Below are 62,128 nucleotides of genomic sequence, written 5' to 3'. Positions count from 1 at the left end.
GGACATTTAGCATGAATAAAATCCGCCCCATTCGATCACTGGCCCGTAGTTGTAAATGACGGCTGTTTACCATATCCAGCCTAAGAAGGAAACAAACGGTATATTATTAGTACGAGAGTTCAATGGTTTCCAAGTAATATTTAAAGGAGAATATGAGTTATAAGGTGGATTTTCTTTGAATCCAACTGATACAAGACGTTTGCAACAAATCTGATTGGCACAACTAGGGGCCCACGTGGAGCGTGTGTGGAAGCCCGCCTTATCACCAAATTTTCGTAGCGCATGAATGTCTTCCAAAAAGCCCGACAGCCAGTATTTAGGTTTAGCTGTACTAACAGCAAGTTAGGACCAATGTCGGACCGATGAAGGTTTTTGTATTTATTAAACATATAACGCTGAAGTCCAAACTCAGGAAAATGGCAATTGGCGTCCTGCGTCCACCAAGAAATGAACTGATTGGTGAAGCGAGGTCTCGTATTTTCTTAGCTTCACACGCACCTCACTAGCCTATCAGTTTACCACCACGTCAAGTGACATTCCGATTATAACCAGGTATCGAAGCAAATCTCTGTTTGATCGGTGTGTTTGAAAAAACATAAAAAACGCCACATGACCCCGTCTGAACATGTTCGAGCTGGGGCTTCTGCCCGATAGTGAAGTCATGCAGAGGGCCGCTACTTCAAACGACACCGCATAGAGCATCTGATGAAATTCTAAGCCCTAAATCAAATTAAAAGGGAACTCTGGGAAAAGAAATCGATCCTCAGCATCTGTAATACCGAGCGTGTTGAATCCCCAGGCCCTGTGCACTGTGTAGTGCCAGCATTCGGTAAAGAACAGAATCCGATCGTAATAATGTTAAACTCTCAACTATGGTGTCCCTCCTATTCTGCTTCGCATTGACATTTTAGCGCCGTAAAAATCCACCACCAGACATCACGAGCTCGCAGCATTATCCAGCAGCGATCATGCACTCATAATACTCCACACTCACACATGCCCACTCGCAACAACTTACATACACTCGGAAAACTCGACACCCGCTCACAGCCATTCAGCAACACATATGCACTCAAGCTCCCAATATCCAATCATGTCTACTGACAGCCACCCTGTATTACTTACACGTATGTCCATTCACACTCGGAACCTTTCATTTACAATCATGTGCACCCGGAGTCACAGCCGCTCATGCGCACAAACCCATATACTCTCCCACTCGACGTGGTTAATGGGTGACTCTCAGTCGCCCTCTGTTGAAATAAACACCACCACCTGGACTTTCCAATTTTTCGCATTTACTTATTCTATGGTCTGCCGTGGCACAGTTTCTAGTAATTAGATTTTTCACACAGACATTGTTTCAGCAGCCGATGGCACATATGCTATCCTTCTGCATCTCTCTACGTCGTTATGGGCCACTAACACGCAGAGTACGACCTGGGATAGGCCTCCCTCGGGGACGGTCTGCCGTGCTTCAGCAAAACAAGAATCAGAAAAAATACGATTAAACAACTCGCTAGCGGTTGAACGAATGAGGTTGGCAACGCCGGACACTGTATATGGCTGATTCATCCGAGTCTACAGCTTCAGAGGCCAGAGTGTCTGTATCCATGAAAGCTACAGACGGTAAATTATTTCTACATGCTCCGTGACTGCAAGAAGATGGATGTTCGGAAAGATGTGCCACTGCTTCTTTTCTTCGGCATGGAGACATTCTGCATCAGTGACCACAGGAGCTCATTGGGACACCGAAAAAGCTACCATATCTTTGATCTCAATTGCGGCTACCGAAATTCTTAACGGTTTTAATCTGCTGTATGGAATTTTCGAAATTCGCAGCAGCGATTCCGTAGCCACTGCGAACATTCTTAGCACGTTTATGACCTCGCCTGTACAAATCATAGAAGCGCCGATGCAATCCTCTGTTCCGGCGAAAGAGGACTAATCTACTATGCAGAGGACGATTGTCTTTTAGGGATTTCAATGAGGATTGTATGATTATGTAATCGGGGTTCAGGGGCTGAACATCAACCAAACGGGGCATGTAAGCGCCGAGGCATTGAGGCAGGAACAGCCAAGGAGAAGTGGCAAAGAACGAGATTTATGTACAATATTTGTACATGGGAAAGGGTGTATGAGTCGAGAGAGCAGAATAGAGTCATCGCGAAACATATCCACCCAGTAAATACAGTTTGTTGTCTCTAAATCCTTAGCTGTGGAATGTAGTTCATTTTTGAGTCTAATCAGTAGGACACCCTCGAACATACAGGTGTCACTGACAGCCGAATGCGATAACTGAGTCTCCGCGCACGCCCTCCTATAACTAGGCGATGATGGCCTCTTGTTGGCGATGTCATGCTGTTCTGGTGGTTGAAATTCAGTAGCAAGTTGAGACAGTCCGAGAGTCTGTCGTTGACGAAGGTTAATTTCCCCGCGGGTCCTTCCTGAAATTTAGGCGCCTGTCTGGCATGGATGCGGTTTGCGAGCACAGGGACGCTCTGCGATGTCAAAGCACGTTAAAGATCCCTAGCTGGTCGAAATTACTCCGTAGCCCTCGACTAGGGCTCACATTTCTAGCTTTCCACGTTCAATCCCACCTTCCTCCCCTAGATTACCACGCGGTTGATGTGTACACAGAAATAAGTGTGACAGATACTGTGCCTTTCCCTTCCTGGGAACCAATTACTATTATTATTATTATTATTCGCTGTAGGGAGATGCATCCTTCCGCGCTTCAGCTTCCTCTAAACAAGGAACGTCTTACTAGTCGCGCGTAATAGACAAGACTGTGTTGCTCCCTTCCGACCGTGTGAGATGGGTGCCGGCTTCCACAGCGTGGAAATAGAATCCCCGACCTCGGCGCCTCGACACCCATCCCACGCCGGCGCAGGCATGGCCCCTGTGGTCAACTGTCCAAGCAGCGTAAACCTTGCCTGGGGCCCATTTAGCAACAACGGTCACCTATACAAAGAAAACCCAGTCGAAAAAATCAACAGAACTTCGTCAAAAATATGAAAAATATCCTGTAGTTCTGTCGTAACCATCGGATTTTTCTGTAGTTTTTCTGTAGTAAATTTTTGTTGTCTGTATTTCTGTAGCACTTTTCTGTTGTAACTACAAAGGTTTCTATAGAATGGTCTGTTGTCACAACAGGCTTCCTGTCAAAAACCGCACAGAAGTTTTCTCGTAGCATCAGAAACTTTTCTCTAGTGTTTTCCGGCTGGGAATTCAACAATACCGCTTAAACATAGCACTGTTATCTTCAGGACATGAATTCTTATCAATGCTTCAGGAAATCACTTGTAGGTAACTTCTAGTTCAAAACTTTCCCAGGCTTGCGATATGCGCTCACATATACCCGGTCCTCTGTTAAACAGCTTGGAAACGCTGCAACTGTTATGGCACGCCAAAACAATCTTCTCCTAAAGTGAACCTTCCTCCCGGTTTGCTCGTCGCTAAGGCTACTGAGGGAGAGTTCCTCATCTGGAATCAAGTTGAGCAAGTTTGATGTGAGGAAGGAGCCCTAGAATTCGCAAGCGGCCAAAGCATATTCGCCAGTTAACGTTGCTAATACAACCCTAGTTTAAATCCCCACCCTACATACAGTCCACACATAAATTTTTCCACCTCCTCCTTATATGTGTGAGCAGACTGTATCGGCTTCACGCAATGAACATGTGCCGAAGAGCACAGCAATGAAATGGCGTAACCGGCTGATTTAGTAAAATAGTCCTAGTTAGTACCGCCCACATATTAGACCCGCATCGGGCACAGTCAGGGTGCACTGATGATATGTACTATCGGGGATTAAGCTCTGTGGACCACGCAGACTGCAGACACAGCGCATAACTTTCTTATTTTGCAGTAGTCTCGAACTAAAGTTTGCGATAGGAAAATAGTGCTTTAGTTATGTCACGAGTGCTGGGGAAATAGGGCGCTATTTCGTTTACATCATGCTCCTAGTTCAAAATCACCAGACATGCAGCCCAGAGACCTTTGTCCCCGGCAGTAGACCTCTCGTGCGGTCCCGTGATCAGATCCCGTAATATACTTAGTTAAGAAACACTTTTGTGCGCTCGTTCTCTCTTTCATCGCTTGTAGTATAACATAATACAACTAAACAATCTTTCTTTTTTGTTCTTATGGTCATTAAGGCTTGAAAGCTTTCCTCGAAGTACAACCTAGGGTACAACCTCAACATCATCAAGAAAGACATAACTGCGATAACGACACTTAGAGAAAATGAGGCAATTTACAAGAATCGTGTAACACTGGACGTTTGATAAAACAAATTAGGATTCATGTACGTACCGTCAAGGAAGCTCCAAGTTTCTTGCATAAACGCGCATTATAGGAAAGCGAAGTGTGCGACAGTGGTAATTTACCCTAACATTTGTTTTATTACGGGCAAAGTTTAGTTCCAAAATGTATCCATAAATTTACCTTTGCTCAAGCATTGTACCATTCCTCTTATTGGCTGCTACTTCAAACCACAATTCCTCTTATCTTCTGATACTATGGGCGACATTGTTAAAGGGCTAATGTCGAAACATCGCTCTTCGTGAAGAGCTTGGAACTGTGTCGCGGTAATGATAGCAAGTCAGATATTACGCACGTCTCGGCACTTATCTAATCCTCTTCGTGTTAAGTTGTTTTGCTCACACTACAGTATCAAGGTGTGGGCTTTCATCACATTATACTCAAGTCTTTCGCTTCCTGGGTGCAATTATTTTCCCGTATTGCGACCTCGTTATTGCGCTGAAGCCTTTGTGGTCTGTGGTCGGAAATCACGTTTGCCATCGTGCGCGTTTCGCGTATTAAGGACTCATCAATGCTCTGGAGTGGTAGCACATCAGAGTGCGTCGGTTTGTTTCGCCTATTATCCTCACAGCGTGACGTTCTTCTTGAGCGAGCTGTTTCATTGCAATCAAATAAATTTATTTAGCTATTACTGCTAATTTTTCAATGTACAGTATTGGCTACATAAAAGAAAAATTCCAAATGGTAAATGCATGAGGGTTTCCTTTGTTGGCTTGCATTCTATAGACGTGACCTTATTTTTCACCATGTGTTATTGTCTGTTATCAATATCCCAATTACTATAAAATAGTATTTCATGGCAAAATAACGTTTATTTGATACCTTTTGCCGATAAGCAGGTGAGGGGACGAAATGAAGAGCAAGATGTATGCCCTAAGCAAGCTATATAGCCCAGTTTCGTCAAAATTTACGAAATACTACACTACTGCTCAAGCTGATGAATAGACTCTCCTGTCTGCCATGCTGGCTCGTCGCCAGATTTTGCAGGAGTTTCTAATACGTATGCCCCGCCTGCGTTCGTTCCCCTCTTTTACACATTTTTTGCATAGAAGTTGGCGCGTTCCCTTTTTAAAACGTTGGCAATCACCTCCTGTCGTTTCTGCTCGCATGTGATGAGTGTAGCTTAAGTGTTGGGCCTCCTACTTTCTCGTACTGCACTGAAAAGTAGTATGCGGCTGTATTGCAGCGCCGTTGAATAAGGTCTTGGGTAGCGCGTTACAGGCTGGCTGACGCACGTTTTCAAAGCCCTCGTTGTGACTAAGTGCTGCCGCTTTCCGGAGGTGACCCTGCTTGGCTGCTGCCACCTACACGCACAAAGGGCCTTAGCGCGGCGTCTGCGGGCGGCGGTAACCGCCAAGGGGGTCCCTGACTAGAGACTACCCCCAGTATTGTAAGGCCGAGGCCCTTAAGGCTCCGCGCTTGACAAGCCTCCTTCAAAATGTAGAATAAATATTTTTACCACCAGCAACACCCAGCAAAGCAGGCGGGATTTGTGGTCTTTGGCACATGGTCACGAATTGTTCTATTTGATTCGGGGAAAGAGAAGGGCGAGAACAGGGAGAAGGGTATTAGGCGATGTATCATGGGCGGAGGGGAAGCGAAAAAATTACCTCGCATAGCCGCATGCCTTGAATGCCGTTGAGGGGCGGTCAGCGCTGTTTAGTTTCAAAATGTCCTCGTAGCAGGCGTCATAAACCGATGCTTCAGCATGTGTTTTGCGTGCCGATGGCGTAACATCGTCATCGACATCTCCCTGAAGGCATATAGAGCAAGACTGGGGTCTTGCTCTATATGGCTTCAGGGAGATGTCGATGACGATGTTACGCCATCATTTTCTCTGGCCTCATTGGTTATTTCAGAGAAGCTCGAAAAATAATATATGCAGCTCACGTGGCAAAGTTCAAGAGTTTGTTCCGCAGGTTTTTCTAGTAATTTGACACTGCAGTATCACCTGCTTGAGACACACAGACGAAAGGAGTGATGTGAAGTTTTGATTGGGCAGATCCCATTAATAGGCTTAACTGGGTTCGTGGAGCTCAGCGTCCCAAAGCGACAAGGATACGAGACGCCGTAGGTGAGGACACCAGAAATTTCGCCCGCCTGAGATTTGTTATCTTGCACTGACATCGCAATACACACGTGCGCCTAGCTTTTCGCCTCTAATGAAAACCGTCCACCGCGGTCAGGATTCGATCCGGCATTTTTAGGCGCAGACGTCGAGCGCCCAAACAACTTCAACCCCTCGGCTCGAAGAAACAATTAATTATTGCATATCAAGTGCAGATGTTTTAAGAATTGCTTACATTGTCTTGTCTATAGGGATTGCTGGCGGATGGTTTCTTTACTTCGATGATACAGCTTTCTGCATTTTGCATGCGTTCTCGTACACTATACAATCTGTCAATGTGATACTCTTGAGCTATATGACGGCTTGTAAATCATAATTAGAGAGTATATTGTAGAACGTAATTATTATGACAGATGAAGTTTTGGTTTCCCCAAGATATGCGACGGCTAGGCTGAGCAAGAATTCGGGCGGGAGGGGGAGAGAACAAAAGTGGTGCATTAAGCCTGTTTGACACTTTCTTCCGGCTACGAGTGACTGAATGGATGTGACGAACATAAAAGCGCCTCTATTTGTTTATCGCCTTCATCTTCTTCGGAAGCGTTTTCTCCACTGGAACAGGAAGACTCAAGGTAACAAGCTTCAAGAAGTCAGTCCGGCTTATTATTAAGAATGACTTACATCTCATATACTCATGACCTCCGGACCGATGACTTGAATCAAAGTGCCCGTGGTGTTGCCTTTCTTGTGTGTATCGGTTGCGCTGAATACCCAGTTATCGTGGCATAGTAGCCCACCACCCTCAGTACTGGCTGGCCGAAAATGAACCAGCAAAGGCGGCTGTTGCAACTGTGATGTACCGAAAGGTGGTAAGCATCTTTCGCTTCGTAATCGTCGCCAATGAAAGCTGACCCTGAGAATGTTAAATGCTAGAACCCTCTTTCAATGAATAAGTATAGAAATTCTACGAGGTGTCCAAACTAACTTTTGCCAAGGGTTAAAAACTAGAGATTTATATAGGCCAGAAAAATGGCTAGCGAAAAGCACGCGAAATACAAAAACTAGCAGGTGACTAACGCCTTCGTACGCCACGTTAGTGGTGCTCGCAGTCGTGACCTGAGTGAAAGAAACTAGCTGTGGCCTGGAATCGACAGCCCAGTCCCAGCGGTAGGCGATGTTGGAGATAGTTGCTGCCTAAGCGGTGAGCCCGCACGTGACGGTGAGCTTGCACCGTCACGTGCGCTGACTGCCTGAAGCGGTTGATGAAACCACCACAGACTCATCGGCCTGCCGCTGCAACGGGTTCGTGGAGTCAAGACCGTAGCTGATTTCATTCACTGAGACCCAGGTTGAGAGAAGCATAATCGTGGCGCACGAATTCGCCAGTCACGTGATTTTTGTTTTGTCTTTCGGGGGCTTTGTTTAGAGCTTGAAAAAACGATACGCGTGCGGATTTCTTTATCGAAAATAAAAGGAATGTGGGTTTCAAAAGGTGCTCTCCAACTTTGGAAAACCTAATTGTAGTTTAAACGCAATAGTTAGTAAATTAGAAAAATTATCCCATTTGCTAACTAGTGAACGCAAAATACGTGATTGCCTCCGGTGCGGCAGATGGCTGGCAGCTGTATAAAAGCGGTTTCTCTGGCCTACCTTAAATGAATTTTTTAACTCTTGGCCAAAGTTAGCTTGGCCATCCTGTATATGGGAGAGCTATCTAGCATTGCCAGGAATGTCATGAGGCATACGGAGTCAGTAGGCCAGATGACGCAAATTAAGCGCTAACGAGTGCGCATAGCATGTGAGCTCGGCCTTCCTTTATTTCATTCTAAAGAGCAAATAATGAAATGAATAGGAATCCAAACAGGCTTTCCCGAGTGGGAAGTAAAATTGGCACCTAGAGAGAGTGCTGTTTATTTCCTTAGGCAAAAAAATTACTAGTTAAGAAAACAAAATAAAGAATTTTTGATACCAACAAAGTAAAACATGCTGTCAAACAAAATAAATGTTGGATGGTAACTATCAAAAGGTAAAATGTGGTGAATTCAGAACGCGCTACTTTAAGGACGCGGTTCTCAGCAGGGCTAGATAGTTTGAATTGGTCTGACAGTCGCTCAGCGAACAGTTTCTTCCAACACTTCTCCGTAGTAGGTGTTAAAAAGCAACGATTATGGATTGGTCTAGATTGCAAAAATTAGTCAAGCACTGAAGGGTAGTCGGCAAGAAGTAATTGAGAAGCCAAAATCACATTTATTTAGAGATAAAGAGGCCGATGTCATTAGCAATATTAGTATGAAAGTTGAAGTAGCTGAGACATTTTACATAGATACATTTAGCAGAAAGTGCAATTTCAAATTTATTGCGAGAGCCAGCAGCGTAAGATAGCTCATATTACCTTGGCAGCGGAAGAGGTGAAGAAGACTAAGATCCACTAAAAAGAGAGAAAAATGATGACGCACCGCCGCGTAATGCAAATCTCTCGGCAGTAGTGTGAAAATTCTTCTTGCTCCCTGGTCATGTGTCAGCTAGTTAAATGTTGATTTCGGCTCAAAATGTTTTCTCAAAGCTACTTAAGAGGTTATACAACAGTTGCATCTTACCTGTACTCACCTATGGGGCTGAAACGTGGAGGCTAACCACGAGAGTGCTAGTTCTAGAAGGAAAGCGTAGCAGGGGGCGGCAGAAAGTTAGGTGGGCGGATGAGGTTAAGAAGTTCGCGGGGGTCAAGTGGATGTGGCTAGCACAGAACCGGGTTAATTGGAGAAATATGGAAGAGGCCTTCGCCCTGCTGTGGGTATAGTCAGGCTGATGATGATGATAATGATGACTTAAGAGATACCACACATTCATTGAAAGCGTTAGATGATTTCAGTGCAGTTTATTGCCTTGTGTTATTGTTTGCGCACCCAAACATACCATTTTGCTCTATGACTTTCTTTACTCATGGTGTTATGGCTGCTTAGATGTAAAAAAATTCTATCACCATCATCATCATTCCATAACTCAACCTAAAAGAAAACACACCCTCATCGAATGTGCTTTAGATTCTTTTTGTAAATTATGAATAAAAATAAAAAAAATCATAAATGCTATTGTATACAAAGACCATTTAAAACCAACAACGATACTTTGGATGTTGTTACATTACTAAAAGGGCTTGAGAATAGGCAACTTGTCAAACGCAAAACACCATGATCTTTGCGACAGGAAAAGGGCGTTTTATCGGTGCTCTTATTCACTTTTGTAAAGTTTCTTCTTCTTCCCCCTAGGTGATGTTGCTGAGTGGAGCCTACCGTTGAGAGAACGGAATCACGCTTACCCGCCCTGGTGATGCGCTGGTTAAGGCGCTCGACTACCGTGCTTATGGATGTGGGATAAGAAACCTCGCCGAGGCCGCCGCTTTTCTCTGAAGGCGAAAGGCAGGGCGCCCGTGTATTGTGGGATGTCAGTGCACGTCAAAGAACCCCAGGTGGTCGCAATTTCCGGAGTCCTTCACTACGGCATCTCTCATAGCCTGAGTCGCTTCGAGACAATAAACCTGAAAAATCAAATGCAACTGAAGATAATCATGTGTTTAATAAAGAAGCTGGTGCTAATCAGATAACAGCTGTTCAGTTCAAATACACTGAAGACAGTTTGCAGTAAAAATGGCACTCCTTTTTTATGAAATTCCTTATGATCACAGGAGTTGGGAGTTCGGTAATGCTGGTTCGTTTGTTTTCACTAGGAATAAAATTCCCAAAGCTACTGAGCCACTTGTGGACACCATACTGAAAACCATGGAATGATTTCAACCATCGCGTCTTCTTTATCACACACTACATAGCCGATTACTTGGACTCCTAGACTTTTGCTTGGATGTAAACGCGGTCACTAAGCCAAAAGCCACCGCAGTCGATTAGTTAAGAAGGCAAGCAAAAACGTTATGCATATAAATAGTGAAATATATTTTCCGTCTAGGCACCTGTCATTTCTTCACAAACAGCGTAACAATAACAAGTGGCGACGAGGAGTTAACAGAATATCTTTCGTGCTATTAACCTAAGAACGCCCTGTTATATTATTCAGAAGAATGGCAGGCATAATTGTAAATGAAGGCAGGCCAAGTAGAAAGCTGCCAAACATTATTAATCTACCTGATAACCACCGTTTACGGTATGTAGCGGGGCGCAGGAACTGTTAAATACAGGTGGCACTCAGGACTAGTAGTGACCCAAACCCCGAAACCTCAGACGCAAATGTCTTCAAATTCAAATTCAAATTTTATTCTGCAAACAAAAATTACATGGAGGACAGGAAAAAAGCTGTCAGAACAGCTTGAGGAGTCCTGATCCACAACCACACGGGCAACAGAGAAGCATGCGGCTAAGGGAGAACAGTATATTGACGAAAGCATACAGGATTCATGGAACATCGTTAAAAAAAGAACATTATAATGCAAAGAAAGTTAAGTAGCTATGTTACATCATGGTACAAATAATGAGCGCAGTTCTCTTGGCGATATACGACAGATGTCAGTGTCCGTTTCTTAGAATATTCAATATAAAAATGTGGGTAATTGGAATTTCAACATCTGATGTCCATAATTTGTTCTACATTTGGCTACATGCCACATTCCAGGATACAGTACAATATCAAAAAGGGAAGCTTTCTGTTAGCCGTGCGAGGCTTGTTATAGCATCATTATTTTTTAATACAACAAGTTTATACATGCGTCATAGCTCGTAATCATACATTCATGAAACAGGAATTATGCTGAGGTTCTTAAATGAACCTGCAGTGTGAAAACGATAGGGGCCTTTACATACTAGGCGTAAAGCTCTTTGTTTGTAAGACAGCTATTTTGCTAATGTTTCCCGCTGTTGTTGTTGACCAAACCAGAAATCATCATGTCTAGTCGCCATTACAGCACTGCCTCCGAACCAGAAACGCGTGCCTTAATAAAGAAGAGAATAAAGAATTGTATATGAGAATGTTGACAGAGGTAGGGAAGAAGTAGCAGCGACGCATACTGCCGATCATCCTTGACAGTTTGGTAATAGTGTAGTTCACGTGATCACCCAAGTGTCACGAAATCGGCGCCCATTTTCAGCAAGCCGGTACAGCGCTAGGCGCGCGCGGCGTCGCGTGGAGAGCATGGAGAGAAAAGCCCCTTCCCGCGCGGGAGAGCGCGTAGCTTTGTACGCGTTGTTGTCACCCTCTTTCCCCTTGCCCGGGGAAGACGGTGGTTCATCGGCCTGGAATGCGCCAGAAAAATCGAGCATCTTCTATGGGACCTAGCCAATGACGACGCGCGGCTCGACGGGAGGAGAAGAGGGAGCTATAACCAGCGAAGCTATGTGTGTGTGCGCGCTAGCTTTGGCGCGTGTTAACAAACAGACGCGGCGCGCCCTATTTAAAGCGACCGCGCCGCTTGTTGAGTCAGTCAGTCAGTCAGTTCGTCCGTGTTTTGCGACGTATTCGCCTGTGCTTCGGCTGGACTCCCGGGGATCACCCGCTGCTGGCAAGCCCACGGACTTTCAAAGGAGCGGCGCTCGTCTCGTATGGCGGCCACATCGTGACTCTTGAGGCGTCGGACTGCAACAGTGCCCGGTGAACAATTTGGTGTTTGTTTATGTACTCTCTCATGTTTCATCTGTTGTAAAGCCTCTACGTTATTGGATACCTGTGTAATTGCATGCTTAGCGTTTGTATTCTGTGAACCTCTCGTCTGTTGTATTTCAAGTGATCTTGTGTGTTCCTTTGTATCGTCTCTTGCTGTGCATAAATTGTGTTTTATTTGTTACTTCTGACTCCGATCCTTACTCTGGTTTGAACCGGCGACAGCTGGGCACCAAACGGCCACCCCCTTCTGTCACTACTAGGTAGTTGGATTCCGGCTGAGCTTGCCACGCAAGTCGAGGGCATCTCCTTCGCGACCGGAACAGCTACCCCCACTCACTCTAAGGGTGTCTGGGAGTGTGCGCACCGTTAAGGACGCATCGTTAATAATACCCCTTAATTATTAACGGGTGACAATTAATCTGGCGTCCGCGACAGGACGTTTGGTGCATTCAAGCTCAGAGGACGGAGAACGAGTTAGAAGAGTTTACGAAGAGGTCGTAAACTGTGTAGCAGCAGAGCGATAGCGAGAGGTAGTGCCGCGCGGAAGCGTTTAGGCGAGGTTCGCTAAGCAGACTTAAGGCTACGCCCAAACAGTTCGTGCTTCAGAGATGAATCTGAAAGAGTTGATTGAGGCTGGCACCCAGCTGGGGTTGTCCGGTGCCGAACTGCGCAAATGGGTTAGCCAGAGAGAAAAAGAGAGGGAAAAAGAAGAGAGAGAGAGAGAAGAAAAGGAACGAGAGAGGGCTCGAAAGGAAGCCGAGGAAGAAAGAGAAAGAGCAGAAAAAGAACGAGAGAGGGCTCGAAAGGAAGCCGAGGAAGAAAGAGAGAGAGCAGAAAAAGAGCGAGAGAGGGCTCGAAAGGAAGCCGAGGAGGAACGAGAGAGGGCTCGAAGGGAAGCCGAGAAAGAACGAGAGAGGGCTCGAAAAGAAGCCGAGGAAGAAAGAGAGAAGGCTCGAAAGGAGCGTGAAGAGGAATTTCAGCGAGAAAAGGAATTACTTACTATGAAACTTCAGCTCCAAAACTCAGGTAACAACAACGGTTTAACTGAAGTGCATAGCTCCAGTGAAGGACATAGCAGCTTGCGTATAGACGCAAGCAAATTGATCCCGAAGTACGACGAGAGAAGAGACGATCTCGACGCGTTCCTCTTGCGTTTCGAAAGGATCGCCGTAGTACATGCACAACCTGGATCTGCGGTGAATCGGATGCCGGTTTCGAGGGGAAAGATAGAAGGAAAATCAGTTTCTGTGCTACGAGATACAGGTAGCAGTGCCGTAATTATTAAACGCAGTTTGATTCATGAGAATAATCTGACTGGCGAGAAATGCCCTGTGAGGCTAATTGACGGCTCAATTCAATTGCTACCTGAGGCAAAATTGGAAGTGCAGACGCCATACTATTCTGGAAAACTGACAGCCCTGTGCATGGAACGCCCTATATACGATTTGGTGTTGGGAAATATCAAGGGCGCAAAATTTCCCGAGGATCCTGAACAAAGTCCCGCGCCTGTGCGCTGCAAAGAATCTAAAAAGAAAAGGGCAGGGCGAGGAAAGCAAGGCCATGAGAAGCCGGAAGAAAAGACTCGAGACATGAAGAAACAAAAGGAAGCCCCTCAGGAGGAAACCGATAAGAAAGAGGCAACACAGGAAATAAAGTCAGGACTGCCTAGGCCTTCGTTGATGCAGGTAGCCCAAGTGTTCGTCCCACTTATGGGGGCGTTACTTGGGATATTTCACCTTCAGCGGAAGGAATACCGGTGCCCAGGAAAGAACACTATTACAGTGATTCTTTTTGTTGGTTTGTGCGCGTTGGCACATGTTCCCGTGTATCCGTCGGCGCTACTGGTTGTAGGGGCAATTATCGGCACACATTGGTTGTGTGATTTGCAAGAGGATAAGTCCTGCCTCAGGGAATTTTCAGTAGCCCGATCGAACATAAAAGCGTCTCAAATGCGAGAGACTAGAGCGAAGGCAGAATCCCTGGCGGACAGAGGCGTGTCACGCACTGATCGCGGGTTAGAATTACACTCGGAAATTTAGGTTTGTGCGCTCCGCATTTGAAGAGCTGTGTGTTGTTGATTCTTATGTGTATCTGACGACAGTGTGGTGGTATGTTTGTGAACATCATGGAATTGATGTGTGAATTTCGTAATGCGTTATTGCAGTTTGTGAAATTTGTGCAATGTGTGTGATATGGTCATTTGCCCCATATATTTGTGAGCGCATGCATGTGCGCGCGATGTTCGTGGTTGTTGTGAATATTGTGGGACAATATTCTTTAAGGGAGGGGCAGTGTCACGAAATCGGCGCCCATTTTCAGCAAGCCGGTACAGCGCTAGGCGCGCGCGGCGTCGCGTGGAGAGCATGGAGAGAAAAGCCCCTTCCCGCGCGGGAGAGCGCGTAGCTTTGTACGCGTTGTTGTCACCCTCTTTCCCCTTGCCCGGGGAAGACGGTGGTTCATCGGCCTGGAATGCGCCAGAAAAATCGAGCATCTTCTATAGGACCTAGCCAATGACGACGCGCGGCTCGACGGGAGGAGAAGAGGGAGCTATAACCAGCGAAGCTATGTGTGTGTGCGCGCTAGCTTTGGCGCGTGTTAACAAACAGACGCGGCGCGCCCTATTTAAAGCGACCGCGCCGCTTGTTGAGTCAGTCAGTCAGTCAGTTCGTCCGTGTTTTGCGACGTATTCGCCTGTGCTTCGGCTGGACTCCCGGGGATCACCCGCTGCTGGCAAGTCCACGGACTTTCAAAGGAGCGGCGCTCGTCTCGTATGGCGGCCACATCGTGACTCTTGAGGCGTCGGACTGCAACAGTGCCCGGTGAAAAATTTGGTGTTTGTTTATGTACTCTCTCATGTTTCATCTGTTGTAAAGCCTCTACGTTATTGGATACCTGTGTAATTGCATGCTTAGCGTTTGTATTCTGTGAACCTCTCGTCTGTTGTATTTCAAGTGATCTTGTGTGTTCCTTTGTATCGTCTCTTGCTGTGCATAAATTGTGTTTTATTTGTTACTTCTGACTCCGATCCTTACTCTGGTTTGAACCGGCGACAGCTGGGCACCAAACGGCCACCCCCTTCTGTCACTACTAGGTAGTTGGATTCCGGCTGAGCTTGCCACGCAAGTCGAGGGCATCTCCTTCGCGACCGGAACAGCTACCCCCACTCACTCTAAGGGTGTCTGGGAGTGTGCGCACCGTTAAGGGCGCATCGTTAATAATACCCCTTAATCATTAACGGGTGACACCAAGTCATGTTTTGTGAAAAGTATACTCCGAGTGATTTAAAGTTTTCAACCACTTCGATTTCAGTGTTAGCAAAATACTGGGCATATATACATGTGTGTGGCGAGGGTGAAATAAACAGCTTTCAAGAACATTAAGAATGGGATGGAGGACATTCTGTATTTATTATATGATCACATTTGGCAGAGTGGTGGTAACTCTGCAGTAGCAACTAAACAGCGCTGCATTTTTGTGGCATTCGTCTGTAAGGCAGAATTCTGTAAGTTTACGAAAAGGGTTTGCGTAAATTCAATAACGTATCTGGCTGTGAAGCCAGAGATTTTAAATGTGGGGATAATAAATTAGAAGACAGAAATTTTGGTAAGAAAACAACACTGCGCTTTTGGCATGAAATTCCAAATCACGAAACCAATTGATCGTGGCTCGTAGCATTTAAATAGGAAGGCGAGAAACTAGTATTCCTGAAGGTGACTTACCAAGGCCTAGGCAAACGCGAACGCTGCATGAGGTGGCCAAAAATTGGGTGGCTAGACTCTTGATTATAATAATAATCATCGTCATCAACTGCACTACACACCCTGCAGTGCGAAGGTCTCTCCCATGCTTATATTTTTATCCCATACTCATATTGTAGTCACATTGTTAATAATTTATCCTCGCAAAATAATGAAAAAACATGCTGGTATGATAATGCCATTATGAGTTTTCAAGGACTAAGACAGGAATTAATGACAAACTTGGAAGAGATAAGGCGGCAGGAGTGCGTAAAAGGAGGTATTTAACTGAATCATTACGGGAGACATCCTTGTTTTGCTACAAGCTCAGTAAATCTCATGAAATTTTGATCATTTCGAAGGTTACCAGCCGACGTACAATAATAATACGTACTACATATTACTAACACTGACCTTAATGCAGCGTGGTTTCTTGTGAGCATCAAAAATACCCATTTGCCGCCGTGCCTTAGTCATAACAGATTGTTTTTCTCCGCAGTAGACAATAAAAACCCACTAGCATTTTCAAATGAAGAGGAGGCACAGAGACCGCAGGGCCATTATAGTACACGCCGAACTAGAAGAAAAATATTTTCCTTTTCTGCCTTTATGCAAAAAAAAAAAAGAAATGTTCCGCTATGTAACCGCTTCTGCTCAATTAAAACGTAATGTGTGCCCAGTGGCGTGGGCCGGTCGATGTATGTTAGGTGCTTTATGGGCATTTTAATGGATATGGGTGCATGTAGTGAGCTCTTAAATAAGCGTAGTTCATTAAGAGTGCTGCCCACTGATGCTTACAAACGAATAATATAACTGGAGGACTTCACACAACTTTAATACGCCTGACACACGAGGGCGCTTTTATATTTGCGAGTAAGTGCTGCCCCACGGAGGACATAAAGGTTAGCGACCCACTCAACACAAAACTACGGCTAGGTCTAACGAGCGCTCTTTTAGTGAGTATAAACAACACATTTCCATGCTATTTGCGCAGCACCCGTTATTCCTATAGCGCGCAGAAAGAAGTTCGTATACATTTTCTTCAGTGTCTCCTTCGTACATCCTTGTCGCAGATGCTTGTCGCATTACATAAAAAATACGCCCTTTGCCGCTGTTAGCGGAGAGTACTCATGCCGATGTAATACAGTTATACTTACACATTTGCTGTTAGAATTAGGTTTTATTCATTCGTGATGCATACGTATTAACTCTAACGCTTTTTGCTAAGCACCATATTTAAAGTGAATTCAGTATTACTCTATCAAGCAGGCGGGGACACCTTTTGAAGCAATGTTTGACACAATTAGTTTCTGATATGTACAGTCTTTCAGCCTTATCTTTCGTATGAGAGCCACTAAACGGCACAATTTCTAGCCTATCACCACCGGACGTTGCAGGCGGCACCAGCCAATGATAAAACTTTAGGTGAAGGCATCAAAAGGAACGCTTCGAAAACAACGCCCTAAGGGGTGGGTTTCAAGCCTGGCGAGCTTCATAGCGCTTATCTCTAAAGATCGATAATGGCTGGCGGCCGATATGATGCCTTCACGCTATTGTTTCAGTAGGTATAAAATTGATCGCAACAACCCGTCTTCAATTGGGGTTCGCCTGTTGTAGCCAACATGAAGGTCTACATTCTACTCGCCGTTGTCAGCACTGCGTTTGGTGAGTTGATGACGGGCCACTTATTTTTGTTACCTTCATCCTTTCGTCTTTACTTGATATATATTGGCCTTCTATCGCCTCTCGAACATTACAGGTCAGTAAATATTGTGCTGCTATAAATAAACACAGTACGTAATATCCGTATGCTACAACCCGGTCACTAGCAGAAAGTTTCGCGTTGTATTCAAGTCAGAGCCTTCCACATGAGTCACTGCAATTTAAAACTATATTTCTTTCTGAAGGAATGCGCAGCCACGATGTATTAGTCCCTCTAGGGAGAGTTTGTATGCTTATTAAACTACATAAAATTCAAATTGTTAGGAATAAAATTCTGGCGTGTGTTGGTGGTAAACGATGGGACAACTACGTAGTCTGTGGAATCATATTTCAATCAGAGAAACTAACTGCTACATTTTTAAAGCAAGCATCTCTCACAAAACACTAAAAATATATCGCAGATGTCGGGAAATAAATCTTCCCGTACTCTGCACTTTCCCCTCCTTTTTTTTCTCTAGCTCTTTATGTTATATCCGCTCTCATCCTACTAGCATAAAATTCGGGCATTACGCAAGAGAGAGGCACAACTGCAATCTTATGACATTTGAGCGCCGTCTTTATAAATGCAAGCTCTACCAAGGCTTCTAATATCTCTTTCTAGCACCCTCTAAGAAGTCCTATTGGGGTGCTAAAATATGCTATAGTAGACACAAAGGTGCAAATAACAATTGTTTTAGATGATGCCTTTAAATAACGTATTTTCTAGCAGATGTGACCAAGAGAAAAAATTAAGATGATGATTGTAAAATAAAAACAATTTTTATTCCATCAGGTCATTGACTTCAAAAACAATTTACTGTATATAAATCACGCTTCCTTCCAATACAAGTGAGGTCCTTGTATTAATGCTCTCACAGAGGAAAACAGGTCGCTTCAACACGAATGTAAAAAAACCTGTAATGCTTTCGCACCTCATGACACGAATAAAAGCAATGCGGTGTCGTTTATTGTTTATATTTCAAGCCGTTATTCACCATAATTAGTAATGATCACTCTGGTAGCCGAAAACCTGCGACGGCCTAAGGCTAAGGCGGAGAACAGTCGGAGATTTTGGTCTTGCTGTACTATGCAAATATCTTCTGTTAGTTTGAACTGCTCTCGAAGAAAATGCTTGAAATAAATAAATTATATGCTCGCTATTTAGCTAACACTATTTTGAGTCAAGTCAGCTGTGAGTTTGCTTGACCTGGAGGTTTTGGTTCAAGAACAAAATAAGATGTTACGGTGCCAGATGCCACAACAAAACAATAACTAAGGATGCTCGGGCAAAACATCGACTCGCTGCCCTTCTGTTTCACGTTCTCATATTCATGCGCTCGCACCGTGTTTTGTTCTCATTTACCGACGGCGCGGCCTCTTCATCTCTTTTTACCGTCACATCTTTCAGCCGAGGGAGGGGGAGGGGATGAAGAGGGTAGGCGAAGAGGGACAGAGAACGCATCAAATGTGCCCGAGCACACACATACACGAAAAACTGACAGCAAAGGAAACTGTCGACCACACACAAGAAACGAAAATAATCGAAATGTCACAACAAAACAAATCGCAAAACAAAACAGAAATACTTTTGTTTTATTTCTATCAAGGCAGAAAAATTGCAAATCATCGGCGTACAAAAGCACTTTGACTTCATTACTAAATACAACATAACCACGGATAGTATTATTTCGTAGTACATCAAAAGTCTGAAGAAGACCAATGAAAACCGCCATCGCAAGTTGTAGAGGATTTGATAAAAATTCCTCGAAAATAATATTATCCACATTTGTCAACGTGATTAACCTGTAGCCATCCAATGAGCGCAATTTTTCTTTATCCGTCTTTTTTTGGAATTAAGACTGTATGGTTCCTAGCAAACGACTGAACTTAAATTGAAAATCTGGAGCAGGAAAGGGGTCATAAAAAATGTAAAGCTTTGTAAACCTCACATGAGATGCAATCAGGGCCACGTGTTTCGAGAGAGGTAAATAGTCAATTGGATGTTCTATTTCTTCAAACGTGACAAGGCCAGTGATAACAGCACATTCATCATCTGATAAAGGAGTTATCAGAACTGTGAAAATAGCTAGTAGGTCCGAAATAGGAGTAGCAGGAACGTCACTGAACTGTGCTGTGTAATAGCTGACAAACACAGAGATCAGATCACACTTTTTGGTTACTAGTGACATCACTTCCGGTATCAGCTTGGCAGTAACGTGAAAACGTTCGTCAAGTAGAGCGCATCGCGTAGGATTTTTACAGTGAAAAGCACGATTCGTGCGAGATCGAACTCGGGCACCATTGTATCTATGAGCGTCCTGTTTTTGCAGGTCATGCTTTCCACTATAAATTTCGTCCAAGTATACTGCTGGGGCCTCGCATTCCAATTAATAGAGCTTATACACGCTCTTCCGAAGGGCCCTATCTTGAAACCTCCTGTACAAAAAAACCTAACCGACCAATTTTTCATCGAATAAAGGTGCACCTCATATATGCATTGCCTTATGACCGTCAGCTAATGCTTAGGTGTGTCATTAGAAAGAACCTAATTACGGAAATAATAGTTGAGTGAGCAGCAAAGAATATGTCGCTTTCCTTGCAGGTGATTCGGCGCTTACTGGAAAATTCCCTCCATTATACGGCGCTGCCGTAACAGATAGCGCGAGCATCCGCAAGATTCAAAGCCTTAAACATTCAGCCCTCGAAATTTCAACACGGGCGCGTTGAACACCTAGAGACAAGCTTAGGCGTCCTTTTATTTCTTTTTGGGCGCTGTTGGAACTCGTATTTTTCTATGCCAAATAAAACGAGTAGCTATAAAATATAAACTTCACTTTTTTTTCATTCAGTTGCCAGTCCATTGGACAAGAAATGCAGCCTGCCTCCCGAAACGGGACCCTGTAGGGCTAGCTTCCCCAGGTGGTACTTCAATGAACAAACTGGAAAGTGTGAGCAGTTCACCTACGGCGGTTGCCGAGGGAACGAGAACAGATACGGGACCAAGCGAGAGTGCAAAGTTACCTGCTCTGCCAAGGAGCCTGAGAAACGTGTTTTGCACACTCGCGCATTTGCAAGTAACAGCCCTTCAGGGGCTTGGCTAATGAGTTGCCAATAACAATGTAGAGTATTTTATTTCGCCGAATGCGATTCTAAATGCATAAATAATTAACTAAAATGACTGAGAACAAAAAACTAATAAATGAAAATATCCTTCGGACCTATTAAGCGTTGACTAACACGTGTCAGCAGGAGATGCCGGTAAGCGAAAAAAAAAAATATATTGCTGAGGTATGCATGGGAAAATCAGCAGTGTAATGTGCAAAACTTACATGTACAAAGGATGTAATCCGATCTCAGTCTCCGTCTTAATAGCGAAGTGCACGCTAGGATGAAGCGAAGCCGAACAATCTCATAGAGACTGTTTTAGCACTATACAGTTATTAAAGGTTACGTCGTTGTGATGTCTGTGTGGTAGACGGAAGCGCTTTCCAGTCTCGATAATAAGTTCATTCTTTCGATCCGCAAGAACACTAAAACATATCTGACAGCAAAGGTTTAATGGATGTGTAATAGGGAGAAGAAATTGTTTGACCTGTTGCCGCAGTACACACTCGTGTCGTAGGGATGCGCAAGAAGTGCCAAGCCAAGCACTAAGCAGTCCCATGCCAAGCAACCCCTATATACCGTCAAGAATTTATATATATATATATATATATATATATATATATATATATATATATATATATATATATATATATCAGTTCAGGCGTTCAGTCGTGTCAGACTCTTCGTGACCCTATGGACCATGTCACGCCACGCTTTCCGGTCTCTCACTATCTTCTTAACATCACATAGCTTCATCTGCAATGCCTCGAGAATGCCATCTAACCATCGCGTTCGCTGCCTACCCCTTTCGCAAATAGTTGAGGAAAGGAGGATGGCAAAAGGTATGGGGGAAAGAGAAAGATAAAAGGTTCTCAATGCGGATTTTCAGAAAATTGCAAGGAGAGATAAGAATGCCTTCCTGTACATACAGTGTCAAGCAGTTGAGGACAACAGCCAATTAAGGAACACAAGAGCTCTGTATAAGACAATCAAAGATATCAAAGGAAGCTTCTGTGCTAAGCTGGTCGTGATAAAGGACAAAGGAGGCAAGGACCTCACTGAAGCCTCAGAGATAAAGAAGAGGTGGCAGGAATACACAGAAGAACTGTACAAGAAGGACCCGGATGTGCGAACCCAACATAGGACGGTTGTGATTACTGATCTCGAGCCGGGCATCCTGAAGAGTGAAGTTAAATGGGCCTTAGCCAGCCTTGCTAAGAACAAAGCTAGCGGAATTGATGGTATTCCAGCTGAGTTGCTTCAAAACCTCAACCACGACGCTGTTAACACACTGCATACATTATGTCAAAAGATTTGGACAACCCTGCAGTGGCCACAGGATTGGAGGAGGTCAGTTTACATCCCCATTCCAAAGAAAGGCAGTGCCAAAGATTGTTCCAACTACCGCACGATCGCGCTTATTTCGAATGCTAGCAAGGTGATGTTAAAAATTCTGCAAGGTAGGCTGCAGCAGTATGTGGATCGGGAGCTTCCGGACGTGCAAGCTGGGTTTCGCAAGGGCAGAGGAACTAGAGACCAAATTGCCAACCTTCGCTGGATCATGGAAAAAGCAAGAGAGTTCCAGAAACCCATTTACTTCTGCTTTATTGATTATGCGAAAGCGTTTGACTGCGTAGATCACAGCAGATTGTGGCAAGCTCTCCAAGAGATGGGAGTTCCAATTCACCTCATCTGTCTCCTCAGGAACCTTTATGAAGGGCAAGAGGCCACAGTCAGAACTGGGCATGGTCTTACTGATTGGTTTCCGATTGAGAAAGGGGTGAGGCAAGGCTGCATACTGTCGCCCTGCCTATTTAACCTATATGCAGAGTGCATCATGAGGAAGGCCGGTCTGGACGAGTCTTCAGCTGGAGTGAAGATTGCTGGAAAACGTATCAACAACCTTAGATATGCGGATGATACCACTTTAATGGCAGAAAGTGAAGTAGAACTCAAGAGACTTCTGATGCGCGTACAAGAAGAGAGTGAGAAGTTTGGGCTTAAACTGAATATTAAAAAAACGAAGATCATGGCGTCTTGCCCTATCAAGTCCTGGAGCATCAATGGACAAGAAGTGGAAGCTGTGACAGATTTTCTGTTCTTGGGCGCCAAGATTACCTCGGAAGGAGACTGCAGCCATGAAATTAGGAGACGCCTGCTTCTGGGAAAGAGAGCAATGGTTAGCCTTGACCACCTAGTAAAGAGCAGAGACATTAGTCTACCAACCAAGATCCGTATAACCCGTGCTATGGTCTTTCCAGTTGTGATGTATGGATGCGAGAGTTGGACTGTGAAAAAGGCTGACCGCCGAAGAATTGACGCGTTTTAAATGTGGTGCTGGCGAAGACTGCCAGAAGATCAAATCAGTCGATATATATATATATATATATATATATATATATATATATATATATATATATATATATATATATATATATATATATATATATATATATATATATATATATATATATATATATATATATATATATATATTGTCACGTCTCGATTGAACGCCAAGGAGGACCCAAAGATAGGACGGGTTTAATAAATCAACCTGGACGAGTCTTGCGCTCCAACTTCCTTCTCTTCCAGGCTCGCGCTTGTCGGGCCCAGTCATCACCTTTGGCGTCGTCTTCTATGCGGCATTTGCCCCCCTCCTCAAGAAGCATCGTCCCGATGAGATTAAAAGGGAGTAGGAGGTCAAGGTCAGTCCGAGTTGTACGGCTTCATGCGTACAACGTGGACGACGTCGGCTTGTTGCTGGCGTCGCTTTGAGGTCGACACCCCGTCTGGCACCACCTCATAAGTGACGTCGATTAAACGTCGCCGAATAACATATGGCCCGAAATATCGCCGCAATAGTTTTTCGGAGAGTCCACTGCGGCGAATAGGCGTCCAGACCCACACTTTGTCGCCAGGTTCGTACATGACATGTCGGCGTCTATGATTGTAGCGTCGTGCATCATGCTCTTGCTGATTCTTGATCCGCACACGCGCTAGTTGGCGGGCTTCCTCTGCACGCTGGGCGATTTCCTCGGCGTCCTGATCGAGATCGTCGGTGTCGGCATTCGGGAGAAACATTGCATCCAGCATAGTTGTAACTGGTCGGCCGTGAAGGAGGCTGAATGGTGTCATACGAGTGGTGTCTTGGCGTGCCGTATTGTAGGCGAACGTGACGTAAGGAAGAATTTCGTCCCAATTCTTGTGGTTCACGTCAACGTACATGCAAAGCATGTCTGCGATGGTTTTATTGAGGCGTTCCGTCAACCCATTGGTTTGGGGGTGATAGGCTGTAGTTTTACGGTGACTGGTACCACTGAGGCGGAGAACGGTCTCCAAAAGTTCGGCCGTAAATACAATTCCTCAGTCAGTTATAATGAGCGCCGGAGCGCCATGCCTCAGGACAATGTTCTCCACGAAAAACCGAGCTGCTTCGGCGGCGGTACCCCTTGGCAGAGCCTTGGTCTCCGCGTAGCGGGTTAGATAATCGGTGGCGACAATTATCCATTTATTTCCGGCTGTCGACGTCGGAAATGGTCCCAGGAGGTCCATGCCGATTTGCTTAAAAAATGTTGTTGGCACTTGAAGAGGATGGAGTAGTCCAGCTGGTTTTACAGGGGGTGACTTACGGCGCTGGCAGTCTATGCACGTACGTACATAGTGTTTCACTGTCGCAGGCAGTTTTGGCCAGTAGTATCCGTGCTGGACTCTAGCCAACGTGCGGGTGTAGCCTAGGTGACCGGCGGTTGGCTCGTCGTGACACGCTTGCAGAACTTCACTGCGCAGAACAGATGGGACGACGAGTAGATGACTGTTTCCCGCAGGGCGGAAGTTCTTCTTGTAAAGCGCGTTGTTGCGAATAAAGAATGAAGAGATTACTCGGGTGAAAATCTTAGGCACAACGGTAGTTCGTTTTTCCAAGAAATCAATAGGTGGGAGCAATTCCTGGTCTTCTCGCTGCTGTTGGGAAAGCGTTGCGTCATCTATGACACCTAAAAAACGCAGTGTCTTCATCGGTCATAGTGAAAGGTTCGACCGGCGCTCGCGAAAGGCAGTCAGCATCCGCGTGCTTTTTTCCAGATTTGTAAATAACTGCCATGTCAAATTCTTGTAATCGAAGGCTCCAACGCGCGAGTCTCCCTGAAGGGTCCTTTAGATTCGTCAGCCAACAGAGCGAGTGATGGTCGCTAACGACTTGAAAGGGGCGAGCGTACAAATAAGGGCGGAACTTCATAACCGCCCAGACCACTGCAAGGCATTCTTTTTTGGTTGCCGAGTAGTTCGCTTCTGCTTTAGATAGGGTCCTGCTGGCGTAAGCAATTACTTTTTCCACACCATCCTGGCGCTGCACCAGCACAGCACCTAAGCCCACGTTGCTGGCATCCGTACAAAGCAGTGTAGGGGCGTCGTCATCAAAGTGCGCCAGGACAGGTGGTGTCTGTAAACGTCTCCGCAGCTCATTAAACGCTTGTTCCTGTTCTTCACCCCAGTGAAAGACAGCATTGTCACGCGTCAGCGAAGTTAATGGCCAGGCAATTCGTGAGAAACCAGCAATAAACCGGCGGTAATAGGCGCAAAGACCCAGGAAACGCCGCAATGTCGTTTTGTCCGTAGGTGTCGGGAACTTGGCGACTGCGGAGAGCTTTTCAGGATCGGGCCGGACACCTTCTTGGCTAACGACGTGACCTAAGAATTGCAGCTCCTCGTACCCGAAGTGGCACTTCTCGGGTTTTAGTGTGAGGCCCGCAGATCGTATGGCCTGAAATACAGCTAGAAGACGGCGTAGATGCTCTTCAAATGTGGCCGAAAACACAATCACGTCGTCAAGATACACCAGGCATGTTTGCCACTTAAGTCCCGAGAGCACAGTATCCATCAACCTCTGAAATGTTGCTGGTGCTGAGCATAAACCGAACGGAAGGACCTTAAACTCGTACAATCCATCGGGAGTGACGAATGCTGTCTTCTCCCGATCTCTCTCGTCTACTTCTATCTGCCAATATCCACTTTTCAAGTCCATTGATGAGAATTAACGTGCATTTCGTAGGCGATCAAGGGAATCGTCGATGCGAGGAAGAGGGTACACGTCTTTTTTAGTTACTTGGTTGAGCTTGCGGTAATCTATGCAAAATCGTAAGCTGCCGTCCTTCTTTTTAACAACTACCACGGGGGAAGCCCAGGGGCTCTGTGACGGCTGGATAACGTCGTCTCTAAGCATTTCGGCCACCTGGCGCTGAATGGCTGCGCGTTCTTTCGGAGCTACACGGTAAGGATTTTGTCGAATCGGGCGAATCGAGTCATCCGTGATGATTCGATTTTAAGTCAAAGGCCTTTGGCCGATCCGCGATTCGGAAGCAAAGCAGTCTCGAAATTGATCTATGAGATCCAAAAGACGGTCCCGTTCTGAAGAAGACTAATGTGGACTCACATCGACGATGGTTACGGGCGTCTTGCACATTGATCCTTCCTGTTGCAGTGAGAAGCAGTGCTGCGCATTTGGGATGCTGTCGAAAAAGGCCACAGTCGTGCCTTTCGGAATTTGCTGACGCTCGTCGCTGAAGTTTGTCAGCAGCACTTCGGTCTGTCCATTGGTCAAGTTGACTAGCGCTCGAGCTATAGAAACACCTCGGCTTAGTACCAGGGCGACTTCCCTTTCGGCGATACCATCGCCGGTACGCGCCATGTCGCACTTCACTTCAACAAGAGAGCATGATCGCGGAGGTAATGCCACTGTCTCATTGGCGACGCGTAAGGGCATCAGTGGTACTTCCGCATAACCAAGGTCTTCATGATTGTTGGTGAAGGCAACGACGCTGTCACGAATGCTGATTACAGCCCCATGAAGACGCAGAAAGACCATGCCCAAGATGAGATCTTTGCAACAGTCAGGGAGAATAACGAAGCTGCCAACAAACACCGCGTTTCCTATTCCTATCCGGACAGTGCACTTCCCTGTCGGTGCCAGTAGCTGGGCCCCAGCACTTCTTATTACTGGCCCAGTCCATTCGGTTTTTACTTTGCGCAGCGTGTCAGCCAGTTTCTGGCTAATAATTGAAAAATCCGCCCCGGTATCCACCAGAGCATGTACCTCCAGCCCATCGATGGAAACGGCGAGGTCAGCGCTAACAACGTTATCTGGGTTGCTCGTCTGGTGCGGCATTTTCGGTGGTAATGTAGGCGGTATTTTCGGCGGTAGTGCGGCAAAGTCAATACTAACGGCAGCGTCAGAAGCACGGGCTGTTGGCTGTTGCGGCGGTGGTGAGGGTTTTGACATTTTTAGACTGTGTGCAACCTCCCCTCGTGAGGTTGCGGCTGTTAGTTTCCCCGGTGAGGGCTAGCGGACCGCCGTCCGCCAACGTCAGCATTGCCACGACGCATCGGCGGAGAATAACGCTGTGGCGATGGGGAGGAGCGGCGGCGGAAGCCCGGGGATTCGGTTTCCCTGCTGACCGGAAGGCCGTCCTCGGCCTCGGTTTGGGCAGTGTCAGCGTCGAAGCGGCGGCGAGCAGAAGCAGACGGAAAGGCCTGCCCCTCTTAGCGGTAGCGGCAGTACCGATATACGTGGCCAGGTTGTCCGCAGTAGAAACAGAGTGGCCGGCTGTCATAACTGCGCCACCTGTCCGTTCGACGTACTTGAGAGCGCCTGGAAGGCGCCCACTGAGGCCCCTGGAAGAATTGCGTCTCCTGACGGCTTGGTGAGCTCGGTGAGGCGTGGTCTGGAGGCGGGCGACGTAGGACCGCGGCGTAGCTCTCAGATTGCGGCTCGTGATAAGGTGCAGGAATGTTGGCCTTGTAGTTGACCGGTTGTGGAACGCGGTATGGTGGTTCGGAAATGGCTGCCGCGTTGTCGACTGGATGAAACTCGTTGCACTGGGCAGACGGTGTTAGGGAGCACCGAATTTCATTCCTTACAGCCTGCTCGAGGGCCTCTGACGACTGAGCTTTCGTAACCGTAATTCGCTGCAACTCCTCAAGAACAATTTCTCTAATCATGTCTCGAAGAGTGGTCTGATCTGTTGCAGTCAGCGCCGCCGCAGTCGTCGGGGCACAGCTGGCTGGTCGGTTGTACTGGCGGCACCGATCTTGGAGGGCTCGCTCTATAGCCGTAGCGTCCTTAATGAACTCACTCACGGTTTTAGCTGGGTTGCGTACTAAGCCGGCAAACACCTGTTCTTTGACAACGTGCATGAGATGCCGTAACTTCTTTGGCTCACTCATATCAGGGTCGGCACGGCGAAAAAGGCGAGCCATGTCTTCCGCAAACATAGCCACGCTCTCATTCGGCTTCTGGACACGCACTTCAAGCAGGCGCAGTGCATTGTCGCGTCTATCAGTTCTCGCAAAGGTGTCTACGAGCTGGCGGCGGAAGTCATTCCATCTGGATAAGCTGGCCTCGTGGTTTTGAAACCACGTTCTAGCGTTATCCTGAAGGGCAAAATAACGTTGCAAAGTTTGCGATCTGCGCTCCATTGATTAATCTTGGCCACTCGCTCAAACTGGTCAAGCCAGTCCTCGACATCTTCAAACGCTTCCCCGCCAAAGCACTCTGGCACCTTGGTGTTCTGAAGAGTCACCGGCGTAGGGTTGGAATGTGCCACGGCTTGGGAGACCTGATGGGCTTGGTCGTTTGAAGAGTCGCTTGGCAGATTGTTGTACTCCGGGGCTAGGCCTAGAAGGCGGCGGCTAGCGCGATGTACAGGCGTGTCGATGTCTGGGATTCGCTGTGGACTGCCGGAAGGAGTCTTATGCATACCCCAGCGCGCTCCACCAGTGTCACGTCTCGATTGAACGCCAAGGAGGACCCAAAGATAGGACGGGTTTAATAAATCAACCTGAACGAGCCTTGCGCTCCAACTTCCTTCTCTTCCAGGCTCGCGCTTGTCGGGCCCAGTCATCACCTTTGGCGTCGTCTTCTATGCGGCAATATGTAATTAAAGAACTAAAGGCGCTCACAGTGTACGAGCCCAAGGTAAACTTAGGGGATATCAACTAAAAAACTACAATGTTAACTGCGAAAACAAAAAGATATCCTCTACATCTACCTTGGACTTTACACATTTGGCTGCCCTAATTGTATCATACCGAGCCGCTCATTTCCGCTGCAATTTTCTTCTTATATATATATATATATATTATATATATATATATATATATATATATATATATATATATATAATATATATATATATATATATTATATATATATATATATATATATATATATATATATATATATAATGTGAGTAAATGTGTGTTGGTGTGTGTGTGTGGAGCCAAAACATTTCAAAACTAGCTGTTATGATTTCACCTTGCGCAAGATTTGGTGTAGAGTAAATATGAATATCGTAGAACACATTGGGAAGCAATGAAGCGAATTATTGCTGGAATGGAGTATTATTAAAATGCCGCGAAATGTATGAAATAAAAGTCGGGAGCACAGCTCTTAGTAACACATGCAAGGAAAGTTACCAATATAATTTTCCTCTATAGGGAACCACCAATATACTCGGCAGGTGGGTAAAAGTTACGGATGCTTTGAAGCAAAAGAGTGAAAAAATATGTTAAGACATTTTCAGGCTAAGCAATTCTTGAAGGTAATTCAATCAATGTTCATTGTAAAGTCCGATATGTCTCTGAAACAGTAGATATTCGTTGGGTGCTTCTCCCAATCGGGACAGCCTTTTGTGATGTCCGACATGCTGCCTCGCAGTCTACATTTCGTCTTAAGTATTGTCGCTCAAATGACAGAAACTTTTCAACTGAAGCAGTTTTTACACAGCACGAGCAACAAACCTTGCGCAGCAACAGACAACCAAAATGCCTGTCTGCTCATACAAGTCACGTTTGCGGACGCCGCGTCGTCCGAGCTCGAATAGAGCGTCTTCTGCGGCGTCGTCTGCAACTGTTGTCCTTTCTATTTTTATTGGCGTTCAAGAAGCGCTCTATTAATATTCTTTTTTCTTGGCTGCACACAGTGAACTATCATTATGAGTGAGCAAATTCAGTTGAGTTCATATGGCAGCCTGTCCGATTACGAGACAAGCTTGCCGGATTCGAAGAAACACTCAGCGAATACGAGCATACCGGTGGTGTGCACGGCTTCGCGACACACATATTTAGCGACGTTGTATAAATTGATTGCTTCCGAAATGCAGCAGCATACTTAGAAACATATTCTTTAAAAAATATTGCCCAAATTTTACCCACCGGCCTCTTGTGCCTGCGACGCGAGGAAAAGATTGTGGTATGTTGTGTTCACATGTGTTTCAATTGATCGCCGTTCAAACTCTCATCCCATTCATGTGGCGGTGTTTTAAAAATATGGTGCCTCGAAAATACCGTTTCATGATTTCACAATTCTGTTCTAGGATGCTCATGGAGTCCTTGTACCAAAAGCGACATCAGTGTCGCGTGAAAGTAGAAAACTGCTATGAAACCTTTCGCTTGTATGCATTCCTATGAGCGCTAAGCTTAGATTTCTCCGCCACTGTGCTGCAGCGTCGCGAGCGCCCTTTTAAAAAAAAAGTAATTCTTTCAGTATTCTCAACGTGTCCAATATTTCTTCCTTTCTTCATGATGATTAATTGCTGGTTGTAAAGCAGTAGTTTTCAATGCTGCCTACGTGAAGAAAAGGTTGCCGTTTTTTACAACAAACTCGTGCCATTTTTCATGATGCCCGAAGCGAACTTCTAATCTTACGACATCGACTGCCTTTTTGCTACATTTTCTTAATATGTTGGTGGCGGAAAACATTTTTTGATTGTGATACTTTAGAAATAAATTTCAGCTGAGAGGCACAAAGAAAAACCTGTGTAAAATGCATGAAAGTAGACCATATGTCTGCATCGCCTAAGGTTCTTGATGATAGAATCTTTTCATTTGCATTACTTATTTTCTTCAACTATTTTTGTTCTTATATTCACAGCCATTTCCTGGCCCGGAGAACCTCGACTGGCGCTCAGTGCACTGCCTGGTATGTACAATGGTCCATTAAAATGCTGTAATTGTATTGCCCTGTCGCGGCCTAGTGCGAAACCATTGTAATTTTTATTAAAGCACTGCTCAAATATGCACACTTATATTTGCCGAATTATTTCGTGGTGGAATAATAATGTGTAAAGACAAAAGAGAAGGGACACAATTTTGCGCACATATTTGCACAAAAGCTGGTGCAGTAAATTTAGATACGTGGTGTTTTACGGTCCCATGCATCTAGTAAATCAGGGCAGATCTCATATTAAAAAATACTGAACAAGGGAAGGCTTTTTACATGCCCTAAATCCGTTTATATCCTCCTCACCCATAACATTGGTACTAAGAACCACTAAGCAAATTTAGCGCTCAATCTGTAGCTGGCAGTGAGGACAATTATTGCACATCAACAGCCGGATTTTATTCTTTATAATGCAAGGCCATACAACAGTTTTCCCCAGTGCACAAATGAGCGATTATGATAGCTGAATGTCGCTTGTTTTCACTGGCAAAAAAAAAGAGAAGAAAGATGGTAGAAAATCTGTCTCTCAGCGTTGGAGGCAAATAAATCCTTTTAGTTTAACGAGACCTGAATAACGAGACAATTCTGATATAAACAAAGCAACGCTACATTTCCAGCTACGTGCATCATACTACTCTAAAATCGACGTCGGCGACAGCGGGGAGTGTCACCGACCGCATTTAACATTCCGTGCAAATGCTGACCAATTAAGCTAGCTAGACATGTTTGGGTGCTAGGTATTGGCTGCTATTAATTCTATCAACTGAGCAGAACATTACCTGCCATATCTGGACACAGTAGTTGTATTAGCCGCTGGCTTATGTACAATGCAGCGACAGCAGGACTCGATATAGCCATTTGAAGCTCAGTGTTCAATAATTCCGAGGCACGCTTTTGGGCATTTGGTATGGCATCTACAGTACCACCACACACAGATTGACATGGTGGACAGTTGTAGTAATGTGCCGGGTGAACATTTTCCTACATCCAAAGTTGTGTTGTATTTGTGCTTCAATGCAATGCGACCATCACGGAACAAAAACTTGCTTAAATCATCAATTATTCATGAACAGCTCATCATTGACTTTAATAACCTGCACACTGAGATCTGCGAGCTGCGTCACCACGTTGTGCTATAGTTGCTGCGTGCTTACAGCGGCATGGCGGGACACGACTACACCGACGCCGCTGCTGAGCTAGTACACAAAGTTTCATCAAGAGTAATTCTAATCCCATTCTCGAGAAGAAATGCAGCAAGACAGGTAGCCAGTGAATCATGGCAATTTAAGCGCTCTCTGTCGTGTGATCCGGATCACCAATACCCACCTCTACATCGAATAGACCCACTCACGTTTACCAAATGCCACACAATCTGAGCAGATGCCATAGTAATGCCTCCACCGAAGTGGCTTGAATGTGGCGTACACAAACTACTTTATACACATATTCGTTATAGCTATCAGCCCTCTTTACTCTACATGTGATGTGCGACGATTTCGAACATTGATAACCTACTGCCAAAGGTTCATCGCACATCTCAGGACATTGCGAATTATTTTGGCTTCCCTAGGGACACATCCCTGCGTCTTGAACACGTTCTTGTTCCTTTTTCTGATGCGTCCTCGGCTGCTCGAGCTACAAAGATCTTAATACCGTTTCTCTAAGGCACAAGGTTGATAGAGACTCTTTGAAATGCATCTCTGCGTGCGAAATTGTGTCAATATCTTTATTTTATTTTTAATGATTTCTCTTCGCCTTCTCTTCTTTGTGACCCACATCAGGGGTAGCATGCTAGGATCAGTACCAGGCAGACATCTCCTACTACCAATAAAATCTCTCTGTCGGGTGGACTGCTTTAATTACAAGCAACTACGCGCATAATAAGGTTCGGAAAATAATGTAAGAAAAGTTCCGGATGACGTGGAGTCTAATGATAATTTTTCACTAATATCTTCAGGGCTTAATAAGAACCGAATATATTTGGTCCTGGTAAAAATGGTACCTTTAGCTTCATATGATGGAAAATAATTTAATTATTCCAGTAATCTTATTACAGCTTTCATTTCTTCACCAGCACCTGTTTTCGGAGGAGACTGCGACCAGAAGTGTGAAAGCGGACCCTGCAAGGCAACGATTCCTATGTGGTGGTTCAACGCCCAGTCTGGCAAGTGTGAACAGTTCATCTACGGCGGCTGCGGTGGCAACCAGAACCGATACGAGACTAAGCAACAGTGCGAAATGACCTGTTCTGCCGAGAAACGTGAGTGTTTTTTGCAAAACTGAAACTTCAGATGCCGTTGAACATTCACTCGACTCTGTTAGTTTAGCGTTCAGGAATTGCGAAAAGGTGTTAATATTGGGCCAAAGCAATATGAACGAAAAATATTTTTTACAGTATTGTCAAGGTCTCCAATATTCCTTTCTTCAATCATGAACATAACTGATCCTTCTATCGCAGTAGTCTTTAATGCTGCGATTTCGTGACAGCTGCGTAGGTGAAGAATTTGTTTCCGTTCTTTGCAACGAACTCCGTGCTATGTTGTCAGCATGCCGCAGCAACCTTCTACTCTTATGACATCGACTGCCTTTTGCTAAATGTTTTTAATATGTAGGTGGCAGAGCACATTTTGTGATAGTGATCATTTCGAAATAAATTCCAGCTGAGATGCTTCCAGAAACACTTGTGTAGAATGCACTAAAGGAGACTAAGTGTAAAGAAGTCTAATTTTCATTCTTCGATTTTGGAAACTGTTGTTAATGATCGCATCACCCGAGCTTTTTGATGACAGAATCTTTTCGTTTGCATTAATTATTTTCTTCAATTATTTTTTCTGTTATATTCACAGCCATTTCCTGGCCCGGAGAACCTCGTCTGGCGCTCAGTGCACTGCTTGGTATGTACAATGGTCCATTAAAATGCTGTAATTGTATTGCCATGTAGCGCAGTAGTGCGAAAGCATTGAAAATTTATGTTAGGTCACTGCTGAAAAACTCACATTTATATTTCCCAAATTATTTTCGTGGAGGGGAATTTATGAATAAATTGAAAAGCGAGAAAACAAAACGTTTTGCTCACATATTTGCAGGAAATCTGGTGAAATACACTCCGATACGTGGCGTTTTACGGTCCTATGTCTTCAATTGAACCAAAGCATATGTGACATTAAATATGCAAAACAAAGGCGACTTTTTAGATGTACTAAATCTATTAAAATCTTCATCAGCCATAACATTGATACTGAGTACTACTAAGTACATTTACCGCTCAATCTGTAACGGACAGTGAGACCACTTAATGCACACCAACAGCCGAAAAGTGTTCTTTAAAACGCAAGGCCTGACAACAGTTTAACCCGCGTGCACAAATGAGCGATGCTGATTGGGGAATGTCGCATGTTTTCACTGGCAAAAAAACAGAAAAGAAAGATCATAGATTCTCTACCTCGCAGCTTTGGAGGCACGTTGTTTCCTCTTATTTACAACACCTCCGTCCGCTGCTTCTGTTTCTGATATAACGAAAGCAACGCTACATTTTCAGCTACGCGCATCATACCTCCCTCAAATCGACGGCGGCAACACCTTCGAGTGTCACCGACCGCATTTACCACGCCGTGCAAATATTGGCCCATTAAGCTAGCTGGACGTGTTTGAGTGCTACATATTGGCTGGTAGTAATGCCATCAGCTGAGCGGAACAGTACCTGTCATATCTGCCCACGGTAGTTGTGAATTAGCCGTTGGCTTATGCACAATGCTGCACAGCGGGACTCAATGTAGCCATGTGGATCTCAGTGCTCAATAATCGAGGTACAATTTGGGGCATTTGGTATGGCCCCTCTCAGTACCACCACAGATAGGTTGCCATGATGAACAGTTGCAGTGAAATGATGGGCAAAGATCTTTGTTTCATAAAAAAACAATTTCTACAAAATAAACGATGGTTGATGCATATCTCGGTTTGTCCCTCTGTACGGGCTTCTCTAGTTTAACAATATCAAACACAGAGTTTCTCGTTGAAAAGCCAGGGTCATTGAAAACTCAGCGACATAATTACAACCCTTAACTATTTTTATTTTAGTTTCAATGCAAGCGACAATCACGAAACAAAATCCTCCTGCACGATGGGTTGTCTTCAATGACTGTCGCGCTGCACAACAATGGCTTTAATCATCACGATTTCATGAACAGCTCATTATTGACTTAAGTAACTTTCACACTGAGGACTGCGAGCTGCGTCACCGCATGGTGCTACAGTGTTTACCTGCTTACAGCGGCATTGCAGACAATGACTGCGCCGACACCGCTGTTAAATTAGTACATGAAGATTCATCAAGAATAATTTTATTCCCATTGTCACGAAGGTATGCAGCAAGACTTGTAGCCAGTGAATCATGGCAATTTAAGCGCAGTCTGTGGTGTGACCCGAAGCACCAACTCACACCTCTACATCGAAAAGACCCACTCACACCTTCCAAATGCCACACAATTTTTGCAGTTGCCATCGTAATCGCCTCCACTGAAGTGCCTGAATGTGGCGTACACAAACTACTTTATACATAAATTCGGTATAGCTAGCAGCCCCCTTTACTCTACATGTGATGTGTGTGACGATTTCGAATATTTGATAACCTCCTGCCAAAGGTTCATCGCATATCGCAGGACATTGCGTATTAATTATTGCTTCGCTAAAGACGTAGCCCTACGCCTTGAACACGTTCTCGTTCCTTTGCGTGATACGGCTTCGGCTGCTCGAGCTACAAAGGTCTTAATACCTTTTCTCTGTGTGTTTTCTTGTGTGAAAGTGCGTGTCAACAACTTTTTATTGTTTTTTAATTATTTTGATCTCCGTCTTCTTTTTTTTCTCACCTACATCAGGAGTTGCTTGTTAGGATCAGTACCAGGCAGATATCTGCTATCATTACAATTTCTCTCCCTCTCTCTTTCACGGGAAGACTGCTTTAACCATAACCAACTACGCTGATAACAAGGCTGGGAAAATGATGACAAAAAGGTCCTGACGACGTGGAGTCCAATACTGAGACTTCATTAAAATCTGCAGGGCCCTAAAAGAATTTAATTTATTTTGTCCTGATATAGATGGTGCCTTTAGCTTCGTATGATTGAAAATAAATTGGTATTTTCAGTAATGTAATTAGAGCTTTCCATTCTTCATCAGCACCTGTTTTTGGAGGAAACTGCGACCAGAAATATGAAACCGGGCCCTGCAAGGCAATCATTCCTATGTGGTGGTTCAACGCCCAATCTGGCAAGTGTGAACAGTTCACCTACAGCGGCTGCGGAGGCAACCAGAATCGATATGAGACCAAGCGACAGTGCGAAATGACCTGTTCTGCCGAGAAACGTGAGTGATTATTTCAAAACTGAAACTTCAAATTCCGTTGAACATTCACTCGACTCTGTTAGTTTAGCGTTCCGGAATTGCGGAAAAGTGTTAATATTGGGCCAAAGTAATATAATCTATTAAAATATTTTTTCAGTATTCTCAATGGTGTACAATATTTCTTTCTTCTTGCATGATCATTATCTGCTGATTCTATACCTGCAGTCTTCAATGCTGCGTGCGTGATGAAATAGTTTCCGTTCTTTATAACGAACTCCATTACACTTTTCACGGTGCCGCAGCTAGCTTCTATTCTTGTGACACCGACTGCCTTTTTGCTAAATTTTCATAATATATAGGTGACATAAAACATTTTGTGATCCTGACCCTTTCGAAATAAATTCCAGCTGAGATGCTTCCAGATCATTTGTGTAAAATGCATTAAAGGAGACGAAGTCTGGAGAAGTCTGAAGTCTAGAAATTTTCATTCTTCAATTTTGGAAAGTTCTGTTTTAATGATCACATTACTGAAGCTATTTGATGACAGAATCTTTTCGGTTGCCTTACTTATTTTCTTCCATTAATTTCTTTCTATTATATGCACAGCTATTTCCTGGCCCGGAGAACCTCGACTGGCACTCAGTGCACTGCCTGGTATGTGCAATGGTCCTTTAAACTGCTGTAACTTTATTGGCATGATACCTGGTAGCGGGAAAGCATTCCACATTTTTTTATTAAATCACTGCTGAAGCATCCATATCTATATTTGACGAATTATTTTCATGGAGGGGTAACTATTTGTAAACTGAACTGGGAGAAAACAAACATATTTGTTCACGTGTTTCTTTCTTTCTTTGTTTATTCAATACTGCGAACCTTGTGCAGGTCCAAGCAGGATGCTATCATGGCAACAGCAATAATAACAAAGTTAATAAACATCAAAATGTGGAGAAAGGCAATAATGAATCATTCCAGTCGGTTACTGTGCGAGGAAAAAATGAAAACTTGAATAAATCAGTTCGAGCGAAATACGGCGTCAGGGAGTTAGGATGATGGTGGCGCCTATGCGTCGTTGATAAAAGCGACAGATATGGTGAAGAGTTAATAGCTAAGGCTCAGTTCCAGAGTTCGGAAAGAAATTGCAAGCGTAATTTTTTTCTTCGTTGATCAAGACATTCAATACCATTAACCTGCATTAGTTCAAAGGGTGAGTCATACGGAAAACATTTAGAGTACATAAACATCACAGCTTTTCTTTTGTACCTTTTCTAAACGGGTGATATTGTGTTTAGTAAACGGGTCCCAAACAACGCATGCATATTCAAGTTTCGGTCTAATTAGTAAATCGTAAACAAGTAATTTTACGCTCGAGCGAGAATGTTGAGCTTATATTAAAAAGTGTAGTTTACGTAAAGCGGAAGAGCCGATGTTCTCTATATGTAAATTTTATGACAAAGTATTAGTAAGCGTTCAGTTTACATTCCCATTCCAAAGAAAGGCAGTGCCAAAGATTGTTCCAACTACCGCACGATCGCGCTTATTTCGCATGCTAGCAAGGAGATGTTAAAAATCCTGCAAGGTAGGCTGCAGCAGTATGTGGATCGGGAGCTTCCGGACGTGCAAGCTGGGTTTCGCAAGGGCAGAGGAACTAGAGACCAAATTGCCAACCTTCGCTGGATCATGGAAAAAGCAAGAGAGTTCCAGAAACCCATTTACTTCTGCTTTATTGATTATGCTAAAGCGTTTGACTGCGTAGATCACAGCAGATTGTGGCAAGCTCTCCAAGAGATGGGAGTTCCAATTCACCTCATCTGTCTCCTCAGGAACCTTTATGAAGGGCAAGAGGCCACAGTCAGAACTGGGCATGGCCTTACTGATTGGTTTCCGATTGAGAAAGGGGTGAGGCAAGGCTGCATACTGTCGCCCTGCCTATTTAACCTATATGCAGAGTGCATCATGAGGAAGGCCGGTCTGGACGAGTCTTCAGCTGGAGTGAAGATTGCTGGAAAACGTATCAACAACCTTAGATATGCGGATGATACCACTTTAATGGCAGAAAGTGAAGTGGAACTCAAGACACTTCTGATGGGCGTACAACAAGAGAGTGAGAAGTTTGGGCTTAAACTGAACATTAAAAAGACGAAGATCATGGCGTCTTGCCCTATCAAGTCCTGGAGCATCAATGGACAAGAAGTGGAAGCTGTGACAGATTTTCTGTTCTTGGGCGCCAAGATTACCTCGGAAGGAGACTGCAGCCATGAATTTAGGAGACGCCTGCTTCTGGGAAAGAGAGCAATGGTTAGCCTTGACCGTCTAGTAAAGAGCAGAGACATTAGTCTACCAACCAAGATCCGTATAACCCGTTCTATGGTCTTTCCAGTTGTGATGTATGGATGCGAGAGTTGGACTGTGAAAAAGGCTGACCGCCGAAGAATTGACGCGTTTGAATTGTGGTGCTGGCGAAGACTCTTAAGAGTTCCATGGACTGCCAGAAGATCAAATCAGTCGATATTGTCGACCATAAACCCTGACTGCTCATTGGAGGGTCAAATTCTTAAGTTAAAGCTCAGCTACTTTGGTCATCTGATGAGAAGAGAGGAGTCGCTGGAGAAAGATTTGATGTTGGGAAAGGTTGAGGGTCGCCGGAGAAGGGGTAGGCAGCGAACGCGATGGTTAGATGGCATTCTCGAGGCATTGCAGATGAAGCTGTGTGATGTTAAGAAGATAGTTAGAGACCGGAAAGCGTGGCGTGACATGGTCCATAGGGTCACGAAGAGTCGGACACGACTGAACGCCTGAACTGAACTGATTAGTAAGCGTGACACCCAAATACTTGTACTTGGCCTATTCCAAAGGAGATGAAGAACCTAGCCTGTAGATAAAAGAGAGCGGAGCATTTCTGCGAGCGAAGCGAGGAACAGCGGTCTTATCAGTGTAAACTTTCATGTCCCACGTTTTACACCATTTATAAACCTTAGCCAGTCAGAAGTTAAGATGAATTTGGCCACTAATCGAAGTTATTCCTTGAAAAGGCGCACAATCGTCTGAAACAGCCTGATAAGCACGCTGGGATCAAGATCAGTTCTAAGATCAATAATATATAATAAATACAATAATCGCCCCAGCAAGCTTCCTTGGGGCACCCCATGAAAACTGCATGGGGTGCCTTAGCATGAAAGCTGGTGCAATATACATACGTAGGTGACATTTTACGGTGCTGTATTTTCGAGTAAGTCAGAGCGTATCTGATTAGAATCTACAAAACAAAGGCGGACGTTTTAGATATCATAAACCTATTATAATCGTGATCAGCCATAACATTGAAACTCAGTACTACAAAGTACATTTACAGCTCAATATGTACCTGACCGTGAGACCAATAAATGCCCATCAACAGCCGAAACTTGTTCGTTAAAATGCAAGGCCATACAACAGTTTATCCCAGTGTACAAATGAGGGATGCTGATAGCGAAATTTCGCTGTCAGCATCCCTCATGTTTTCACTGGCAAAAAAAAAAAAAACGAAAGATGACAGAGACTTTCTCTCGCAACATTGGAGGCAAGTTTTTTTGCTCTTATTTAACCAGACAACCGTCCTCTGCTTCTAATTCCGATATAACGAAAGCCACTCCACATTTCCAGCTACATGCATCACACTACCCTCAAATCGACGTCGTCGACACCGGGGAGTGTCACTGACCGCATTTACCATGCCGTGCAAGTGTTGACCCATTAGGCTGGCTGGACATGTTTGGATGCTACGCATTGGCTAGTAGTAATGCCATCAGCTGAGAGGAACAATACTGTTCATATCTGCACACGGTAGTTGTATTAGCCGTTGACTTATGAACAATGCTGCTGCAGCGGGCCTCAATGTAGCCATCAGGAGTTCAGGGTTCAATAAATCGAGGCACACATTCGGGCATTTGGTATGGCACCTATCAGTACCACCAAAGATATGTTGCCATGATGAACAGTTGCAGTCCAATGATGGACGAACCATCTCTGCTTCATAAAAAGAACACTTTCTGCAACATAACCGGTAGTTGATGCGTATCTCGGTTCGTCCCTCAATACGAGATTCCCCAGTTTAACAATCTCTGAAAGCAGGTTGCTCGTTGAAAAGCGAGGGTCATTGAAAACTCATCGACATTATTACAACCGAAGTTTTTTTTTTTTTTTTTGCTTCAATGATATGCAACCATAACGGAACAAAAACCTCCTGCACCATGCGTTATCTTCAATGATGGTCGCGCTGCAATACAATTGCTTAAGTGATTGCGGATTCGGGAACAGCTCATCATTATCGTAAATGGCCTTCACACTGAGCCCTGCGAGCTGCGTCACCGCAATGAGCTACAGTGCTTACGGCGGCATGGCGGGCAATGACTACGCCGCGCCGCTAATGAACTAGTACACAAAAGTTCATTAGGAAAATTTCTAATCCAGTTCTCAGGAAGATATGCAGCGAGACTTGTATCCCCAAATCATGGCAATTGCAGAGCTCTCTGTGGTGTGACCAGGAGCACCATTACCGACGTCTACATCAAAAAGACCCACCCACGCCCTCCGAATACCCCACGATTAGAACAGATGCTATCGTAATTGCCTTCACTGAATTCGCTTATATGTGGCTTACGCGAACTGCTCTATACATAAACTCGTTATAGCGATCAGCTCTTTGCACTCTACATGTGATGTGTGTGATAATCTCGAACATTTGATAACCTGCTGCCAAAGGGTTTTGCACATCGCAGGGCACTGCAAAAAAGTTAGGCTTGGTTAAAGACACAGCCCTGCGCCTTGAACACGTTCTCGGTCCATGGTTTGATGAGTCTTCGGCGGCGCCAGCTACAAGAACCTTATTAACGTTTAAGACACAGGGTTGATAGACACTCCTTGAAACACATATGTGTGTGGTTGTGTTTGTGAAAGTGTTTGTCACTAAATTTTTATTGTATCAGTACCACGCAGACATCTCCTGCGTTCATTAACATATATATATATATATATATATATATATATATATATATATATATATATATATATATATATATATATATATATATATATATATATCACGGCCGGACTGCTTTAATTACAACAAACTACGTGGTTAATAACATTGACAAAATAATTACAAAACGTTCTCGAAGACGTTGAGCCCAATGCTAAGTTTTAACAATATTTGCATTTCTTCAAAAAAATTTGAATTTATTTTGTCCTTGTACACATGGTGCCTTTAGCTTCGTAAGATTGAAAATATATTGGTATTTTCAGTAATGTAATTAGAGCTTTCATTTCTTCATCAGCACCTGTTTTCGGAGGAGACTGTGACCAGAAGTATGAAAGCGGACCCTGCAAGGCAACGATTCCTATGTGGTGGTTCAACGCCCAGTCTGGCAAGTGTGAACAGGTTATCTACGGGGGCTGCGGTGGCAACCAGAACCGATACGAGACTAAGCAACAGTGCGAAATGACCTGTTCTGCCAAAAAACGTGAGTGTTTCTTTTTTTTATATGGTTGAGTAAAACAAGTTAGAGAGCAACTGCTCATTTCTCAGCAACGTCAACGCATCTTTCATTCTCTCTTTACAGCTATTTCGTTGCCCGGAGAACCTCTAGATGCGCTCATTGCACAGCCCAGTATGTACAGTTTCAATTTCTTAAAATACCCTTAATATCATTACCGTTTCGTCTGGAAAAAAATATTTACCAAGTTTTGCATTAAATTTCTGCTAATATATGCATGCATATATATAGCAGCAATGCGTGATCTTCAAGATCATGCATTGCTGCACTCCCTATAAGGAGGCGACGTTACTAGGGGGCTGTTGACAAGCAAATACTGAAAGTGATTTTAAACAACATAGAACTGAGCGAGATATCGATCCACCTAAATCTTTAAACGATCTTCATAAGCGTGCTCAAGAAGCCCAGTAATTCAAAGAAAGGTTCCGCTCAGACGGCGCCTAACAATAAGTTTCCAATTAACCCGTAAAACGAGGCAGAAGGGGATTCTACATATTGCTATGGTACAATCCAGTATCCTCCAAGCGTGCCAATGAATCAATACTGAATCAGTAATGTCACAGTCTGGGCATTTGGAACTGTGCATCTCGCTGTATCCTGTCTTTGTAGCACTTTTTTTCTCCAATTATGATAGTTTAAATTTTCTTCCCTCAGCACCTGTGGATGATGTTTGCCGCCGTCCCCCGCACTCCGCTCCTTGTATGGCTTCCTTCCCCCGCTTCTACTACGACGCTCATACAAAGCAATGCCGGCCATTCATCTACGGCGGCTGCGACAGCAACGGCAACAACTTCGAGACCATGCGCCAATGCATGCGTGTCTGCGCCCCTCCGACCCCATGGTGGCCCGAGCCGATGCTCCCATAGGAGCCCATACAGCACTTACTGCTTCTTGATTACGAGAGTGCCATAAGTTTTCAATCTAGAATGTTCAAATTGAGATTAATTGACGAGTACTTTCTAAATATTTAGTTGTAAAGATGACAAAGCTGCTTGTAGAATATGTAAAGCATTTAAGACATATTAATAAATTTGATTTACACGACTGGCATCTTCTTTCTATTTGCATGATTTGACACCTTTCTCAGCGGAAAGGCGGTGTGGGCGGTCTGAACGTGACTAGAAAGTGAATAGTTTCTAACGGGCTCTGTTGTTCTTTCATTATCGACAACCTTTTAATCGCTCAGAAACGCCACATTTTCTGAAAATGAAGCGGTCACCTTTGAATGCTAAGAATGCGGAACAAACCTACCACTTCACTATAAGCATGAGGCACAGCAATCAAATTGCTAACGGCGCATAGATCAAGACTCCCGATTCCCAACATCGGCATCAAAGCTAAATCAGTAGGGAAAACGCAATAAAATACCGAAATTGTTCTTGCGATATGAAGGAGGCGCCTGTTCAGCTCCAGCATAAATATTCACTGATCTCGCACTTGCTCCAGCAAATGAACGGATAATTTTCGAACCATCTTCGCGCTTGAAATAACCTGAATATACTGTTATGAAAAAAGGACACGGGCAGACTGCCACGATGGGACTTTGTTATATGGCGCAAGGGTGCCTTCCTTAGGGTTTTTCTGAAATGCAATTTAATAACTTAAGGTTGACACTGAACAACCTGCAAATAGAAAAATAAAATAACCCAACCCTATTTATTCTGTGCAGTCAATCTCATTTCATCAGATCCCGACTGTCAGTTTGACACTTAAACTTTCTTTTGTGGGCATTTACCTTCAAAATATGGTGTGAAATAAGAGTGGGAACGAGCAATGTATAGGAAAATTGTTGACAGAAATAACAACCTGTTTGAAAATTTGTGTTTAATCTACCATTCAAATGCTTCGAGCAATTTTGAGTTCATTCAGTAGTTCATCTAAATCACATTTCCAAACCCAGTCCATCTAACAAGGTAGCGCTTTAATTATCCAATATGCGTGTCGCCGATTAATAAATGGAGGATTATTAACGATGCGCCCTTAACGGTGCACACACTCCCAGACACCCTTAGAGTGAGGGGCGGTAGCTGTTCCGGTCGCAAAGGAGATGCCCTCGACCTGCGTGGCAAGCTCAACCGGAATTCAACTACCTTGTAGTCACAGAAAGAGGTGGCTGTTTGGTAGCCAGCTTTCACCCGTTCAAGTCAGAGTAAGGGTCGGAGTCAAAGTAACGAACAAAACAAACTTTATACACCGCAAAAGACGATACACAGGAATGCACTCGAGTACCTAAAATGTGCAGATGACAGGTTCACAGAAAACAAACGCTAAGCATGCATCTACCGATGTATTCAATAACGCAGAGGCTTGCAATAAAGAATACACGAGAGAATCAAATTAACAAACACCTAATTGTTCACCGGGCACTCTTGCAGTCCGACGCCTCGAGGGTCACGATGTGGCCACCATGCCCGACGAGCGTCGCTCCCTCGCATGTCTGTGGGCTTGCCAGCAGCGGTTGATCTCCGGGAGCCCAGCTGGTGCACTTGCGAACACGCCGCAATCACTGACGGACTCAAACAACGCGACCTTCATAAATAGGGCTCCGCCGCGTCTATCCCAGCGCGCCAAGACTAACGCGCACACACACTTCGCTCCGCTTGTTGAAGCGTTCCCTTTTACTCCCGTTGAGCCGCGCGTCATAATTGGCTAGGCGCCATCTAAAGTTCCAGATTAGACGATCCCATTCCGGAAGGTTGAGTCACCGTCATCACCCAGCGATGGGAAAGAAGGTGATGCCGAAGCCTACAAGGGTACACGCTCTCTCGCACGGTGAAGGAGGCTTTTCTAGAAAGACGTAGATCCATCGATACAGTGCCGCCCCGGTTTCGCGCCGCGCCGGCCTAATAAAAATTTGCGCGGATTTCGTGACCCTGCCTTTCAATTAAAGAATATTGTCCTACACCGTTCTCAACACATACTAACATCACGCGCACATGCATGCGCTTACAAACTAAATGGAACAATTGCAATCTAACGCACGTGAATTGCACGGGTTTCACAAACCGCAATAACAAATTATAATTTCCACATCAAAAGTCTCACACGTTTCTCAGACTCTTATGATAACTTTCCACACACTTTTGACTTTGTTCGGGGCACCTTAATTGCAGGCCACAACTAGTCAACCGAGTAAGACACACTTTCAGACAGTTATTTATGGGTCTCGCCTTCATCGGTCTCTTCTAGGCGTAGCTTAAATAGCCAGCTGCCACATTTTCGCTGCCTTTTGCGCTGCCATTTTCGCTGTTAGAGGAACCGGAGTAGCTGATGGTCAGTTTGTACTACGAACTACACACTAGCGCTAAGCACTCTTTCTCAATGTTACGGTATGCAACCTCTCTGAAGAGCAGCTTTCTGCTGGCGTAAGCTATCGGATGAAGTGTACCTATATGAGGTTGCAGCAGAACCCCACCAATGCTTGTGTCGCACGCATCTAAGCGTAGCACGAAGGGTTCTTCAAAGTCTGAAATCCGCAGAATTGGAGGGTTAGCTCTGTGCCGTTTCAATTCTGTGAAGGTTATCTCGTGTTCATTTGTCCACTAGACGAGGTTACTTTTCCTTTTCTTTGTGAGTTGCGTAAGTGGGACAACAATTCAGCCTAGTTTTGAATGAACTCCCGAGAGCATTCGCTGAGTCCCAGGAAAGAACGCACTTGTCGCTTTGTTTTTTGGGCTGGTGCTGCCTGAATCTTTTCCAGAGTTTTCCCCAGAGGCGCTAGTTGTCCCCTTCCGATTTAGTGTCCTAGAAAGTCTAGTTTATCTATCCTGAGTTCACACTTGCTGGGGCGAACTGTTAGTCCAGCGGTCTCAATTCTTGTGAATTGTTCCACTGTCATGAGGTATTCTTGGCAAGGTTTATTCCTACGAGGACGTCATCATAGCAGTGATATATATCGGGAAGACCGTCTCTGAGTCGTCGCATCAGTTTCGCGAAAACTGCCGGTGCGGTTTTAATACCAAAAACCATGCAGCGAAACTAGTAAGTCCAGACGTGGTAAGTCTGGACTTACCACGTCTGGTAAGTCCAGGCTTTGAAACTTTAGAGAGCGGAATCTGCCAGTATCCCTTCACGAAATCAACTTTGGGAATGAACTTGACTGTTCCTACGCTGGCGAATATCGAGTCGGCCCTCTGCATGGGTTCCGAATCGGCAGCCAACACAGTTCTCAGCCGCCGAAAATCTACAACGAACCTGTTTGTCTCTTCCGGTTTGTCTCTTCTTCAGGACAAACAGGAGGAACACTGAATCTGGTGAGTGACACAATGACACCACATTGCCAAAACATGAGTTAACATCTGAGCGGTTTAAGACAAAACGTCATTTTCTACAGTCATGATATTATCACGCGCCTCCGCAGAACGTCGACGGAATTAGATAACGGTCGGACAGATCAGTAGAGGAAAATTAAAACATTACAAGGATACAACGATGCTGAACCAAAAATATCGCATTTGCGGCTGGTGACCGAGCTTTCTTCTTTTTCTTCGTCCTCAGCCCACATATAAAGCCCCGCTTTAACCGAGCCGTATGGACGTGCCTTAGTGGCCTATAGGGGTAACGTGATTGCCAGGCTCCTAGCAGGCTGATTCTGACATAACCGTCCCGTGTGAAACGAGGGACCCAAGTTGGCAGCTCCTGCAAGCCCATCTCTCGCTTTTGTGTCACGTGGGTGGGACTTCACGCGCGACGCCAACCACTTGAGTTGCAAGCCCAGCTGTCACCCTAGATTAACGTGGGGTATGACGTCACAGCGTCACATGGGTGCGTTCGCTCCACGCTGAAGGCTCTAAACATGAAGTAGTATTGTTTTCGCAATAGCAGCTCAAGGCCGTTCGACATACATTCCAAATAACACAGTCCATTCATCTGCTGTGTTCAAAGTACCCATGCCCTGTGCGCATACAATGAATTCGTGGTCATGCTCGCGATCCACATACCATTCAAGCGGATGCTATGAAGCACATTAACACATCAGGCGACCCACTACCTTCTCCTCTTCTCCCAGATCCATTCCTATCCCATGTTTCCGATTCTCAAGTTCTGCGCCAGCGAACACGCGCTCTCATTCCTTCGTGTTGGCACGCTCTCCCCTGTAGTCTTACTCGGCAGGAGGAGGTATCAGTGCGCCGGATTCGGGAAGGGGCAGCTCTGACCCTATCTGTTCGTCATTGGTGGCACGAAAAATATCTGCCAGTGACGGACAGGTGCCCTTACTTTGACATTTCACCTAACGATATGTGACGTGCGTAACTTTTTGTGGACGTACCCGGCGACGGCTCCAGGTAGAAAACGGCTGTTCTTGAAGGTGGGCCTGTGGTGGAACCGCGATTGTGATTACGAGAATTGGACAATGGACAAGCACTACACCACCAACCTCTGCGACGACCTCAGTAAAACTGGACTTCACTCCTTCTTTTAACTTTCTATCTACTACATTCCATTCCCCCTTGCTCAACTTATGCCTTATAGCAAACTTTTCGAAAAACAAACACTACCATATTCGGTGAATTTCAGTACTACAATGTTTGAGCTATTAAAATAACGAAAACAGGCATATATTATTTCGCTTGCTTGGTGCAATGGTTTGTAGAAACGCAACAAAAAATAAAAAAATTATATGCAAAGATGGAAGATAAATAAACCACCTAGAGCCCGGCCAAGTAGGTTATGATTAGAAGGGACGTTGCAAACACGCACTACTGCCACAAGCTGAGATTTAGTAGCTCATTTGCCGAATCCGCGAGAGTGCGGTTTGGAACGCGTTTGCAATTTCTCTCGCCCCCTCGCTCCATTGGCCTTGTATCTCAACCATTGGCGCTGACATTATTTTGCAGAGGCTGGATTTTACCGACGTCACAAGACATGCAACGCAACTGAAAGCAAACTCGCTCGGTTGCTGTGTGCGGAGCCTCAGAAGTTGCGTTCTCTTCAGCGCGAGAAACATGTCAGACACTCCATCGCCCCTCCGTTTGCGAAGCTCAGGGATTGTGACCGGCAGCTTCAGCGGACCCACCTACACAGTAATCATTTCGACATGCCTGACGGTGCTTTCCGGGGGTACTTCAGGATGTTGGAAAACAAAAATTTGACTACTGCGCAATGAAAACAGTCCGCACACAGTGGAGCGGACATTACTCGGCACGCCGCAAGCAACATTGAAACATTTGCAAAATAAATTGCATTCTGTACGCTGTAAGAAATATTTCCGCTGTATTTTAGCCATATAAACGTATTTAGAGCCTGAACACGTCCAGAAGGCAACATATGGCCCTTAAAAATACAAGTAACCGAAATGGAACCATCCATCAATGCTTGCTGTCTGCCTCCTTGTTCTCCCACAGTTTGCGTCCCTTCCTTCTCTTCAATGCTTACGTTAAAATGACGTCAGGGCAAAGCGAACGCGTTTTGAGCCGACCTATTTGATGGATACGGCCCAGGTTAAACACGAAATGTGTTGGAACCCCTAAGCACTAATATATACCATAAGCACTATTTTGTTTACGGACGTCTAGCTACTTATCCATGTCATGGGCGTGTGAATCGGACAAGTATTCAACACGTTGGCGTCACCGCCGTAGACGGGGAGGAACACGGGTTCGCTCATGTTTGAGCAAACCTGACCTTAAAATACCCCGCTCCCTACAAATGACGAGGGTGGTATAAAACAGGCCATATTTCGAGAGTAGGCGCACTCCTCCGTAGACCTTTAGCATGAATGAAATCCACCCCCATTCATTTACTGGCCCGTAGTTGTTGTAAATGAGGGCTGTTTACCATATCCAACCTAAGAAGGAAACAAACGGTATACTATTACTACGAGAATCTTAAAGGAGAATATTAGTTATGAGAGGATCTCGTTGAGTCTAATGAGTACAAGACGTTTGCAACTAATCTGAGTGGCCCAACTAGGGGCTCACTTGGAGCGTATGTGGAGGCCCGCCATACCGCCAAATTTTCGTAGCGCATGAATGTCGGCCAAAAAGCCCGACAGCCAGTATTTAGGTATAGCTGTACTAACCCCAAGATAGGACCAATGTCGGACCGATGAAAGTTTTTGTATTTATTAAACATATAGCGTTGAAGTCCAAACTCAGGAAAGTTCCGATTGTCGACCTGCGTCTACCAAGAAATGAACTGATTGGTGAAGAGATCTCTCGTATTTTCTTAGCTTCACACGCACCTGACTAGCCTATCAGTTTACCACCACGTCAAGTGGCATTCCGATCGAGACCAGGTATCGAAGCTAATCTCTGTTTGGTCACTGGGTTTGAAACAACATAAAAAACGTCACAAGGCCCCGTCTGAACATGTTCGAGCTGGGGTTTCTGCACGATAGTGAAGTCATGCACAGGGCCGCTACTTCAAACCACACCGCATAGAGCATCTGATGACATTCTACGCCCTAACACAAAATAAAAAGGAACATTCTGAAAACAAATCTATCCTCAGCATCTTCAATAGCGAGCGCGTTGAATTACGAGGCCCTGTGCACTGTGTAGTGCCAGCATTCGGTAAAGAACCCAATCCGATCGTATTATGTTAAACTGTCAACTATGATGTTCCTGTCTCTCTGCTTCGCATTGACATTTTAGCGCCGTAATAACCGAGCACCAGACGTTCACGAGGTCTCAGCGCTCCTGCACTCATAATACCCCACACTCACACATGTCCACTCGCAACAATTTAATACACTCGGAAACATCGATAACACTAACAGCCACTCAGCAACGCATATGCGCTTAAACTCCCAATATCCAATCATTTCCACCGACAGCCGCTCGCTATTACTTATAAACGCATGTCCATTCACACTCGCAAGCACTCATTCACGATCGTGTGCACCCGGAGTCACAGCCGCTCATCCGCACAAATCCACGTATACACTCCCACTCGATGTGGTGAATGGATTACTCTCAGTCACCCTCTGTTGAAATAAACTCAACCGCCTGGACTTTTCACTTTTTCGTATTTACTTTTTCTTTCGTCTCCCGTGGCACAGTTTCTAGTAATTAGAGTTTTCACGCAGACATTGTTTTAGCAGCCGATGGCACCTATATTATCCTTCTGCAACCCAGGTATTACGCAAAGTAAGACCTGGGATAGGCGATCCTCGGGGACGGCCTGCCGTGCTTCAACAAAAACAGGAATCAGAAAAATACGACTAAACAACTGGCTAGCGGTTGACCGAATGAGGGTGGCAACTCCAGATACTGTATATAGCGGATGCATCCGAGTCTACAGCTTCAGAGGTCAGAGTGTCTGCATCCATGAAAATTGCAGAAGGTAAATTATTTCTACGTGCTCCGTGACTGCGAGAAGATGGATGTTCAGAAAAATGTACCACTACTTCTTTTATTTGGCATGGGGGGGAGGCAAGGGCGACTGCCGTCACGGCCTCTAAGATCACCACGAGCCCATCACATCTTAAGATGCTCGCCAATTTTAAGAATATCCATACACTCTACAACGCGGACAAGCATACGTACAGGGTGCAAACACTGCACAGGAATCATTGCCTTCAAAATGAGGTCGTTTATTTGGATGTCACCAGAACTCCAAGCCCCGAAGCTCTCGCAATAGCGGTAGTCTCTTATCAGGTCACTCCAATACATTCTGCATCTGTGACCACAGGAGCTCATTGGGACACCGAAAAAGCTACCATATCTTTGATCTCAATGGCGGCTACCAAAATTCTTAACAGTTTTTTTCTGCTGTATGAAACTTTTGAAATTCGCAGCTGCGTTTCCGTAGCAACTGCGTAGATTCTTAGCACGTTTAAGCCCTCGTCTGTACAAATGATAATAGCACCGGCACATTCTGTTCCGACGAAAGAGAACTGCTCTACTAGGCGGCGGACCCTTGTCTTTTAAGGGTTGCAAGGAGGATCGTAAGATGATGTAACCGAGTCTCCGGGGCAGTAATCAACTAAACAGGGTATGTGGGCGACGAGGAAGAGACAGCCAAGGAGGAGTGCCAAAGAACGAGATTTATGTACTACATTTGTACATGGTAAACGTGTATCAGCCGAGAGAGCAGAAGAGAGCCGTGACAAATACATATCCACCCTGTTAATACAGATTGCTGTTCCTAGATTCTTAGTTGGGGAATGTAGTTCAATTTTGAGTCTAATCAGTAGGACACCCTCGAACATACAGGTGTCACCGACAGCCGAATGCGATAACTAAGTCTCCGCGCATGCCCTCCTGTGACTAGGCGATGATGGCGTCTTGATGGCGATGTCATGTTGTGCCGGTTGTTGAAATTCAGTAGCAAGTTGAGACAGTCCGGGAGTCTGTCTTCGGCGAAGGTCAATTTCCCGGCGGGTCTTTCCTGAAATTTAGGCGCCTGTCTGGCATGGATGCGGTTTGCGAGCACAGGGACGCTCAGCGATGTGAAAGCACGTTAAAGATCCCCAGGTGGTCGAAAATACTCCGTAGCCGTCCACTAGAGCTCCTATTTCTAGCTTTCCACTTTCAATCTCACCTACTTCTCCTATCTTATGGCGCAGTTCAGGTGTCCACAGAAGCAAGTGTGACAGATACTGTGCCTTTCCCTTCTCGTGAACTAATTACTATTATTATTTGTTATCGGGAGATGTATTCCTCCGTACTTCAGCTTCCTATAAACAAGGAACGTGTTACTCGTTGTCGGTGATAAAGGCGTCAGGCAGAATAGACAAGACTGCGTTGCTCCCTTCCGACCGTGCGAGATGGGTGCTGGATTCCGCAGCGTGGGAATAGAATCCCCGACCTCTTGGCGCCTCGACGGCCATCCCACGCCGGCGCAAGCATGGCTCCTGTTGTCAACGGTGGGAGCAGCGTAAACCGTGCCTGGGACCCATATCGCAACAATGGTCTCCTATAAACATAAAACTCAACGTTACCACTTAAGCATAGCACTCCAATTTTCAGGACATGAATCAGTGCTTCAAGATATCACTTGTATGTAACTTCAAGCTCAAAAATTTCCCAAGCTTGCGATATGCGTTCAACAGCTTGGAAACGCTGCAACTGTTATGGCACGCTAAAACAATCTTGTCCTCAAGTTAACCGTCCTCACGGTTTGCTTGTCGCTAACGCTTCTGAGGACGAGTTCCTCATCTCAAAGCAAGTTGAGGAAGTTCTAAGTGTCAAAGAGTCCTAGAAGTTGCAAGAGGCCAAACCATATTCGCCAGTTAACGTTGTTTAAGACAACCCTAGTTTAAATCTCCAGCTTACATACAGTCCACACATAACTTCTCTCCACCTCCTCCTTATATGCGTGAGCAGGCTGTATCAGCTTCGCGCCAAATAACAAGTGCCGAAGGCCACAGTAATGTAATGGCGTAACCGGCTGCTTTAGTAAAATATTCCTAGTTAGTAAGGCCCACTTATAAGACCCGCATCGGGCAGAGTCAGGGTGCACTTGTGATATGTACTATCGGGGACAAAGCTCTGTGGACCACGCAGACTGCAGACAAAGCGCATAAATTTCCTATTTTACAGTAGTCTCGAACCATACTTTATGATGTGAAAGTAGGGCTTTAGTTATTTCAAGACTGCTGGAGAAATAAGGCGGCAATTCGTTTACATCATGCTCCTAGTTCAAAACCACCGGACATGCTGGCCAGGGACCTTTGTCCCCGACAGCACATGTCTCGTGAGGTCCCGTGATCAGATCTCGTAATATGCTTCGTTGAGAAACACCTTTGTGCGCTCGTTCTCTCTTTCATAGTTTGTAGTACAACATGACACAACTAAACAATGTTTCGTTTTTGTTCTTACGGTCATTAAGCTTTCCTCGAAGTACAACCTAGGTAGGCTACTGCCTAAACATCATCAAGAAAGACATCACTACGATAACGACACATATGGATAATGAACCAATTTACAAGAATCGTGTAACACTGGACGTTTGATTAAACAAATTAGGATTCTTGTAGTGACCGCCACGGAAGCTGCACGTTTCTTGCATAAACACGCATTATAGGAAAGCGAAGTGTGCGACAGTGTAATTTACCCTAATATTTGTTTTATTCCGGGCAAAACTTAATGCCAAAATCTACCCGTCAATTTTATCTTTGCTCACGCATAGAACCACTCCTCTTATTGGCTGCTTTGTCAAACCGCAATTCTTCTTATCTTCTGACACTATGGCGACATTGTTGAAGTTCTAATCTCGAAACATTGCTCTTTGTCAAGAGCTTGGAACTGTATCGCGGTATATGATAGCAAGTCAGATATTACACACCTCTCTGCACTTATCTAATCCTCTTCGTGTCAAGTTGTTTTGCACACGCTACAGTATCAAGGAGTGGGCTTTCATCACATTATCCTGAAGTCTTTCGCTTCCTGGGTGCAATTATTTTCCCGTATTGCGACCTCGTTCTTGCGCTGTTGCCTTTGTGGTCTGTGGTCGGAAATCACGTTTGCCATCCAGCACGTTTCGCGTATTAAGAACTCATCAATGCTCTGGAGTGGTAGCACCTCAGAATGCGTCGGTGTGTTTCTCTTATTATCCTCAAAACGTGACGTTCTTCTTGAGAGAGCTGTTTCGATGCCATCAAAAAAAAAAATGTTTTTCATCTTTCTCTGCCACATTTTCAATGTACAGTGTTGGCTACAGAAAAGAAAAATCCCAAATGGTAAATGCATGAGGGTTTTCTTAGTTGGCTTGCATTCTGAAGACACGTCTTTATTATTCACCATGTGGTATTGTCTGTTATCAATTGCTCAATCACTATAAAATAATATTTCATGGCAAAATAACATTTATTTGATACATTTTGCCTATAAGCAGGTGTGGGGACGAAATGAAAAGCAAGATGGATGCCCTAAGCAGCCAATGTAGCCTAGTTCCGTCAAAATTTATGAAATATTGGACTACTGATCGAGCTGATGAATAGAATCCCCTGTCTTCCATGCTGGCCTGTCGCCAGATCTTGCACCAGTAGCTGCTACTTATGCGCAGCCTGCGTTCTTTCCCCTCTTGTATACATTTTTTGCATAGAAGAGGTGCGTTCCTTTTTTTTAAACGTTAGCAATGACCTACTGTCGTTTCTGCTCGCATGTGAAGAGTGCAACTCGAGAGTTGGCCCTCCTACTTTCTCGTACTGCACTGAAAAGTAGTATGCGGCTGTATTGCAGCACCGTTGAATAAGTCTTGGGTAGCGCGTTATAGGCTGCCTGAGGCACGTTTTCAATGCCCTCGTTGTGACTAAGTTCTGCCGTTTTCCGGAGGTGACCCTGCTTGGCTGCTGCGACCTAAAGGCCCAAAGGGCCCTAACGCATTGTCTGCGGGCGGCGGCAACTGCCAATGGAGTCCCTGACTAGAGACTGCACTTCAAAATTTAGAATAGATGTTTTCACCACCAGCAACACCCTACAAAGCAGGCTGGATGCGTAGTCTTTGGCACATGGTCGCGAATTGTTCATTTGATGCGGGGAAAGGGAAGAGCGAGAACAGGGAGAAAGGTATTAGGCGATGTATCATGGGCTCAGGGGAAGCGAAAAAATTTCCTCCCACGGTCGCATGCCTCGAATGCCGTTTAAAGGCTCTGTTTATTTTCAAGATGTCCTTGTAGCAGGCATCATAAACCGATGCTTCAGCATGTGTTTGCGTGCCGGTGCCCTCCCACGCTTGCTGAGTGAATGAAACTAGCTGCGGCCTTGAATCGACAGCCCAGTCCCAGCGGTAGGAGATGTTGGCGGTGGTTGCAGCCAGCGCAGTGATATCGTTTGGGATTTGTACAACCACGTGCGCTGACTGCCTGAAGCGGACGGAGAAACCACCGCAGACATATCGGCCTCCCTCTGGAACGGGGTCTGCGATTCAAGAAAGCAGCTGATTTCATTCACTGAAACCCAGGTTGAGAGAAGCATAATTGTGGCGCACAACTTCGCCAGTCACGTATTTTTTTTTTTTATTTCGTCGGCTTTGTTTAGAGCTTGAAAAAACGATACGCGTGAGGATTTCTTTATCGAAAATAAAATGAATGCAGGTTTCAAAAGGTGCTCTCCAACTTTGCAAAACCTAATTGTAGTCTAAAGGCAATCCCATTTGCTAACTAGTTAAAAGTAAAATACGAAATTGACTGCGGTGCTCCAGATGGCTGGCAGCTGTATACAAGAGGTTTCTCTGGGCTACCTTAAATGTATTTTCTAACACTTGGCCAAAGTTAGCTTGGCCATCCTGTATATGGGAGAGCTATCTAACATTGCCAGGAATGTCATGAGGCATACGGAGTCTGTAGGCCAGGTGACGCAAATTAAGCGCTAACGAGTAAGCATAGCATGTGAGCTCGGCCTTCCTTTATTTCATTCCAAAGAAAAAATAATGAAATTATTAGGAATCCAGACAGGCTTTCTCAAGTGGCAAGTCAAATTTGGCTACCTGGCACCTAGAGAGAACGCTGTTTATCTCCATAAACAAAAAAAATATCTAATTTAAAAAAAGTAAATAAAGAAGTCGTAAAAAACAACAAAGTACAACATAAAAAACAATCAAACAAAATAAAAGTCGGATGGTAACTATCACCAATTAAAATGTGGTGAATTCAGAAAGCACTACTTTAAGGACGCGGTGCTCCGCAGGGCTAGATAGTTTGAATTGGTCTGACAGTCGCTCAGCGAACAGTTTCTTCCAACATTTCTCCGTAGAAGGTGTTAAAAAGCAACGAATATGCATGGGTCGAGAGTGCAAAAATTAGTCAAGCAAAGAAGGGTAGTCGGCAAGAAGTAATTGAGAAGCCAAAATCACATTTATTACAGATAAAGAGACCGATGTCATTAGCTATATTAGTATGAAAGTTGAAGTAGCTGGTACATTTTACATAGATAAATTTAGCAGACAGTGCAATTTCAAATTTATTGCGAGAGCCAGCAGCGTAAGATAGCTCATATTACATTGGCAGCGGAAGAGGTGAAGAAGACTAAGATCCACTAAAAAGGGAGAAAAGGATGACGCACCGCCGCGTAATGCAAATCTCTCGGCAGTAGAGTAAAAATTCTTTCTCCTCCCTAGTAGTGTGTCAACTAGTTAAATGCTGATTTTGGCTTGATTCTGGATCAAAACGTTTTCTCAACGCTACTTAACAGGTACCACACATTCATTGAAAGCCTTAGATGAATTCAGTGCAGTTAATTGCATTGTGTAATTGTTGCGGCACCCTAACAAAAACGATTTTACCTCAGGGTTTTTTCACCCCTGGTTTTTGGGGCTGCCTAGAATAAAAAAAAAACCATTCCATAACTTAACCTTAAATGAACACACCCCCATGGAGTATGCTTTAGATGCTTTTTGTAAAATGTACAAAAAAAATTTAAAAATATCACAAAGGCGATTGTAGCACTAATCCATTGCCCCACATTACCTTGTTTTATTGTCGACTCAATTCACAGTCGAAAAGAAAAGCATAGACAGACATTTTAAAACCAACAACCACACTTTGGGTGTTCCTACATTACTAAAAGCGCTTGAGAATAGCCAACTCGTTTAACAGAGAAGAACATGTTTGTGCCGACAGAAGAGCGTTTTATTCGGTGCTCTAATTCGCTTTTGTAAAGTTTCTTCTTCTTCCCCCTAGGTGATGCTGCTGAGTGGAGCCTACCGTTGAGAGAACGGAATCACGCTTACCCGCCCTGGTGATGCGGTGGTTATGGCGCTCGACTACCGTGCTTATGGGTGCGGGATAGAAACCTCGCCGAGGCAGCCGCTTTTCTCTGAAGGCGAAAGGCAAGGCGCCCGTGTATTGTGTGATGTCAGTGCACGTTAAAGAACCCCAGGTGGTCGCAATTTCCGGAGTTCTTCACTACGGCGTCTCTCATAGCCTGAGTCGCTTCGAGACATTAAACCTGAAAAATCAAATGCAACTGATGATAATCATGTGTTTAATAAAGAAGCTGGTGCTAATCAGATAACAGCTGTTCAGTTCAAATACACTGTGGAGAGTTTGCAGTAAAAATGGCAGTCCTTTTTTATGAAATGCCTTATATGATCAGAGGAGTTGGGACTTCGGTAACGCTGGTTCGATTAAAATTCCCAAAGCAACTGAGCCACTTATGATAACCATATTGAAAACCACGGAATGGTTTCAACTATCGTTTCGTCTTTATCACACACTACATAGCCGATTACTTGGACGCCTAGACTTTTTCTTGGATGCAAACGCGGTCACTGAGACCGAATATTATCTCGATTTTCTCAGCTCAGCCAAACCACTAAGCCACGGCTGTCAATTTGTTAAGAAGGCAACAAAAAATATTATACATATAAATACTGAAAATTTTGCGTCAAGGCACCTGTCATTTTTTCACAAAGAGCGTAACAATATTGAGTGGCGACGAGCTGTTAACAGTATATCTTTCGTGATATTAACCTAAGAACGCCCTGTTATCTGTTATCTTATTTAGATGAATGGCTGGCATAATTGTAAATGAAGGCAGACCAAGAAAAAAGCTGTCAAAAATTTTTAGTCTAGCTGATAACCGCTATTTACGGTATGTAGCGGGACGCAGGAACTGTTAAATACAGATGGCATTCAGGACTAGTAGTGACCTAAACCCCGAAATCTCAGAAGTAAATGTCTTCATATTCAAATTAAAATTTTATTCTGCGAACATGGAGGATAGAAAAAAAGCTGTCAGAACAGCTTGAGGAGCCCTGACCCACAACCACGAAAACGGCAGAGAAGCGTGCGGCTAAGGGAAAACAGTATATTTACGAAAGTATACAGGATTCATGGAACATCGTTTAAAAAAGTAACATTATAATGCAAAGAAAGTGAAGTCGCTGTGTTACATCATGGTACAAATATTGAGCGCAGTTCTCTTGGCGATATACGACAGGTGTCAGTGTCCGTTTCTTGAATTATTCGATTTAAAATTGTGCGTAATTGGAATTTCAACATCTGATGCCCATAATGTGTTCTACATTTGGCTATATGCCACCTTTCAAAATGGCATACATTATAAGAAGGGAAGCTTTTTTTTGTTAGCCGTGCGAGACTTGTTATGGCATAATTATTTTTTTAAACACCAAGTTTATACATGCGACATAGCTCGTAATCATACATTGATGAAACAGAAAATATGTTGTGGTTCCTAAATACACCTGCAGTGTGAAAACGATATGGAACTTTGCACTCTAGGCGTAAAGCTCTTTTTTGTTTGGTTTGTAACCTCTGTTGTAACCTCTCGTCTGTTGTATTTCAAGTGATCTTGTGTGTTCCTTTGTATCGTCTCTTGCTGTGCATAAATTGTGTTTTATTTGTTACTTCTGACTCCGATCCTTACTCTGGTTTGAACCGGCGACAGCTGGGCACCAAACGGCCACCCCCTTCTGTCACTACTAGGTAGTTGGATTCCGGCTGAGCTTGCCACGCAAGTCGAGGGCATCTCCTTCGCGACCGGAACAGCTACCCCCACTCACTCTAAGGGTGTCTGGGAGTGTGCGCACCGTTAAGGGCGCATCGTTAATAATACCCCTTAATTATTAACGGGTGACACCAAGTCATGTTTTGTGAAAAGTATACTCCGAGTGATTTAAAGTTTTCAACCACTTCGATTTCAGTGTTAGCAAAATACTGGGCATATATACATGTGTGTGGCGAGGGTGAAATAAACAGCTTTCAAGAACATTAAGAATGGGATGGAGGACATTCTGTATTTATTATATGATCACATTTGGCAGAGTGGTGGTAACTCTGTAGTAGCAACTAAACAGCGCTGCATTTTTGTGGCATTCGTCTGTAAGGCAGAATTCTGTAAGTTTACGAAAAGGGTTTGCGTAAATTCAATAACGTATCTGGCTGTGAAGCCAGAGATTTTAAATGTGGGGATAATAAATTAGAAGACAGAAATTTTGGTAAGAAAACAACACTGCGCTTTTGGCATGAAATTCCAAATCACGAAACCAATTGATCGTGGCTCGTAGCATTTAAATAGGAAGGCGAGAAACTAGTATTCCTGAAGGTGACTTACCAAGGCCTAGGCAAACGCGAACGCTGCATGAGGTGGCCAAAAATTGGGTGGCTAGACTCCTGATTATAATAATAATCATCGTCATCAACTGCACTACACACCCTGCAGTGCGAAGGTCTCTCCCATGCTTATATTTTTATCCCATACTCATATTGTAGTCACATTGTTAATAATTTATCCTCGCAAAATAATGAAAAAACATGCTGGTATGATAATGCCATTATGAGTTTTCAATGACTAAGACAGGAATTAATGACAAACTTGGAAGAGATAAGGCGGATGGAGTGCGTAAAGAGGTAATTAACTGAATCATTACAGGAGACAACCTTGTTTTGCAACAAGCTCAGTAAATCTCATGAAAATTTTGATCATTTCGAAGGTTACCAGCTGAAGTACTATAATAATACGTACTACAGATTACTAACACTGACCTTAATGCAGCGTGGTTTCCTGTGAGCATCAAAAATACCTATTTGCCGCCGTGCCTTAGTCATAACAGATTGTTTTTCTCCTCAGTGTACAATAAAAACCCACTAGGGTTTTCAATTGAAAAGGAGGCACAGAGACCGCAGGGCCATTATAGTACACGCCGAACTAGACGTAAAAGATTTTAATTTTCTGCTCTTATGCAAAAAAAAACTGTTCCGCTATGTAACCGCTTCTGCTCAATTAAAACGTAATGTGTACCGAGTGGCGTAGGCCGATCGATGTATGCTATGAACTTTATGGGCATTTTAAAGGATATGGGGGCATGCAGTGAGCTCTTAAATAGGCGTAATTTATTAAGGGCGCTGTCCACTGATACTTACAAACGAATAATATTACTGTAGGACTTCACGAACGAAAGAAGCCAACAGTAGGCGAGGCCAAGGAAACCGTTGGGGATTTTTGGCGCCTTTTGTTTAATTTTGACTTGGATAATCGCAGAAATTAGTTGTGTATACTGTTTAGGGGAATGTTAATTAAGCACAAAGTAGAAGAAAAAACAACGTGCCGATGGTGGGAACCGAGCCCACGACCTCCGAATATTGCGTCCGATGCTCTTCCAACTGAGCTACATCGGCCGCTGTCCCACCTGCTACTTTCTCGGGTATTAATGTTGTCTGTATACGAACCTTGAGAGTGTTCACCAGCGCCACCCCCAACCATAGCGGCAGTCGAGGGACGTCCTGTGCTACCGCCAGCGTCACGTAGAACGTGATCAAGAGCGAGGTCGAAAGCCCTCTTACGCTACCTATGACTTCAAGACTGCCAGAACCTCGACCCCCGTAATCTGTACAAGCAGATAAATGAAGGGGAAATGAGGGTGCTCGTTTTAATGCATGAAGGAAAGAAGCCAACAGTCGGCGAGGCCAAGGAAAGCATTGGGGATTGTACTTTGCGTCTTTTTTTATTTTTGCTTGGATAATCACAAATATTAGTAATGTAATCTGTTTAGGTGAAAGATAAAAAAATACAAAGTAGAAGAAACAACAACGTGCCGATAGTGGGAACCGAACCCACGACCTCCGAATATCGCGTCCGATGCTCTTCCAACCAAGCTACATCGGCCGCTGTCCCACCTGCTACTTTCTTGGGTATTAATGTTGTCTGTACACGAACCGTGAGAGTGTTCCACTTCACGAATCTTAAATACGCCTGACACACGAGGGCGCATTTATATTTTTGCGAGTAAGTGCTGCCACACGGGGGACAAGAACATTAGCGACCCACTCAACACAAAACTACGGCTAGGTCTAACGAGCGCTCTTTTAGGGAATATAGACAACATATTTCCATGCTATTTGTACAGAACCCGTTATTCTTATAGCGCGCATATTGAATTTCGTATACATTTTCTTCAGTGTCTACTTCGTACATCCCCAGTTTTAAAAGATGCCGGTCGCCTTTCATAAGAAATACGCCCTTTGCCGCTGTTAGCGGAGAGTTCTGCATTATCCGCGAAGGTATGAGTACTCATGCCAATGTAATACACTTATACTTACATATTTGCTATTAAAATTAGGTTTTATTCATTCGTAATGCATACGTATTAAATCTAACGCTTTTTGGAGAGCACCATATTTAAGGTTACTTCAATATTACTGTTTCAAGCGGGCGGGGACACCTCTTGAAGCAATGTTCGACACAATTAGTTTCTGATATGTACAGTCCGTCAGCCTTATCTTTCGCATGAGAGCCAATGAACGACACAATTTCTAGCCTATCACCACCGGACGTTGCAGGCGGCACGAGCCAATGATAAAACTTTAAATCAAAGCATCAAAAGGAATGCTTCGAAAACAACGCCCTAAGGGGTGGGTTTCAAGCCTGGCGAGCTTCATCGCGCTTATCTGCAAAGATCAATAATGGCTGGCGGCCGATATGATGCCTTCACGCTATTGTTTCAGCGGGTATAAAATTGATTGCAACAACCCGGCTTCAATTGGGGTTTGCCTGCTGCAGCCAACATGAAGGTCTACATTCTACTCGCCGTTGTCAGCACTGCGTTTGGTGAGTTGAAGTCGGGCCACTTATTTTTGTTACCTTCATCCTTAAGTCTTTACTTGATATTTGTTGGCCTTCTATCGCCTTTCGAACATTACAGGTCAGTAAATATTGTGCTGCTATAAATAAACACAGTACGTAATATCCGTATGCTACAACCCGGTCACTAGCAGAAAGTTTCGCGTTGTATTCAAGTCAGAGCCTTCCACATGAGTCACTGCAATTTACAACTATATTTCTTTCTGAAGGAATAAGCACTTACGATGTATTAGTCCCTCTAGGGAGGGTTTGTATGCTTTTTAAACTACATGAAATTCATAATGTTAGGAATAAAACTCTGGCGTGTGTTGGTGGTAAAAGATGGGACAACTACGTTGTCTGTGGAATCATATTTCAATCAGGGAAACTAACTGCTACATTATTAAAGCAAGCATCTCTCACAAAACACTGAAAATATATCGCAGATTTCGGGAAATAAATCTTCCCGTAGTCTCCACTTTCCCCTCCATTTTTTCTCCAGCTCTTTATGTTAAATCCGCTCTCATCCTGGATTTCCAATGTTGTACTAGCATAAAACTGGGGCATTAAGCAAGGGAGAGGCACTGCTGCAATCTTTTGAAATTTGGGCGCCGTATCTTTAAATACAAGTACTGCCAAGGCTTCTAATATGTCTTTCTAGCACCCTCTAAGAAGGGCTTTTGGGTGCAATAATATGCTATAGTAGACACAAAGGTGCAAATAACAATTGTTTTAGATGATGCCTCTAAATAACGTATTTTCGCTCTGATGTGACCAAGAAAAAAATTAAAATGGTAATTGTAAAATTAAAAACAATTTTCATTCCTTCAGGTCATTGACTTTAAAAACAATTTACTGCATATAAAACACGCTTCCTTCCAGTACAAGTGAAGTCCTTGTAATAATGCGCTCTCAGAGCAAAACAGGTCGCCTTAACACGAATGTAAAAAAAAAAAAAAAATGTAACGCTTTCGCACCTTATGACACGAATAAAAGCGATTCAGTCGTCTAACGCTTGTATTTAAAACTATAATTCACCATTAGTGGTAATGATCACTCAGCTCGCCAAAAACCACGGATGGCCTATGGCTAAGGAGAAGAACAGTCGGAGTTTATCATCTTGCTGTACTATGGAAATATCTTCTCTTTGTTTGAACTGTTCTCGAAGAAAATGCTTCAAAATAAATAAATAATATACTCGCTATTTAGCTCACACTATTTTGAGCCAAATCCGCTGAGAGTTTGGTTGACCTGGAGGTTTT

The 62,128-nt window shown here is 44.5% G+C and overlaps 1 protein-coding gene across 1 annotated transcript; it reads left to right on the top strand.

The window, feature by feature from the left end:
- Positions 1-17,348: 17,348 nt before the first annotated feature.
- On the top strand, positions 17,349-42,266 carry LOC146178052 (actinia tenebrosa protease inhibitors-like). Its single transcript, XM_084581676.1, has 7 exons — positions 17,349-17,391; positions 20,277-20,501; positions 30,461-30,508; positions 32,604-32,789; positions 35,705-35,890; positions 41,182-41,367; positions 42,055-42,266. The coding sequence occupies exons 1-7, from the start codon at positions 17,349-17,351 to the stop codon at positions 42,264-42,266; spliced, it is 1,086 nt and encodes a 361-aa protein (XP_084437802.1).
- The last annotated feature ends 19,862 nt before the right edge of the window (positions 42,267-62,128 follow it).

Source organism: Amblyomma maculatum, chromosome 10 (assembly GCF_055883805.1).
Source record: "Amblyomma maculatum isolate TAMU_Amacu chromosome 10, ASM5588380v1, whole genome shotgun sequence".
NCBI classification, from domain to species: domain Eukaryota; kingdom Metazoa; phylum Arthropoda; class Arachnida; order Ixodida; family Ixodidae; genus Amblyomma; species Amblyomma maculatum.
The sequence above is the reverse complement of the archived record's forward strand: the minus strand, read 5'-3'. Positions and strand labels throughout refer to the sequence as shown.

Excerpts from the sequence above, each read along its gene's own strand:
- LOC146178052 (XM_084581676.1), top strand. The coding sequence starts at position 17,349 with ATGAAGGTCTACATTCTACTCGCCGTTGTCAGCACTGCGTTTG. Across the intron at positions 17,392-20,276 it reads CGTTGTCAGCACTGCGTTTG|TTGCCAGTCCATTGGACAAG; the intron begins GTGAGTTGATGA and ends TTTTTCATTCAG. Across the intron at positions 41,368-42,054 it reads GACCTGTTCTGCCAAAAAAC|CACCTGTGGATGATGTTTGC; the intron begins GTGAGTGTTTCT and ends TTCTTCCCTCAG.